Source organism: Lampetra fluviatilis, chromosome 50 (assembly GCF_964198595.1).
Source record: "Lampetra fluviatilis chromosome 50, kcLamFluv1.1, whole genome shotgun sequence".
Classification (NCBI taxonomy): domain Eukaryota; kingdom Metazoa; phylum Chordata; class Hyperoartia; order Petromyzontiformes; family Petromyzontidae; genus Lampetra; species Lampetra fluviatilis.
In genome coordinates, this window is record NC_136324.1 from 7,401,085 (window position 1) to 7,462,032 (window position 60,948).

Genomic DNA, 60,948 nt, shown 5'->3' on the forward strand with positions numbered 1-60,948 from the left:
TGACCACCACTCCTCGCCTCTGGTTGATACGAAGACGAGCCCAAAGTAGCCTGGGTCTTACAGCTTCCCACACTTCACCGCCACGCTACCACGCCCCCTTCATTCTTTTTTTAAGAAGAAGACCCACTCCCTGTTATTTTGCAGTTTCCTGCCCCGAGTAGAGGACTGTCCACCCCTCATGGTGGCAGGAACCAGAGCCGGTCCACCGGACCTCCTGAATACCGCAGAGATCTGGGCAGTACCGGTCCAGCTCTCAACAGAGGAGTGGCAGCCTCTCCACCGCAGTGAGCGTTTGAACATTCCACGTTTCCACCCGCAGTGGCTTTTTACTGTTTCTGGAGGAACCCACAGGGTAAGGATTCAATCCCCTGGCTCCGCCAAATGGGGTTTGGCCAGGAGACGTCATAGCCGCCTGCCCCCCCGGGGCCATTAGCACAAGCTTAGCTAGATAATTTTTTCATGGTTTAGTGGTAATTAATTGAAGGTGGAGGCATTACCAGCCCCGCACACCCATCCAGAGCCCCCTTTGATCGCTGTGGTGGCTACAAAGCGCCGTGAGGTTAACGGCCACCACAACATTACCGTCCGGCACCAACGAGGAGGTAGAGGGTTGTTTTGCCTGACCAGCGTGGTGAAGCATGGCCGGCACGCCATGGGGTAATGATCATCCACCATTGCATTGACAAACGGCTGTAGATAATAAAATTCTTATTGTTAATGTGAACCATCATGACACTGGTTGTAACCACCAGCGAAACGTCGCTGCCCAATTGATAATCATTGTGACGACGCTCCCCAACGCAGCACACCGTGGATGCTGAAGCAGTCATGAATTGTCGCATGTGTTGACATGACGACTCTATTCATCAGCCTCCGTCGGGTGGAGCAGGGTTTACGACGCGCATTTTGCTCACTGCGGCAATTTTGACCCCAACATTAGGCTTGTAAATTCCGATACCGGTGGCGAAAGCCCGCTGCGCATTAAACCCACGCTGTCAAGTTCAGGCAAGAAACTAACGATGCTCCCCGCCCATTTTCACGCCAAATCCTCGCAGGTTCACGCCAACCACCCTACCCGCCCGCCCGCCCACCCACCAACCACCCCGCGGAGGGGTGTAGGGTGGCGGGGGGCGGTAGCAACGCCACGATGGAGTTCCTCGCGGCGCCGTGGAACGACAGCGAGACGTCCGCCACCGCCAACACCACCAATGGCTCGGCGCGGCCGCCCCCTCCGGCCGCCACGCTCGATGCCTCCGAGGCCTCCTCCTCCTCCTCCGCGGCCAAGGTTGCCACCTCGCTGACGCTGGCCGCCCTGGCGCTGGCCACCGTCGTGGTGAACGCGCTCGTCATCGCGGCCATCTCGGCCACGCGCAAGCTGCGCCAGCCCGCCAACTACCTCATCGGCTCGCTGGCCGTGGCCGACCTCCTCGTGGCCGCGCTGGTGATGCCCGTGGCGGCGGCCTACGTGGTGACGGGCGAGTGGGCGCTGGGCGGTGCCCTCTGCGACCTGTGGCTCAGCCTGGACGTCACCTGCTGCACGGCCTCCATCCTGCACCTGTGCGCCATCGCCCTCGACCGCTTCTGGGCCATCACGGACGCGGCCGAGTATGCGCACAAGCGCACGCCGGGCCGCGCCGCGCTCATGATCGCCGCGTCCTGGCTGCTGGCGGCGTGCATCTCGGTGCCGCCGCTCTTCTGGCGCCGGCGCGACCCCACCAAGCCGCGGTGCATCATCGAGCACGACCACGTGCTCTACACCATCTACTCCACGTTCGGCGCCTTCTACGTGCCGCTCGCGCTCCTGCTGGCGCTCTACTGCCGCATCTTCCGTGCCGCCAAGCAGCTCTACGAGAAGCGCGAGTCGAAGCAGCGCGAGAAGCTGAGCGTCAGCGCAGAGAGCGCCGTGAGCCTGGAGCAGCCTCCGCAGTCGCAGCAGCAGCATCAGCAACCGGCCGGTAAGCTGTTCCGGCTGCCACAGCCGTTCTGCGTGTCGGAAACCTCCTCTTCGGACCAGACGCTGGCGCAGGCGGAGCGCTCCGGGCGCCACCAGCAGAGCGTCGGCGCGGCGGCGCGGCGCTCCAAGCGCTCGCTGCGCCCGCCCCGCTCCGTGCGCTTCATGAGCGCGCGGCTCGACCAGCGGCGGCCGTGCCTCCAGGAGCGCATCTCGGGCTCGCGCGAGCGCCGTGCCGCCAAGACGCTGGGGCTCATCCTGGGCGCGTTCGTCGTGTGCTGGCTGCCGTTCTTCATCAAGGAGCTCGTGGTGAACCTGTGCAAGTCGTGCGCCGTGTCGCCTGAGGTGGCCGACCTGCTCACGTGGCTCGGCTACATGAACTCGCTCATCAACCCGCTCATCTACACCATGTTCAACGAGGACTTCAAATCGGCCTTCAGGAAGCTCGTGTCCAGGCAGCCGAGGCTGTGAGGGCGCTCTCAGACAGTGGGGCCAGGAGGGATGTGGAGACGGCGAAGGCCGACGAGCCGACTGGCTGGCCGGCTGGCTGACTGGCTGGATGACTGGCCGGCTGACCGGCCGGCTGGCCGACATGCTAGCCGGGTGTCTGGCTGACTTGCTGACTGTCCGGCCAGGTGGCCTTCGCAGGACTGGAAGTGATGACGGCCGATGGTCGAGACTAACGGTGGAGTAGGCAGCCAAAGGGATGGAAACGCGAAGGCGTCACAGAGGATGTCAGCCGAGGAGATGGAGCGATGGGTTCGGGTCGTGTATGTTCGTACATGTGTTGAACCTCTTTCGCATGTAGCCAACCGCGCTAATCCGAGGTGGGGCGGGGGACAACAAACTAAACGCAAAAATCAGTTCGAAAGAAATGAGTTGGTTGATGTAGATGATTTAAAAGTGCATAGCTCCAGTGTCTTTCTCATATCAGAAGGAAGAGCGTTCCAGACGGCCGCAGAAGTGCGTGCAAAAGCGGGCGATGCGGTAACCGTTCTTGTTCAATGGCTAATCAAAGCCCGCCGCTGCTGCGAGGATGACCGGAGTTCACGTGACGAAGGTTTATTCTCCTTGGCGAGATCAGAACCCGGGTCTTGCGCTGCGGGTGGCCGGGTGGATGGTTGCATCCCAGGATCGTGAGAATTGGCGGTGGCTTAGGGAGGCCTCCGTCCAGCAGCAGATTGAGCGCGGCTGATGGTGACCGAAACGTCTTGACAGTTATATCCTCACGGAGGGTTTATTCTCTACGGAGAGCCCCCGCTGCCTCAACTCACAGCTCCCGTTGCGGAGTGGTAAATGTGCGTAACTAATATCGTCGTATTGGGGAAGGGGATCGTTTTTCGGTTGTCATTATTTGGCATAAATATGCGGGGCAAAACACAGAAAAACACGTGCTCAGTTTTCAGATATAGCTTCGATGTGTGAAGATGTGGCGAGTTCATCAGTGTTGAGACAAAACGCGGACTGAATGAGTGCATTTAACAGAGATTGCCATGGGTTGTATGTATGTGTGTACAATGTTGAACTTCTTTCACGCCATTCGTAGCCAACAGTGCTAATCGGAGGTGCGGGGGAACGACAACAAACTTAACACAAAAAGCAGTTCTAAAGAAATCCAGAAGTGCATAGCACCAGTGGCTTCCTTATATCGGAAGGAAGAGCGTTCCAGACGCCGTAGAAGCGCATCCGAAATTGATTTCAATGCGGTGACCGTCTTTGTTCGATGGCCAGCCAAAAGCGTGCTGCTACGAGGATGACCGGAGTTCACGTGATGGTTTATGCTCCTTAACGAGATTGTGGTTCATTTGTGGCAAGCACTTTGTGTGTAATGAGTGTCTGGAATATTGCACATTTTTTGCCTCCGAACCCAGATTATGTTGTGAAAGAACCTTAACTTATTTTATTATTATTATTTTATTAATCCCTGTACATTTCTGTAAAGCTCCTGTTGAGGACAAATGCAGTGTAATATATATATGTACATAGACATTTATAATGGCGTGTACAATGGCTAAGTTATCAGGATTCATAAACAATTCATACAAATAAAGGCCAAGGTCAATACTCTTTGTGTGTTTTTGTGATTTTTTTTCTTGGATAAAGGCGCAGCCCTGCGATTGCCCGTTCGCGGCACTGCTGGCGGAAGGGGCCTCCGTTATTAGAGGGCATTTGGTGAAATTCTCCACGCTGGCTAGACGCTTCTCGGGAGAGATAGGAGCGCCCACACTTCATCCCCACCAGACCACGTGACATTGTCCATCGACGAACACTGCCATGGGTGGATGGAGGAGGTGTGGAGAGGATTTTAGAAAAATTGCCCCATTATCTCAGCTTGCCGCGCCGGGGGCGATCGAACCGGCGGCCTCGGGATTGCGGCTCCGTTACCCTGAGCGCTCCGGCACGGCGGGATGCTCGTCACCGCAGCGTTAATTAATCCAGGCGTCAGATTCATCAGAATCAGAACCTTTATTTTGGTCCAGTCTGGAGGAATCCGATGAGCTCTGAAGCACTTTTCTCTCTCGCAGCTCTGCAGTTATGGGCGGGTCAGCGAGTTGCAACAGCAAAACAACTCAAAGACAACGATAGGAGTTAAAATATAAATACAATAATTATATTTCACGGTTGAAAGCAGTACAACGCTTCCAATCAGAAGCGTGCGAGTTCAACTCCCGGCGAGGGATCAGCTGAGATTGTTACCCATCTCGAGTGAATACAACCAGAACCTTTCGTGCTTTCGTGACCTCGTTCGATAAAAAGGCCGTGTGTTGCTGGCGTCACGGGTCCAAATTTTGCAAGTTTGGGGACGACTTGCAAAGTGCTTGATTGGTAAACAGAAAGCAACATCACTCCCTACAGGCAAGATGGTGCTGTGTCCATGCTGTGCCACACAGGGGGGGGGGGGGGGGTGTCCCGTAGGCTAAACGACAAACTACAGCTGGGCATTGGAATGATTGAGATGCGGTGTAAGGAGCTTTGAGTTCCAGAGACGTGTGAGCAAGTGCCCTGTCAATGGAAATCCTTTTCATTCGATGGAATTTCAAAAGCGGTTGTCCTGTGTAGAGACTGGTCCCTCCACCACGAGAATGTGTAATTTGAAACCCCTTGGCTAGTGGAGTGCTAACAAAGCTGAGTGCCACCGCATTGCTCAGGGTGCCACGGTGGCGAGAAGATGTTATTTGCCTCGCCTGGTACACAGGAGGTAGTGGGTTCCATCCCGACTCCTGTTGTTTGTATATTTGGAGTCCACTTGGTCTCTCTCCCCGTCTCCCCCCGTGGTGATCGCATGGATTTTTTTCGGTCTGGTTTCCTCCCGTTTTGCCCTCCACATTGAGAAACAACGCCCATTTATATTACACTGGTCAACACACTTTTTCTGGCATAAGGTATTCCAACGGTTGTAAGGTAATTTTGGGGTGCTGATTCCAAATCTGGCATCAGTTTTTGTCCATCACATCAGGTTTTTGAGATATCAAATATTGCATTTTCAATAAAAACTGCAGATGAAAAGTATTAAATAAATGTGGATATCTACATAAAATGATATTATAAACACACTATCCAAAAAATACAGCACCATATTTTAACACTAAAGCAGTCACTGACTCGCAACAACTTGCAATCATAAGTGACAGAGTTAATTTCGGGTAAAATCAATGAAAATGGGGTATGCCGATAGCATAAAATGAGATGTGATAGAGCAACTCTGAGATCAGATTTGGAATCAGCACCCTGAAATTAGTCTAAAACAGCTGCAAAAGTCCAGGCCAGAAAAAAAATATTTTTTGTTGACCAGTGTTATTTGTCTGCTACCATGAATTTGGACGTGTGATGATGATGATGATATCAACCACTGCGATGAGTTATCATGTGCGGCCAAGTCGCCTCTGAAAAAGAGCTACAGAATATCGCTCAGTGGGCCTTACCTGGTGAAAAGAATAGTTTAGTTTAGCTTAAGCGGGGGAGGCAACGTGCAGCCTCCGTGGTGAATTGCTGAGCGAGGCTCCAGCCAGAGCCAGAGGGCCTGTCGATATCCCGATGACTCCGTGAAGAGAATCAGATCGCGCTGCCCAGCGAAATACCGACAGCTTCACGTACGGGAGATGCGTCGTCATAAGCTGCAAGGAGAAGAAGAACACAGAAATAATAATAATAACCAGCCCGCATTTCAGTGGCTGCGGGTTTCAGTAAATTGCTTTTCTGGCGATACAGAGCCAGAGGCTACTGGACGGGATTTCAATGGCGGCGGGGATGGGTTGGGTTTTTGGCGGACAGTGGACGGCGTTTTTTTTTATAATTTAACGCGTCATGTGGCTTGTTGTTGTTGTTGTTTTCGCCTCCTCATAATGAGCGCGCGAGCTGATTATTTTTTGTTGTTGGCAAAGTGTAGCAGCGATAAGTGCAACGGTTTTTTTTTTACCCCGTGTCAAAATCAGTTCAGAAATGCAAATAATTAGATACAAAACTATAGAATTTACCCTCATCTACAATATGTAAACCAGGAGAGTGTTGTGTGACGATAACGATGATGGTATTAACGCTGAATAAATTCATAAAATACGAAATAAATTGCAGCCATTCTCAATCTACTGATGGCTGGAGGCCTGCCCACGACATTGTCGGTCATGGCTAATATTTTTAGTTTTTGACCATACTTCACCACGCCGGTCGAGCGCGATTTGGTGAAGGAGGCAGGGCTTGGCGACATCGTGGCTTGTCCTGGTTGCACTCACCAGCGATGTTAGCCGTGGCGGTGGAATCGAACACTATGGTTCGAGAGGTTTGGGTGGGCAGTGCGTTAACCCGCTCCCACCGCGCTCCCACCGCTCCCTCCACGCGGCCGCGTGGAATTAAAGACGCGAGACGCAAGCAAACACAACAACAGCGACAACAAACACAACACACGGTTCAGATTTCACATCGTTATTTTCGTTTGTTCCAAATGGCAGCGCTGTTCTTCCCACGACAGTTCGAGAAGCACGCGGAGTCTGGCCAGGGCTGAAATGATCTCGCGTGGGACCTCACATTTAGATAGAATAACAGAGGTGGGTGGCGGTGGAGTGGTGCGGGGGGGGGGCAATCTTCCTCTCCGCTTGCTTAAAAATCGATAAGCGTAACCGTATTGGTTTCTAAAATTGGAAGGAAAAATTTTCCGCAATTTGTCGCGGGGAAAATATCTGGTGGACGCAGCTGCTTCCACTTGTGAGGCCACCTCGCACCGCTCTGTATTATTATTATTATCATCTGCGGCATCTGTCATTCCGACGAGGATTATAACGGCCCGGCTCCTTTTGTCGCGGGCGTCCTGGATGCGCCGCAGTGGCTCGGAGATGTCAACTACCTCGCCTGGTCTACAGGAGGTCGCGAGTTCGATCCCAGGCCCCCTGGCGCCCGCCGCTGTATATTCGGAGTTTGCGTCTCTCTCTCTCTCTCTTTGTCTCTCTGGTTTTGTGGATTTTTTTCCGGGTTCTACAGTGTTTTTTTTCCGTCCCTGCACATTTGGAATCAACGTGCGTTTCGAGTATTTGGCCGCTATAATTTGCACGTGATGATAAGCCGCTGCGTTGAGCCATCATTTGTGGCCAGCTCGTTTCTGGAAAAAAAAAAGAGTTATGTAGCTCAGTGGGCCTTATCTGGTAAAATAAAGGATAGTTTTACGATTTTTTTATAGTTTTGCCAGGAGATTTTAGTCGCTATTCTGGATTACCAACGCCGCCCAATCATCATCATCAGCAGCAGCAGCCACGGTCAAATCCCGCTGCTGGATTAAGGCCTCCACGCAAATCGTCACCGCCGCCCTCTCTTCACGATGCCCAACAAAAATGCACGCGAGATGATTCCATCGCTCCATCTCCGCGGCTAGCGTCCTCCGACTGGCGCTCCGCTGCGCGGCTGACGCTCGGCCCAAAAAGTCGTTGACCGTCGGCCCTTCCAGTCGTGACGCGTCTCGCCGGAGCCCCACTTGGCCCCACTTGGCCCCACTTGGCCGTTGAAAAAAAAACTGCGACGGCAATGCAGCTCTTTTTATTTCAATCCATCGCATATTTGTATTCCAAATGCATCCCGATGGCGCCTCGTGTCGTCGCGTCGTGAGTTGAAGAGACGTCTACATTCGGAAGCCTGTATACAGGCAGCCAGCAGTACACCGCCTGTGTCAAAAAGCGGACCCTCGAGATGATAGCCATGGAGCTGCTTTCAAAATCACTGCAATGGGCATTTGTCTACACGCTGGGTAGCAAGCCTTTCACTCGCTTGTCTAAAACAACAAATACTATTACGTGTGTCAACCTCAGTGCGAAATTAGGTTAAAATAACACGACAAATAATAATTATGTTTAGTATTCAGCTCGTTACAATTGAATGCGTAGGTCAATAAAAAAGGTCTCATTGATTATCTACTCAAATAAGCATTGAGGTGGTTTTCATCATCTCTTTATAACACTGCATAGCCGGTGATGGCAATTCCACATTGCTGTGGCAGGGCCGGCGAGCCTATTCGTCGCACAACTACTGGTCAACAATCCTCAAACAAGGAACGACGGGTTCGGCCGGGTCAAACCCTCGACCGCGATTTGAACTCACGAACTTTCCAATTCGCGGGATCCGCTTTTCTCGAGCGGCGGGTTGCAGCCCGTGAGCGGAGTTGGAACCCGGTCCTTCTCGGCGTCAGCTCTGTCAGCGTGCGACACGAGGCAAGCAGAGCCACCGCCTTCGAGAAAAGTTGAAAAAAAAATCATAATGCAATTTTAATACAGATACAAAGCACTCTGTGGGGACTGCGGAAATCCCATTACAAACAATGAGCCAGAGGATGGCTCGAATTAAATCACGTAAATGTGCTTGTGTGTGTGTGTGGGAAAACGGCGAGTCGTTGGGGGGTTGGTGGGTGGAGGGGGGGTGGAAGATCGTTGTGTCGGAAATGAAACACCGCGGTCAATGGTGAGATATTATCTCCGGGAAAGAAAACACTTTTTTTTTGCCGGATAATTGTATATATATATTTTTTTCTTATTAACTCACGAAACATTTCAAAAAGGTCACCACCGAGTGGTGGCGTGTAACGGCGACTATCGCGCAATAACGCCTGTCCGCTCCTGCGATTGTTGAGACGAAGGGAGGGGAAAACAATTGCCTGCAGGCCGTGGACAAGATCGGAGCTCCCCACTTATATTTGCATTGGTCTATATATCAGGGGACGGCGACCAGAACATCGTTAAAACAACAACAACAACAAAACCCTCAATATTTCAAGAGGAACCCCAATGCACGGCGGTGAACACGAGACGGTGGGTACCTTCATAAATAATGGTCACGAAGCAGTTCCTTGAAGAGCCGCACGCGGCTTTGGAGTCGCAAGTTGCCGAACCCTGCCCATGGTAAACTAGACTTCCATGGTAAACTGGAATCTCATGGTAAACTGGAATCTCATGGTGAACTGGACTTCCACAGTGAACTGGAATCTCATGGTGAACTGGACTTCCATGGTAAACTGGACTTCCATGGTGAACTGAACTCCCATGGTAAATTGGACTCCCTGGTAAACTGGACTCCCATGGTGATATGGACAACCATGGTGAACTGGACTCCCATGGTAAACTGGACAACCATGGTGAACTGGACTCCCACGGTAATCTTGATTTTCATGGTCAGGGATCGGCAACCAAAATAACAAGAAATTCACATTTCTACGTGAATTTGAAGAGCCCCACTGCAGTCGTTAAAGAGCCACCGCATGCATCTGCGGAGGTGCAGTTTGGCCGACCGCCTCGTCTAGACATGATACACTCATAGACATACGTATCTTTGGATCTGCGAAGCAATACGGACATCCGCAAAAAACATGTGTGCATTGTAATAAAATAACGTACTGCCCTATATCGTCCGCTGCTGGATGGAAGCCACGGGGGTTGTTTGACCATACTTCACCATGTTGGCTCAGTGCGGGTTGGTGAAATGGGGGGGGGGGCAGTCGTGGGTCACTCAGGATTGGTTCAGAGGTCACCTGCCGCTGGTGCTGGTCATGACCGGGTTCCAATCTCCGGTTGCCCGGTTCATAGCCGGGTATGCTAACCACTGCGCCACCGCTGCACCCAGTAAAGTCCTGTCCAGTACATAAATATCAAGTGCACACACACACAAGCGGACTTGTGTATCCGCGTGTGCACTATCCAGGCTCAACGCCTGCTTAGCTTTCGAGATCGAGACACTGCAAATGATTCGGTCATGGGCATCATCCAATAATAATAAATCATTAATTGAAAAAATAAAGATACAAATACACAAAGCTCCAAACGGAATAGACAAAGATACCGATGATAACACGTTTCGGCTGGCCTGAACCCCAACGACCAGTTCCAGGTGCAAGAGAAGAGGGGCAATTTCGTGAGCGTTGAAACCAGAACGAGGTGGAACCCGTCCCACTCGCTGAGACGGAAGGAGGCCGCGGTAACGTCGCGGACTCCGCGGAGTGGAGGGACGGAATGAGTCGGAGTGGAGGGCGGGGGAATGAGTCGGAGTGGAGGGGCGGGGGAATGAGTCGGAGTGGAGGGGCGGGGGAATGAGTCGGAGTGGAGGGGCGGGGGAATGAGTCGGAGTGGAGGGGGGGGGAATGAGTCGGAGTGGAGGGGCGGGGGAACGAGTCGCATTGACGGCGCTGCGCTCCCACGCACGGGTCCTTGATCCCGTCGAGGACGTTTTCAATGAGGTGTCTTGGTCTTCGTCTTCTTCGTTTACAAAACTCGACCAAGAGCTCCGAATGGGATTGAGACGACGCAACGTCGATTGATTAACGTTCAAACGCTTCAAAAAGGTCCTACATTAATTTCAAAAGAGAATTCACGCACCATGCATGCCTGTGAATGGAAGTCAATTTGAACGTTTAACAAAAATGAAATAACCGTAAGTGATCTGATAAAATAAAATGTACCTTAGGCCACTCTGCGTTATAGGCGACATTTTGGGCAATGGACCTTCTTCAGAGCACTTAGAGAGAGACCAGAGAGGTAGAGAGTGGCCACTCTCTGTGCTATGATGAAGGGTCATTACTCGAAACGTCACCTGTTATGTACTGTTCATTTTCAAGGCCACAAAATGTTATTGACGAATGTGTGACATTGTTTTATGTATACGCTGCGACACCACCGTAGCGATAGAGCACAGCATGCAAGATAACTTGTTAAAGATTTGTCTCCTTTTTCACCCAATTAATTCACAATTTAAAAATAATGATAATAAGATTTAACCACATTTTCAATTAACGCCGCTACATTATATTATCGGAAGGCCTCTGGAATTCACATGGCCTCGTCATCTTGCGGAAGCTAAGCAGGTTTGAGCTTCTTCCGGTTCTTATTCACCATCATCATCTTTATCTTCTATTTCTGCATCATCTTTTTTTCATCATCATCTTTTTCCTCTACTGCATCATCATCATTTTCTTTTTCAGCATCATTCTATTCTTCTTGTCAACGCTTTCTACAATCATTCGACTCTTACGGTGAAATATATAAATATATATTATATATATACAATCAGTTCTGCCTTAGCACCGCGTGTTTTCATGACGCCAATTGGTTTATAACGTGATGGATGTATGAGGAAACTCGTGTTTTTTTAAACGCGATTGCGAATTGGATGTAACGCGATTGAGTGAATGGAACTACATCGCGCGAGTCGGACTAAGCGGTTGTACGGCTGCCTCGGCGTAGCATCATCACACAAGGTAGCGGGATACTGCTGGATGCTTCTTGATGCTACCCACACGCCTCAAGCCTTTGTTCAGCCTGTGTACGCATCTCACGTGTTATCGCGGACTGTGCTTTGCCCCACATTATATATTATTCATTATCACGCGGTTTGATTTCCATAACGCGGCGTTCTTCAGGAACGCAGCAACTACTACCGCGTTCTAGGTGGTAGGGCTCGTTAAGAAAAAAACAAAGACAAAAAAATCCCCCGTATAGCCTTAACAGGCTGTCGGGGCAAGTGCAATCATCTACGCATACAGCAGCAAACCCGGCAGTCAATAGTGAGATGAAAGTGCGGTGCTTGGAGTGTGCCGGTTTCTTGACTAGGATTTCGTCTGGAGCCGTGCAGCTTCTGGGAGGTCTTAGAGCAGTGTTCTCCACTGATTGCCAGTGAGAGAAGGGGAGGCCCTTTCGCCGATAAGACATCATCGGGGTGTTTGACAGCAGCACGATGCTGATGGGTGGGTGGGGGCGGGGTGTTCTCACTCCTCGTGTATTGTTGGGGGCCGCACTCAAGGCCACCAGGGACCCGCCGCTCGCAATGAAGAACTTCGACACTGAGGCTGGACACGGGGGTCGGAAGAGGCGAGCTGCCCGAACGCAGATCTCGCCGGCGGTGGTCGGTCACGTGGCTCCCCTGTTATGGGTCGCGACGTCGCGGCAGGAGGAGAGGAGGTTGATGATCTGGGACGGGACTTGGCGTGCGCGGATGTCCTTCGCGCAAGGGGGATGTGGTGAAGGGGGGCAAGAGGGGTGGGTTGATCTTCTTGGTTCTTTCGGTAAAGTCACGTAGAATGGAAATAATAAAAATAAAACATTATAAAATAATTCTCACGACGTTTCGGCCACAACGCAAGCAGCCGTCCTCAGGTGAAGAACAGGTCTGTCGAGAAGACAGAGTCTGAATGACACGTCCTGGGCTTGGAGCGTCTATTTAAGCTGGGAGGGAGGAGGAAGAGCGCCTTGATATACAAATTATTTTGTCAAGGCGCTCTTCCTCCTCCCTCCCAGCTTAAATAGACGCTCCAAGCCCAGGATGTGTCATTCAGACTCTGTCTTCTCGACAGACCTGTTCTTCACCTGAGGACGGCTGCTTGCATTGTGGCCGAAACGTCGTGAGAATAATTGTATTATGTTTTATTTTTATTATTTTATTATTTCTATTCTACGTGACATTACCGAAAGAACCAAGAATATGAATCCCTGCAGTCACGAAAGCTTTAAATCGAAATTTAGGGGCGGGTTGCTTTAGCAGGGGCAGGTTTCTGATGGCCAATGGAAACCACTTGGGTGGAGGAGCAGGAGGAGGGGAGAGATGGGTCTGCGTGTCATGGAAGGGGGATTCGAGGTAGGAGCGATGCCTGTGTTGGACCCTAACTAACTTCGCAGCTCGAAAGAGAAGTGGTTGGCATTCGAACCCAGGTGTCTGCGAGGCATTCGGCGAATTCCTTGGCAAGGCAGGAGAAGACTCGCACAAGTCTGGAAGAGACGGTGTGGCAGGCGGGTGTTGTGGATAAGTTCAGGCTGGAGTGGGACTCGTGTGTGAGTGAGTGAGTGCGCGGGATGGGTGAGGGCCGATTGCCGAGACAGGCAATGATGGAGCGGATCACCACGAGTGTGGTGACCAAGACGACCCGATGGTGGGAGGAGGAGATTGCTAGGGCAGGTAGTGGTGGGGGTTGCGTGCCGACTGTGAACTAACCGCGGGGTCTGACGGAGGTTCGCAAAGCGTTGGAAATCATCGGTGGTGGCATCCACGGATTGGTGATTGTGACTATCTTGATCCTGAATGCCGATATATATATAAAAAATAAAGAACATTCTTTGAATGTTGTTGAATATATATCGGGTCCACAAATTTCAATGGAAGTTCGATAACGCACAACAAAGACAAACGTGTTGTAAGCTCACAAATAATTAATCACTGCACAGTATTAATTACTCTGAGACGAGTTGGTGGAATTTGTTGATTTTTCAACGGCGGAAATCCAATAACTCCCGCGATGATAAATCCACGGTTCTTGCTGTAGTGGCATGATACCATTTATATAAAGCATGCTGGCAGCGGTGAATACATTCGTCACAGCAGATGGCTAATTGGCCACAAAATGTGTTCAGGATGTCAATGGCTCGCTCTTGAAAAGAAAAAACAGTTGTTAACAAGACCACCAAAATATATGGGGGCATTTAGAACAGCAAGCTTCATTGGAGGGCCACTGAACCGTATCAACTTAGCAAGTTATTGTACATTACTGGCGCTATGCAGCGACGTGGCATTTGGTGTTGACATTGCTAAGGAGAAAATTGTACAACATTGATGTGATACAAGAAACATCTGAACAGCTCCATTGGAGAGGCACTGAACCATCTCAACTTAGCGAGTTATTGTACATTACTGACGCTATACAGACACATAGCATTTGATGCTAATATTGCTCGGGAAACAAATGATAGAACATTGATGTGGTAAAATAAACAGCTGAACAGGTCTATTGAAGAGCACTGAACCGTATCAACTTAGCGAGTTATTGACGCTATACGGCAACGTAGCATTTGATGCTGATATTGCTCTGGGAAAATTAGACAACATTGATGTGACAAAGAAACCCAGCTGCCGTGCGCACCATGATATTGTCTCAAATGTAACAGCATCGCAAGGCTGTGCTCTGCAGTTGGGTGAATGAAAGGGCAAGGAGGAGGAGGAGCGCACTAGCTTAATCCGGCACTGGTGGCATCTACATCTGAAGAACATGAAGAACCAGTGGTATCTACATCTACAGAACGTGAATAACCACTGGCATCTACATCTGCAGAACATGAAGAACCAGCGGCATCTACATCTACAGGAGATTATACAACTTTTAAAGCCATTCTCCGTGTTTAGTGTACACGCCGTACAACACGTTTGGAATCGACAGGAGTAAAGTTGGACTTACGAACAAATCGACTTACGAACAGACCTCTGGAGCCGAACTCGTTCGTAAGTAGCGAAGTCCCTGTACACTTCAGAATGAATAGCACAGGGCAGTGATTGCCAAGCTGTGGAACGCTAACCACCTGTACATGGGGTCCGTAACGGCCTAGAAAGTTGTCCGTGAAACTGCTACAGATACTGTGATTGTTTGTTCACAGAACACCGTATTCATTACTCTCCATTGCATATCCATTTCAGATTGGCCACTCAAAGGGACATTATTAATTGTCTTCTTTGGGTCTTTCGGCAAAGCCACGTAGATAGATCAAATAACACAAAAAAAAATGTATTTTAATTTTTTACCCATAGAATATGAATGCCTGCAGTCACGAAAGCTTAAAGTCATTATTAATTGTGTTGGAATTTTTATGAACACTTTACAGCGCGAGTAGTTTCAACTTAAAAAAATATATGTTCATTGGTGCACGGTGGTCCGCTAAAAAATAATAATGTTGAGGGTTGACTGTGCTCGGCAGGTCTGCTAGGTTTGGGAATCGCCGCAAAAAGGCGGCGTTGGATTGGGAGACGGTCACAAGCGGAGGGGAAGCATTTGAGCAAAGATTTGAACTGGGAGATGACGCCGAAGATGTGGATAACGCGGGAGAGACTTGCAAAGAGCGGGAGCACCGGAGGGAAATCGAGCAGAGATCTCCACGGGTTCTCTCACCTGGCGTGCAATCAAGGAGTCCATCGTGAAGTGTGCATCAAGGAGATGGGCTCTTCTGCGAAGTGAGGCCTTAAGTGCAGCGTGCGGGCGTGCTCAGCCCGTTGGGCATTGCAATGTACCGCATCGCGGCCGCTTTTGATACCGTTCCTCGAGACGTTTAAACAACTAAAAGTTGAACAATTGAAAGTACCAAATGGAATGGAATGGAGATACAGAATAATGCTTGAGTTCGACGGACAGCCAACTCATGAAAGTTGGTTCGATGCCTCCCGGAATTGGAGTCGGAGGTTATCTCGGGTTCGTGAGAAACGAGGCGTTTTCCATGGTTTTTTTTCCCCCCGAAATACTCGAGTTACTGCACAAGTTGGGCGGATCTTTAATCGGACGTTCATATTTTCGGGTGGCCCGAATTCTGCCGACAGAATTCAGGCCGATCTAAGAAGCATCTCCGATTTGCACGGTTGGCTACGTACGGTGAGAATCAGAATATTTATTCATAGTCGAGAATGTCGATGTGATATTAAACTCTTTTTCACAGATGTCCAGAAGAGACGGGTCATAATGTTACAACAACAACAAACAATACAAAAACAGAATAGGAGTGCAAAGTATAGGAAAGGTAAACAAATCGCTTAAAAATATGTACAAATAAACTAAACAATGAATGTTTATTCTTGGTTCTTTCGGTAAAGTCACGTAGAAGGGAAACAATAAAATTATAAAATTATAAAACAATACAATTTTCACGATGTTTCGATTGCAACACAAGCAATCGTCATCAGGTGTGAAAACCACAGCAAGAAAATGTGAAAAAAAAATGTTACTTTTTTTTTCTCAAATTTTCACCTGATGATGATTGCTTGTGTTGCAATCGAAACGTCATGATAATGTTATTGTTTTATATTTATATTATTCAATTGGTTCCCTTCTACGTGACTTTACCGAAAGAACCAAGAATATAAATCCCTACAGTAACGAAAGCTTTAAATCAAAATTCAATGAATGTTTGTTATCTTACCAGGTAAAGGCCACTAAGCTATTAGCTTATTCTTCAGAAGCGACCTGACCATTACAAATGATGGCTCAACCAAGTGGCTTATCACGTGGACACGTATCGCATCAAAATAATGTGGGGGGGAAAAAGGGGGGATCCGGTGAAAAAAAAAATCCACGCGACCATGGGGAGAGAGACACGCAAACTCCAAATATACAGCAGGCATCAGGGTCGGGATCGAACCCACAAACTCGAACTTGAAATTCGTTCTCCCGCTCTAATTGTCAGCCAACTGAAGTATCATAACAAAAATAAAGTCAACATTGTAATGCGGCGTGTGCTGGGAGATGCTTTGCAATACACGCATACATCCAACAAACAGCACACAGGCCCCGGGCGACATGACTCTGTCTCTGATGCATTCTCAGTGAGCCAGACTGTGCATCAGCTGTGCACGTGGTGCGACCTACCCGAATAAATCTCAGTTGTAGAGAGTGAAAATAGCAAAACCAAGGCAGCATCAACAGCCACTACTGGGGCCAGAAAGACCTTCGCAGGAATTGTGTTATTAACGCCACACAATTAAGCCACTCTGAATATATGACTGGATACGAAAGCTTCCGATTCACGCAGTGTGTGGATGGTGCACTTCATTGAAGAACAAAAATCAATCTGTTTGCTCATTAAGTAGCTAAAGCAGCCCAGGTGCCGCTCACGTAGTTAGCGACTTTCTGTGTGAATTGCAGGTGCCAGCAGCACCACTTTAAACGAGCCTCTAGGGCTCAGGGCTCAGCACTTCACCTTCACTCGCCAGCCCCCCACCTCCTCCTTCCTCAACACCCCCCCCCCCCCCCGATCCAGCATCTCGCAAATGAGACGAGAAGGGCCGGTAATTAACGCGTCGGCTGAGAGGCAGTTCCCCGTGGCAGTGAGAATCAACTTGGTGCTCTGTGGCATCTGCACCGTCGCAGGACGGCCATAAAGCGGAGCCGAACAGCCAATCGGGGCCACTTTGCTTCTGGAAAAAAACCCATCTCTCTAAATCTCTCTAATGGGTGCCAATGTTGTCAAGTTTTATCCTCGTTTTTGACCATCTGGGCCACTTTTGTTTGTTTGTTTCCGGATGAGCTTCAGGATTATTTTATTAGTGATTTAATTTCTAGAATTAGAAATGTTATTTTCTATTGCAGGAGGAATCCGACGAGCTATAAAGCTCTTTTTCACAGATGTCCAGCAGGGGCACGGGGTAAGAACGTTACAACAACAAACAGTACACAAAAACACACGATAGGAGTGCAAAGTGCAAGAAAGGTAAACAAATCACCCAGACACAAACAAATAAAACTAAACCATCCACATCCTACCAGGCAAAACCAACTGATGTGTTAGCTTATTTATAAAAAGCAGCGTGGCCACAAATGATAGCTCAACAAAGTGGCTTATCATTTGGACATTCATAGCAGCAAAACAAATCTAAATATGTATGTGATACTAAAAAAAACCCCAGCAACAATTGGCCAAAACGTTACGTAAACGCAATGCAGCATCATATAATACTTTTACAGCGTTTGTCAAACCACTTGTGAGAAATAGTTGAAACATTACTTCACTTATGCTGGTCACCGTGGGTTGAACCGGTTCAGATACACCTCGCCACTGATGTTAGTCACGGTTCCCAGGAATCAATGACTGCCACCACTCTCACGAGTCTTGTGCTGTGGTCTGTGGGTCCCCGTGCAATTCTATGGATGATCGAATGCCTCTCTGTGTGTGTGACTGCCAGCACTGCGGACAGTCTTGGGCTGTGGTTCTGTGGGTCTCTATGCAACTCCATGGAACTCGATGGATCTCTATCGCGCTCTGTGTGTCTGATCACCAGTGACTGCCAGCACTGCGGACAGTCTTGGGCTGTGGTTCTGTGGGTCTCTATGCAACTCCATGGAACTCGATGGATCTCTATCGCGCTCTGTGTGTCTGATCACCAGTGACTGCCAGCACTGCGGACAGTCTTGGGCTGTGGTTCTGTGGGTCTCTATGCAACTCCATGGAACTCGATGGATCTCTATCGCGCTCTGTGTGTCTGATCACCAGTGACTGCCACCACGTCGGACAGTCTTGGGCTGTGGTTCTGTGGGTCTCTATGCAACTCCATGGAACTCGATGGATCTCTATCGCGCTCTGTGTGTCTGATCACCAGTGACTGCCAACACTGCGGACAGTCTTGGGCTGTGGTATGTGGGTCTCTATGCAACTCCATGAATCTCTATGCAGCTCTATGTATCTGAGATCTCCTGTAACTGCTACCACTGTCGCCTGTGCTGGGCAGTGGTCGTCTTTGCTACACAGAGCTGCCTAGCTCAACTGTCTGACCACAATTAACTCTGAATGTGAAAGCAACATGACTCTCAAGTATACATATAGTTTTTCTTCTTCATTTAAATCAATGTTGTTGCTCACGAAACGCTTACACACGCGTCAAGACCGTGTGAGTCGGAGCAGCAGCGATCCCACAACGACCTGGCAGGGGGGGGGGGGTGGCCAAGGAGATCCCGTGCTCCGAACCCGGTGACCTGAATTCATTTCGCGGCCTCCGCTGACATCAGAAAATGACATTTTCGTTAACAACCCCGGGTTGGGAATGCTTTCGGTGAGTTTTTGGCTCAGGTAGACGTGTTCATAGAGATTCGCGACTGGATATCATGGATGTAGACACGTTATGCACGTGTGTGGAACTTCTTTCGCACCGTACGTTGCCAACCGTGCTAATCGGAGTTGCGGGGGGAAAGGACACACGAGCTAAACACAAAAAGCAGTTCCAAGGAAATTAGTTTTAAATCTAGATAAGTGAGCTGATGCCAAAGGTGGCATTTCACAATAGCATGGTACAACCTGCAGTAAAGACCGTGAACTATTGGCATAGCGAACCAGTGAATGATGAACTCCTTAACCTGGGTTCGTATTCCGATCACGGCTGACATCCGTGGCGAGTGAGGTCTGATTTGGTTCCAGACGTCTTTCTTCATGAAACCGCAGTGACCAGCGCGATGACGTATTGGCCAAACTACCTGGGCACGGCGCAGGCCTTTATCCAGCAGTGGATTGCAAAAGGGCCGTGAAACTCTGATGCAGGCAAGTGATGGGAAGGAAATTTGGCACTGTTTGGACACTCATGTGGGATGGACAACGGCAGGAAAATTAAAAGCGTTGTTGTAGTAGTTGTTGTTCGGGAAAAATGGAAGGAACGGGAAAGAGAGGAAGACTCAAGAGAGAATGGCTTGAGGACGACGACATAATAAGTAATATTAAAAAATAAACTATTTTTTTTTTTTATGAAATGTACCGTACGAGTAATGGCAGAACTCCACGACTCCAGGAAATGGCCCTGAAGCTTGCCATAACGTAAGGGACCGTGGTCAATTACAGCCAACGACAGTTGAGCGTGGACAATTAGACCCAAGCCGAAACATAACATATAAAAAAGAATGTTTTAAAATATGTTAGTTTTATTTTTTATGATAGAATATAGTATTGTCATCAGTATGACATAAGTATACCAAGTTTGCAGTCGATACCACATTGGGAAGTGGGTACAATTTTAGTTACAAGATTTAAAAATACAACGACAACAACGACAACAACAACATAGTGGGTTCAATAAAAGCGTGTAATAAACACATTCCTGCGGAGGGAGCTGGTAGGAACGTTGGGTTGCTCGGTCAATTGCCAAGGTCAACGGCGGCGTGGTGTATTCCGCAAATATGCCCGACTGTGAGGGCGGGCACAAGCCGGCGTGAGTAGGTTAAACGTTGAGTTTTATAAGGGCACCACGGGGTGACCAGCCCCTCCCCACCCAGCCCCACCCCTCCCACCCCCCACCCAGCCCCACCCAGCCCCTCTCCACCCAGCCCCACCCCTCCCACCCCCAACCCGCCCCTCCCCACCCTCCCCACCCAGCCCCTCCCCACCCTCCCCTCCCCACCCAGCCCCACCCTCCCCACCCAGCCCCTCCCCACGCAGCCCCTCCCTGCACGACGGACACAATAATCCCCTGTGGGCTGGTGTAACCAGGAGATTCCTACCAGTAAAGATTGGTGCCAGGAAGATGTGGCACAACTTGAGCACATGGGCACGAGACAGCGGAATGTTGAAACAAATTAGGAAATGTGCAGTTGAGACCTTCGGGCTATCAGCCAATGGACCATGATGCTGCTGCTGATGATGATGATACAACTATAATTGTAATTATAATAAATGGTCTGGCGAGTGATTCATGAGAAATTTATTTCGCTAAAGATGGTGGAGGTTTTAAGTAAATGCTGTGACTGTCACCCTTCCACCACCCGGCGACAGAGCCAATCAAATCAAGTTGTTGCGTCGTGGGAAAAACAAAAAAAGTTTGATTTGCTGCAAAAGCGCAGAACGAGGAATGTTGAAACGCAAACAACAATGTTGACAATCGTGTACGACGTTTCGCTGGAGATCACACGCAGCATCGGCAGATCTTAACAACAACAAAATCTCAGGCCTCCAACGCAAACGAAACTAAATGATGAATCCTAATATTGTTCGCGAGTGTAAACATCCGACCGCTCCATTTCGGCCGGGCGTTCCGCGGCTTAAAATAATTCAGCAAAGAGAACCGAGCTCTCGGAGACCCGGAACAGCACTGAATTCTTCAGCTCAGCAGGTAACGGCTCGCAACATTCGCAGGGATCACAAGAATGTAAAACCACAAACAGACCGACTAACCCACTTGTGGTGCATTACCCGTACAGTCACGGTGACAAATCGGTTTAATTTCAGCTTCGTGAGAAGTTTCCAATATGCAACGCTGCTAATGGAATTAACCCCGAGCTCATATTTAAGCTCCGAGTGGGGAAACTGACGACGCCGTTTTTGGTGAACGCCCCGTTCGAAAACGGTGTCTTCAAACTGATGTCTTCAAAATTACGTCTTCAAACTATGAAGTCTTCAAACTATGAAGTCTTCAAACTAGCGGACACAGAGCCATTGGATACGTCTCCGGTATTTGCGAACCACCACGCGCACCGCCTAGCCCACCGTTGTTGCATCGCAAGGTCTCCTTCTAAATGGATGACCATCGTCCGGAACGCTCTTCCTTCCGATATTAAGAAGCCACCGGAAGCTATGCGTTATTAAATCATCTACATTGAAGACTCGTTTCAAATAGACTGCTTCTTGTCTGTTAGTTGTCTACCCCCCCCCGCCTCGCGCACCTCCGCGATTAGCACGGTTGGCTCCGTACGCTGCGCAAATAAGTTCAAAATAATTATAATTTATAAATGCCCATTCCATCCTAGGATCCCAATGCTCAACATGAATACGTACAGCCATGGTCAATCCACTGCTGGATAACGAAGAGAGAGGACGACTTAAGAGGAAAGGCACCAGCAGCAGCCACGCGGTCAGCCGGCACCAAATTCCCCCCATTCCAAGCTCTGCCGTCCTCTGTACACAAAGCTTGTATCGACCAATTGATGAGTCGTGTGCGTGGGGGAGGAATTCGCAGCGCCATGCCTCGTGGTCTAGCGATGGAACAAGAACGAAAATCTCTCCTCGCAAAATCTACACGGCCTCCCCACGCCATGTCGATCGCTGGGGGTCATTTCACCATACTTCACCACGCCGGTCAGGGCGGAGGGAATGAATGGAAACGTGTCACATCCGTCGTTGCCAAACTCAGTATGCATGTGTCATTTGGAAAGGCCTTGATGAGTATTTGCATGAGCCAATTTAATTAAGGACATTTGTTTAGGGTTTTTTTTATTGAAGTAATCAATTAAACTGATGTCTCTCGTATAGCTGTAAGCCCGCTGCGGTGAACAACACAGCATGCGTTCACGCAAATGTATGTACGTTGAACTTCTTTCGCACCGTACGTAGCCATCCGTGCTAATCGGAGGTGCGAGGGGAGCACAACAAGCAGTCAATTAGGAATGTTTCTAACGTAACACACAGCACTCAGCCTTCGTGCATTACGCAATTACAACAACAACAACAACCCATCAGCAGTTCCTGAAGAACTGCACTGTGCTCCTCTTTATTTAGGTCACCACCGAAATAAATGTCAGTAAACGTGACCGACGGACATAGTGTGCTTGAGCCAACATCTAAACGCGAGCGCTCGGTGTTTGCACGAGGGGCATGTGCACCAGATGGCCTGCAATTGCGCACCCGATCCCATCAGATCTCTGGAGCTAAGCAGGAGTGAGCCTGGATAGCGCTTGGATAGGCGACAAGCAAGCACGCACTGAATTTTTCGATTTAAAGCTTTCGTGACTGCAGGGATTCATCTTCTTGGTTCTTTCGGTAAAGTCACGTAGAATGGAAATAATAAAACAGACAGACCTGTTCTCCACCTGAGGACGGCTGCTTGCGTTGTGGCCGAAACGTCGTGAGAATTATTTTATTATGTTTTATTTTTATTATTTTATTATTTCCATTCTACGTGACTTTACCGAAAGAACCAAGAAGATGAATCCCTGCAGTCACGAAAGCTTTAAATCGAAACAAATCGATTGTTGATAATTGTTTTTTTACCCTTCTATCTGGCAACAAAATGGTAAAAAACCAATTATCATATTTTTACTGGCAAATGAGGTTCCAATGGTGTAAATCGATTGTTGTAATGTACCTCTATGGCCCCTACATCTATGTAATGAAGCTCTGTGCGCCCCCTATATCTAAGCTCCTCGCCTTAACCCGCCACCTTCACTTGACTTCTCGACGTCGCTCGACTCGTTAGGCGCGACATGTGTTCGGGGAGACGTCTGTACATGTGGGTTCCATCGACACGAACGTGCAGCAGAATGACAAACTGGATGTCATGGATCTCTCCATTCTATGGCGCAAAATATAAATGGCTCGTAATTGTGTTTTTATCTATGGCATTACGTTTGCATGCGACACGGTCCTTACGCTGATTTGCGTAATTTTTTTTGACGCGAGTGTGAATACATGAATAAAACCCTTGTTTATGCACTACGACAAGAACCATCCCCCCCACCACCACACACAACTTTACGCGTACAGCCCGTACCTTTGAATCGTGATGATGACACACAGGCGACCGTGTATAATAATAAAATACCTTGTTAGCGAGAGATGGAAAGGAAGGCTTTGGTAATAAGCAATCCCACGTGAAGTTACATTCAAATTACCTCCCCCACCCCCCCCCCCCAAAAAAAGCAGAAAGGTCATTTAAAGGCCAGAGACTGAATCAAAATAAAGTATGCTCCAAGCTGAATAATGACGGTATAAATTGCGGCGGTGCCTTACACTTGTGCCGATTTACCACGGCCTCCAAATGGGAGGCCCGCGCGGCGAGGCGAGGACGGCGATTTCGGGCTCATTATAATCGAGGCGCCGTGGTTTCTGGGGGGCATCTCGACCCAGGAACGAAATTTGCCCACGGCAGCACGGGGCAGGCGCAGTGCGGGGTGGGGGGCACGGCCGATGCTTTCAGACCAGCGGCCTCAGTTTTGCCATCACGACGCCGCACAAACCCCATCCTTCCCCCCCTCCCGGAGCTGTCTGGCTTGCAGCGTGCGTATGTTTCGGCAAAGGCGCGCGCTAATTTATGTTTGCTGTCTTCCTCGCAAACCCACTCGCGGTTGCCCTGCCTCGTTAGGATGGCGCATGCCTCGTTATTCGTTCGCCCCGGGGTGCACGTGCGAAGCGGAATACCGCCGTCAGAGCACTGGGCTTCCAATGTTCATGTTAGGATTCGGTTTACAAATCCTGCTCGCTAACCCACGAAGTCTTGAACCAGCTGGCATGAGCGGAGCCTACATCATCAGAGACACGCTGGTTCTGCACCCACACGTCGCCTCAAGGTCTCTACGATCTGTGGACGCAGATCGGCTCTGCCGTTCCCCAGGTCGTAGAGGCTTCGGTCGATGGGCGACCAAGAGTTCTTCTTTCCCGTGTGGCCTTCCAGACTTTGGAACTATCTCCCACGAGATATCCAGCATCTCCGAGTCTGTGAAGATCGAAAAACTCTCGTCTTAAATTTTATCTTTGCACTTCCATTTGGTCACCTTTGAACAATGTCAACAATTGTGTGTGTTTTTTTATTTGTGACGTTTATTTCAAGAAACAAGCTCTTAAATACAAGTTAAGGGGGAGGGGATTATCTGAATGTGGTAGCCAATGAATGGAACGTGTTGGGGGGTGGGCGGCGCTAAAGGGGAACAATAGGTGCACTTGGGGTTGTATTTGGATTGTCAACCAACACCAGGTAAAACAACATGTGCACCTATTGTTCTCTTTTAGCCCCGCCCACCCCCCAACACGTTCCATTCATTGGCTATCACATTCAGATAAGCCCCTCCCCCCCTCCCTCTTAACTTGTATTTAAGAACTTGTCTCTTGGAATTGTGCCTCACTTGATACAGTAAATCTAGCTGTGACGGTCCCACCTGATGACGGAGACTTGTGATGCCTCCGAAACGTCGTGATTTATTATTTTATTTATATTATTAATTCTATTATTATTATTATTATTATTTATTTTTACCTACGTGACTTTACCGAAAAAACCTAAGAGCATGAATCCTTGCAGTCACGAAAGCTTCAAATCTAGAAAGACGTTTATTTCATTAGTTTGCCATTCCTAGGTTTCTGCAATTCACGAGTCATTGCCATGCTGAGTGTCCGCTACTGTGTCTGATGCAGCGCACTGAGATCCTTGAATCAAGGTGCTTTTTACCGTGCGCAGAATTTATTATAATAAGAATTTTTACTGTATTGCTGGCCACGTGGAAATCGAGTAAGACATTTTCTGCACCTTCGCCCGAACCGAGAAAATCTCCCTTTTCTGCCAACTTTCATAATCGTTTCTCTCGCTGGAGAGGGCTCAACTAAAATAAACAAGGTACCGATATAGCCAAGAGTATGAATGCAGAGCTATTGGGGGACGGGGGTGGGGGGGGGGCGAGGAGGATTGGCAACAAAATATATGCACCGACTGAAATTCCGCTGCCTGACAGGTGTTGATAGCTTAGAGCGCATAATACAATTTGAATCTCCATCGTGGGTAAATATGTACAAGATACACAAGCGAAAGCAATGAATTTCAAATACGGCAAAAAAAATCGATTTATGAACGCGTCTGAGTGGAATTGTATTATCCCCTCACGTGCATGGGTTTTCTCGGGGTACTTTGAATTCCGCTCGCGTGAAAACTGCAGCTTCAGAATCAGAATATGCATTTATACTGGATGAATCTGATGAGCTATAAAGTTATTTTTTCACAGATGGCCAGTAAGGGTCGGGTCAGAGAGCAACTTTAATAAACGGTACAAAACAATTATAGGAGTGCAAAGTATAGGAAAGGTAAGCAAATCACTAATTCTAATTTTTATTGACAAGGTAAGGCCCACTGACCTATTAGATAGTTTCTTTCAGAAGCGACCTGGCCACAAATGATAGCTCAACGAAGTGGCTTATCATGTGGACATTTATAGCAGCCAAATCATCTAAATAATCTAAACGTGTGATGATTCTAAATGTGGAGAGAAAAACCGGAGAAAATCCACGAGACCACGAGGAGAGTTGTATGTATGTATGTTGAACTTCTTTGGCACCATACATAGCCAATCGTACTAATTGAAGGTGCGGTGGAAGGACAACAAACGAAACCCAAAAACGCGATTTTAAAGAAATTAGCTTTCCCAGCCGCGATGTCACGATCCAAAGGGGATTCCATGGCTCCATCTCCCTGTGTACACGTCCCCTGGGCCGTGTTCCCTGCCCTTGGCTGAGGCTCTCTTCATTATTCTCGACCAAGAGTTGTTCTACTTCCACCGGGGCCTCCCGTGTCGTTGTCAAGCAAGGGTCGTTGCCCGAAACGTCGCACATGATATGCCTTAGCCTTTTAAGACAGTTCTGCTGCTGCTGTTGTATGTACGTTGAACTTCTTTCGCACCGTACTTAGCCAGTCGCGCTAATCTTAGGTGGGGGAGGGGGACAAACAGCACAAAAAGCAGTCCTAAAGAAACGAGTGTCAATTTAAATTCATTAAAAGTGCATAGCTCCAGTGGCTTTCTAATATCGGAAGCAAGAGCGTTCCAGACGGCCGCAGAAGCGCATCTGAAAGCGCCGGGCGATGCGGTAACCTCCGTATTTGTTCGCGCGATGATGGTTTATGTTCTCTGACGAGATCAGCAAAGGTGTTGTGTGGTTCACTCGTGGCGAAAAAAACAATTGTGTTGTGTAAAGAGTGGCTGAAACTTCACTCGGAGTTTGCCAAACACCCCAATGCAGAGGGACCCTTCCCCAAAGAGTCTTGAGAATCAATGAGCCTCGCCCAGACGACGCGCATTGTTTATCGGCTGAAGTGTAAACGTGAAATTTCGATTTAAAGCTTTCGTGACTGCAGGGATTCATCTTCTTGGTTCTTTCGGTAAAGTCACGTAGAAGGGAAATAACAAAAGAATAAAAATGAAATATAATAAAATAATTCTCACGACGTTTCGGCCACAACGCAAGCAGCCGTCCTAAGGTCTGTCAGAAAGACAGCGTCTGACAGACCTGTTCTTCACCTGATGACGGCTGCTTGCGTTGTGGCCGAAACGTCATGAAAATTATTTTATTATGTTTTATTTTTATTATTTTATTATTTCCCTTCTACGTGACTTTACCGAAAGAACCAAGAAGATGTAAACGTGAAATTGGGTTGGGGTTTGACCATCGGCGCAGCGGTGAGCACGGCGCACCCACGGGACCCAGTGACCTCAGTGACCTCGGTTCGATTCCCGGCCACGGTCACCACCGCTGGTGACTGATACCTGAACGAATCCTGCCCCACCCCACTTTCAATAACCCGCACTGATAATCGCGGGGAAGTATAGTCAAGCGACCCCCCCCCCCCCCCCATGCCCAACAAGAGAGAAGAGAGGCCTTCATCTAGCAGTGGATTGACTTGACAAAGGGCTGTGACGTATACAATTCGTAAATAAATGCATTGTATGTTATAGACGTCTGGAATTGCTAACATCGTGAGAGCTACTATCCAGGGTGAGCCATTCAAATTCTAACAGCGTGATAGCGAATGCAGCGTGATCCATTAATAGATACTCCAGAGAAATAACAGCAATACGTTATAGAAAATACAACATTGTAATGCCAAGCCTCTGCAAATGTCTCCCACCAAAATCTCTATGTCCCTCCGTAAGACGTGGGTGGCGAACAAAAATCAATCACCTGTTGGGCAAAAAGTTGAACAAAAACGCCATTAGACATGAGTGGAGTATCTGTAAATGGACCGGGCCCTGCACCGGCGCGAACACTGGCACACAAAGAACCCCCGTATAGCCTTGACAGGTTGTTGGGGCAAGTGCTGCTAGCGAGTAGCACCTATGAAGGTCGTCACGGCACACACGAGGCGGTGAGTGGCCAACACCACGCCCGGCCGCCTTTGTCTCCCTAAGTGGCGATGTTTACACATCTCAGCAGGTACGGTGATGTAAGGCTGAGTCGACCTAGGGGAGGCCCACGACTGGGTCGGATAATCGTCACTGGTGGTGGCCGCGGGCGTAATTCGAACACGGAGCAGAGGGAGGTGGGGGGGGGGTTCAGTAGCGCAGTGCGCTAACCACTGCGCCACCGCCCCCCCCCCCCAACCCATTACGTGTGCCTCGCGTGCGTGTTTGCTCGCGTTTCCTTCAAATGCTCGCCCATCCATCAGCAGCGAGAACAATTTTGTATAACCACATTATATTGAGAACGGTTTAGAAAAATCAACAACACAAATGACACATGGACGGGGGGGGGTGGGGGTGTAACTTGGCAACAACCCCCTGTGACGCCACGGGTTGGTTGGATGCACCCCACAAACGAAGGCTTGATTGAGCATTTTAATGTTAACGCATTTGTCGCGTCGCCACGCGTGTGAATCACGCACGCTCCGCGGTGGTGATGCGGCTCCTTGACCGCGCCGGGCTTGGCGGTGGTCAGCGAGCACCGCTACCCCTCTCCAAAATCGAATCTCAACACGTTCGTCACGAACATCACCGCGTGTGCGTGGCGAGCGGTGATGTAGCGGTTAGCGGGACACGCGACACGAGTTCGGTTCCACGCTCGCGGCCAACACCGCTGACAAATATCTGAACCGGTCCTGGGCCTCTTCTCCGAGGTCGACTCAGCCTCAAATGAGTATCTGGTGCGGTGTGTAAAATATCACCACTGGGGAGACAAAGGCGGCCGGGCTTGGTGCTGGCCACCCACCCCCTCGTGTGCCGTGCCGGCCTTTAAAGGTGCTCGCGAACAGCACTTGCCCCAACAGTCTGTTAAAGCTACACGTGGAGTAGTTTTGTTGTCTTTGTGGCATTGTAGATTAATGTCCGCATGTGCTTGCGGACTTTATATTTATTTACGTACTGAACAGGCCTGTATTGGATGAGCGGTGGCCCAGTGGGATCTTTGTCTTTGTATTTCATGGACTTAAAAGGAAAAAGCGTACAGGGTGGGCCCAAAAGTCGGGACACAAATGAGGTTATGCCATTTAGTTTTACACTGGCATTCAGCATTGCAATTGTTTATTCTTTAGGTTAATAATATTTTATCTGTTATCATTATGCATTGCTTCTTCTTTTATTCCTCTTCTTGTGGGGGTCACCTCCGATCCGCCGTTTACAAAACTCGACCAACAGCCCCTCATGAAAGTGAGACAACACACTACGATTGATGAACGTTCGAATGTTTCACCAGTATAATCTTGTTTTTAAAAAGGTCCTAAATTCATTTCAAAAGAAAATTCATGCATCATGCATTCATGTGAATGGAAGTCAGTTTGAACGTTTAACATAAATGAAATAACCGTAAGTGATCCGATAAAATACATTTTACCCTAGGCCACTCTGGCGTTTTCGGCGACGTTTTGGGCAATGGACCTTCTTCAGAGCACTTAGAGAGAGGCCAGAGGTAGAGTGGCCACTCTCTGTGCTATGATGAAGGGTCATTACTCGAAACGTCACCTGTTATATACTTTTTTTATTTTCAAGACCACAAAGTGTTATTGACGAATGTGTGCCATTGTTTTATGTATGTATACGTTGTAACACCATCGTAGCGGTACGGCACAGCATGCAAGATAACTTGTTAAATATTTGGCTCCTTATTTTCAACCAATTAAGGAACAATTTGAAAATAATAATAATAGGATTTAACCACATTTTCACCCCTCTGGAATTCACATGGCCTCGTCATCTTGCGGAAGCTAAGCAGGTATGATCCTGGATAGTGCTTCGATGGGTGACCGTCAAACACTGATTGTTATAGGCTGCTCCAACGGTAGTACAGCAACATCTAGTATTGAACTGTACTTCTATGCTTCCCGACTTCAGCCATAACCCGCGCTGACGAACACAATGAAATATCGTCAACGTAACAGCGCATGACCCACAATGCAGCAGTGGCTTGAAAATTAAGGACAACGTAATACATTCTTAATTTAGGAGCTTTCGTGACTGCAGGAATTATTCTTTGGTTCTTTTCGGTTAAGTCACGTCTAAAAATAAAATAATAAATTTATTATTTTATTTTTAGACGTGACTTAACCGAAAAGAACCAAAGAACGTAATACATCCTTTAAAGAGTTTAATGTTGCAGGCAATTTCCCTCTTGCAGTCAATTACTCGTTCCCACTGAGGCAGTGTTTTCTTGGCTTGTTTCCTCGGGAGCTCCATCGGCCGATAACACTTGCAATATGTAGAGGTCGTCAGAGCTTGGACAATTGCTGGCAGCGCCGGCTCGCCTGCGTGGCTGCTGCTGCTGCCGCCTTTCCGCCTGTCCATGACTCATCCTCCCCCTTTCTTTCCCTCTCTACGCGAGCCCGCGAATACTGTGGGTCGTCGACGTCGACGCACTGTTACAATTTGAGATATTATTATTATTAAACATTATTAATGAGGGATGCGGTCAGGTTGTGGAGTGTGCTTGGATACCGTTGCCTGGCGCAGTCCGCGTGTGTGCGAGTTCTACAAATGTATTTTTTTATACACCAAACGCCCAATACAAGTGCTGGGAGTATCTATATAACCTCTTACCACGGCATCTCTCTCCCACTTCAGCAAAAAAAAAAATTGCTGAGGGTTTCCCACCGGATGATGATTCCTTGTGTTGCAATCGAAACGTCGTTATTTATATATATTTTTTATACCTACGTGACTTTACCGAAAGAACCAGAGAGTAAGTACAGGGAGATTATTTCCCTGCAATTTCGTAGGTGTAGAGAACAAACAAGAAAACTGCTATCAATTGAGATGAAACGGTGCTAATTTGGGTTTTGCTTTTCAATGTTTACTCCGTGGGAGGCACAAATATCAACAAAATATGCCCCTGCCGCCCAACGAGTTGTCAATTCAGCCCTTGCCAAGAGCAGCTGACGGAATCACGCTTTAAAAAGAGGACACGGCCTGCCTGACAGGAGGCTGAAATCCATTTGGGCTTAGTGCCATTGGAAAGCAATGAGCCGTCCACACCTTCCAAATTGTTCCACTGGGCGTGCGCAATATGCAACCAGCCCCCCCCCCACCCCGTGTATTCCTGGCTGCCCCCCACAGGTTATTGGCTCTCGAATGCAAAACGTAGGGAGGGGGACTGCATTAGTTCAGGACAATGAGATTTCTCTCAAAGAGGGATTGCGTGCTCCCTCCCTCCATCCCTTTGGACGGCAGCTGTCAAGCCCACCGATGATTTGAAACTTCCCCCCCCCAACCCCCCAAAAAAAAACCGCCGAGGACAAATCGAATGTCAGATATTCCTAACACGTTTTTTTTTAATATATATAAACGAAGGCCGCGAACGACCCGCACCCAAAAATTGAACGTCACCTTCCTTCTTGTGCCTTCGCGAACCTCAATTGGAAACTCCGCGAGACTCGACGTCGCAGCACGAGGTGTGGGTGGAGTGGGGGGGGGCAAAGAACCCACAGAGCCCCCCCCCCCCCCTGACCGCCAAACGCGTCAAAGGCTTAATTTTAAAGAGCCCGCGGCCGGCCCAACAATCCCACATGTTTGTATCCTAGATTTGAAGCTTTCGTGACTGCAAGGATTCATATTCTTAGTTTTTTTTTCGGTAAAGTCACGTAGGTAAAAAATGAAAATTAATAAAAGTAAAATAAAAATAAAATAAAAAATCACGTGCTCTGACGGTTCCACCTGAAGACGGAGGCTTGTGTTGCCTCCGAAACGTCGTGATTTTTTTTATTTTACTTTTATTAATTTTTATTTTTTACCTACGTGACTTTACCGAAAAAAACCTAAGAAGAATGTTTGTATCCATCGCTGCGAGCGAGTGGCACCCATCGTCGCGCTGCTCAGGTGCCGTGGTGAAATATGTATCGACCTGGCAACGTTTCGAATGTTGGCGCCCACGCTCAAGTCAGGGGGCCTCTTGCACGTGACGGCAGTGACCCACGCGTTCGTTCACGTGCGGAACCGGCACACTTTTTTTCGTTTGAAAGTCCTCTTTAACCCTCGTTTACAGTTGTAGCGAGCAGTGTGATGTAGCCATATCGACCACAGTAGAATCCCTCCTGTCCACGACGGTCATTGGTTCGACGAAACCGGCCGTTCAGCGATTCGGTCGTTAAGCGAGTAAAGGGAATACACGTGAAACGCTTCGGTCGTTCCAGTGGCATCGAAAGTTACTTTCCACCCCAAAAACGTACTTTATATGTATACATTGGAGATGAATACGTAAAGATACTAATATTATAAACACATACTATTAAAAGAAACACGGTTAATCAATGTATTCATATTTACTGTACTAACAGCCCGTCGTTAACAGGGGAATGGTCGGTAAGCGAACACATTGGGCTCTATGGAGGCACTACACGACTATACACTACACTATACACTACACTATACTCTACACTACTATACACTACACTATACTCTACACTACACTATATTCTACACTACTATACACTACACTATACACTATTATACACTACACTATACTCTACACTACTATACACTACACTATACTCTACACTACACTATATTCTACACTACTATACACTACACTATACACTATTATACACTATACACTACACTATACTCTACACTACTATACACTACACTATACTCTACACTACTATACATTACACTACTATACACTACACTATACTCTACACTACTATACACTAATGTACACTACATTACTATACACTACACTACTATATATTACACTACCATACACTACACTCTACACTACACATTGGGCTCTATGGAGGCACTACACTATACACTACACTACCATACACTACACTACACACTACACATTGGGCTCTACGGAGGCATTACAATACTATACTACACTATACACTACACATTGGGCTCGATGGAGGCCCGTCGTTAAGTGATTAGTCGTTAACAGGGGTGCTCGTTGAGAGGGGTTCTACTCTACACTCATTCAGCGTTGTCTGCAGGAAGGGCCGTACCTTTCCCCCACAATCCTGTCTTCCGCTGCGCTCATGTCTCCTCCGCAAGCCCTTCCTTGTTGAACATCGCCTAGCCTCGCCTTCGTTTTTCCTTCCTCTGGGTCTTTTCCCAAATACTCTTCCCCCGATCACTTCCTTCAGCAAGCCGTCCCGTCTCACGAAAGCCTGCCCAGCCATATCTACAGATGCTATGCTATGCAAGAACACCTACGCCTACCCCAAGCCAAAGTGTGCGAGTGTGATCTGGGAATGGAACCTCCATTCCCGGCCCTACTGGCCATCTGTGAAAAAAAAGCTTTATAGCCCATCGGATTCCTCCAATATAAATATTTCGACTCTGATCAATATTCTGCTTTGCCTTATTCAGAAAGCCACGATTGAACCCCCAGGTGAGAAGACCTGCAATATGGCAATGCGCAAGTGATAATAAAAAATCGCGAGAAGTATATTTCAATAATCGTTTGCGTGATGAATAACTGAATAGGCACTCCTCTCTTGGAAGGGAATCAGAATCTTTTTATTTTATACTGGAGGAATCCGATGAGCTACAAAGCTCTTTTACACGAGATGTTCAGTAGCGGCGGGTCAAAACGTGACAACAAAAACACGATAGGAGTACAAAGAACAAGAAAAGTAAGCAAATCACAAACAAACATATAACGTAGTGTATAGTAGTATACACTATATAGTATAGAAGTATACACTATATATTACCTATACGAAAATAAAATAGATGGACTGAGACAGAAACACAAGAACCAGCACTTGAAACATCCGAGTTTTTTTACTATTTTATATATTGTTTTGCTGTAAACGCAAATTTTCCCGTTTGTAAATAATTTACTGGTTGATGTAGAATCTGTCATCGTGACGTCTTCAATGGCAAAAGATAATTTACAACAACCTGAAGGCCTACCTACGTTTTTGTAAACTCAAGGTTGATTTTCCCCAATCGAACAAAAAAAAACACCTTTTAAGGTTACAAATTGAATCGTGGAACATTCACAAAGAAAACGGGACACCGAAAAAGCGTGCAAATAGGCGAGGACGCCGCACACAATTGGAAGCACAGACATCAAGAGGAGTGACATTGGATCGAGTAACAATTTAGAGACGTCATATTGACTTGAGAAAAAAAAAGTTAATGGGGGGCTTGGGCACGACAGATAGCCGGAAGGGATGATGACCGATGGTACACACCCGATGACAGAGTGGCAGCGAAAGACGTAAAACCTGCCCGAGAGATGACCCCCGTGGAAATGGAGTGATGATGAGGTTGGTTCACGCGCAAGGAGATGGATTGGCGCGTCGAAATACCACGGCGATGTCTTGGGGACGCTATCATCCAGCAGTGCACAAATTACGGCTGTTGATTTTATTAATTGACGTCATTCATAGCACTGCTATATTGTTATACTTCCTAAGTGTTTAAGTGCTTAATTTTACGACGAGATTAAAGTAACATCGGGAATATCAGAAATGACCAACTATTCACTCACGTTCGTTTTAATTGATTACCTTTTAACCCGACAGGCCATTAGGAACAATATCATATCAATTAAGAGGCAACTCAAAATCATATTAATCTTCTTTTGTAGATACAATCCGAAGCTGTGTATCTCTGGCTATTCAACAATATGCGTTTAATACCATTGGAACCTCATTTGCCAGTAGCAGAATAAAAGTTTTTTACCCTTTTATCTGGCAACAAAACTGACACCTTTTTTTACAAGGAGTCATGTTTGCATTGACCACAATACCTGCGGTCGGAATGCAAACAAAAAACACAACTCTGATAATGTATGCACTGTCCTTGAAATTGATTGGTCCACACCCGAGACAACTTTTCTCAAGAGCCTAGTCTCACATGGTGTTGGACCAGATGACGCCAAAACACCATGTGAGACTAGGCTCTATGAAAAGCTCTCGGGTGTGGACCAATCAATTTCAAGGACAGTGCATACATTATCAGAGTTGTGTTTTTTTGTATTCCGACCGCAGGTATTGTGGTCAATGCAAACATGACTCCTTGTAAAAAAAGGTGTCAGTTTTGTTGCCAGATAAAAGGGTAAAAAAACAATTATAATATGCGTTTAAAGTTTTTACAATGAAAGTCTTCAGAGTCTCAGTCAAGGACTCCATCAAAAGCGCTGCGGTAACGCCAACGCATTGGCCTCGTCAATAAACCACATGGGGTGACGACACAGTGACACCATGACACTTGACTTTACTTAATTTTTTCTCTCAAACATACAGAAGGAACATAAAACTTCATGATCTTGCATTGGTGGCAACGGCTGTCGGACTCACCGTACTTGGAACTGTCACTGGGAGAGTCGTCGGGGGATATCGCGACGAAATATTGTCGCGACAAACCCAATTTGTGTTCCGATATCCCCTGGAACAGGTCGCGGGCCCGATTCACTTGGCCGCAGCCAATCCGCTTGACGTTAAGAGCGTCACGTGGTCAGGAAATGTGTCGTCATAGTGCCACGAGGAGGCCAATAGGTTCCAGTGGACAGCAAGTCCTCGGAATACCCCATTATGAATGTTGAACTTCTTTCGCACCGTATGTAGCCAACGGTGCAAATCAGCCAACCATGCTTATTATTTCCATGACGCCAAGTGTAGTCCGTTTGCAGCTTGTAATGTTATTTGTATTGTTTTACATTATAAAAATATTGAAAGCAACACAAAAGGCAGAACAAAAAAACCCACTCAAAACATTAACCAAGGTTCGATTCCTGACCACAGCTAATATCAGCAGCGATATCCTAGTTGAACGGTGGGTCCTCTCCACAACATCAACCTACACTCATCAGTGTGCTGGTGAACAATCCAACAACCCCCACGACTGCACAGCATGGGGAGGTCTTCATCCAGCAGTTCACAAACACAGGCCTGCAATTTATTACTTTTCAATACACCGCCGCACAGAGCATATACGGGCATGTGCGCGTACTGCACTCGCATACACGCCTATTAATCAGAGTACATTATTCGGTTACAATCATTTCTACTGTAGATGCACACTTCTTTACAAATGTAGACATTAATAGGCCGTACAAAATCACATTATAGTACCGTATTCACAATACAGTGCAGTACACACACAGCTAACATCCCCTGTATAGCCTTTAACGGCCCGTTTGGGGCAAGGGCTGTTCACAAGCACCTACGAAGGCAGGCATGGTACACAAGCGGGTGGTGTGGCCAGCACCATGCCCCACTGCCTTTGCATAAAGGAACTTCTTTCGCACCGTACGTAGCCAACCGTGCTAATCTGATGTGTGGGGGAAGCCCAATGCTCATGCTTACACACCATACCAGGTACTCATTTAAGGCCGAGTCGACCTAGGGGAAGCCCAGGAACGGTTCAGATATACGCCAATGATGTTCGCCACGAAGCAGGAATCGAACTCTGGTCAACTGGCCCCGCAGCGCAGCGCGCCAACGACTACGCTATCACTCATCGGCACACGCGCAGCACACAAAAAGCCAACGCCGCTATCATCGCAACAAATGTCTTTCAAGTTGCGTTTTCCACAAGGTCCAACTAGTTCCTAGAGCGTCTCATTGTAAGCGACCTTTACCGGTTATTTATTGCAATCAACAAGAATCGCCGCTGTAAAAGTAAATTCCGTACTATTTTACAAATCTGTACACATTGGCGATTGATGGAGTCAAAGGTGATCGGGTTTTGTTTGGTTAAATTTAATCATTCGCAGGAAGCGAGACTGACCGGTGGAAAATCTATGGCCCGAGTGATGACGCATGTATATAAACCACCAAGGGTTTAACTTTAGGAATGGAATCTGATCATTTCACAAGATAAACCCGCTGAAATAACCTACGTCATGTATGTTGAACATCTTTCGCACCGTACGTAGCCAAACGTGCTAATCGGAGGTGCGGTGTTATAACATGAAGCAAGATGCGACCAAGAAAATAAACGGGCTTTTATATTGTCGATATGATGAAAAAAACCCCCATAAATTAACAAATATAGACAAGCACCCAGTCATCGCCTTCAAGACATTACAGCTGTGATTTATGGACGAAAGTGACATCACAATGACATCATGACGCACCGGATCACCATGAAAAATTATCAACCACTTCCGAGACTTTGATGTCACGCAGCCAGTGACACAAGAGATTGTATGCATCGTATACCTACAAGATTCACAAGAGGAGATTTCTTTTCTGGGGTGCACCTAACTCTAAAAAAAAAGAAACAGCATCCGTCAGCGTGAAGCCCCGTTAAATAATTGAGTCGCTCTCCCTCGCCGCCCTATACGGGCGCTTGTCACCCCACGTGTGGAGCAAAAGACCGTGGGCGGTGTCCAGGCCGGTTACTCCTCTCCCGCCGGAATGTTCTCCTCGATCCTCTTGAGGAACTTGAGGCGGATCTCCGTGCTGCCGTCGCCTTTGAGGGAGTCCTGAACGAACCGCACGTCCACCGCCATCTGCACCTGCAGCCGACGCGAGCGGAGCAGAGCGACGGCGGCGCAAGCCGCGAGTTGAGCTTCCCATCGGCGAGTGCCGTCGCTGTTACGGCAAACGTCGGTTCGTCAGCAAGCAAACTCTGGGGACCGTTTCGTTTATTTACCCGGGAGAGCTTCATCGAGTCTCAAGGCTCTTTTCACGAATGTATGTTGAACTTCTCTCGCAGCTACGTCGCAACCGTGCTGGATGTATGTTTAACTTATTTCGTACCGTACGTAGCCAACCATGCTTATCAGAGGTGCGGGGGAAGGACAACAAACTAAACACAAAAAGCAGTTCTAAGGAGGTGAGATTTCAATCTACGTTTAAAAGTGCATAGCTCCAGTGGCTTCCTGATATCGCAAGGAAGAGCGTTCCAGACGGCTGCACAAGCGCATCTGGTGGGAGTGCCACTGTTAACTTCCCCACACAGCGAAAGACATTTTACTAACCCTGGATGAATGATGGGCTCCGTGAAGACCCCCAACTGGGACATGAACTCGCAACCTTCTGATTGATAGCTGCAACTCTAAAATAATATACACTCAGTGTGCCTTGCGCCACTATTTTTTTTAAACGCTTGAAATAACATTCACGTTGAGAATCACTCATCATTCAACACGTGAGAGAAACGACCACTTTCTGGCTGTGCCCATTTCCCACTCCTGACCTCCCCATTGAGACGACGCATCCGTGCATCAACGAGGTGACCGCCGTCCAACCAAAACTTTCAATTTACATGTCATCAACTCTTACCAGAGTTACTCTAACCCCATATCACAGACAGAGTAGGCAGGTGGACAGAGCGAATGCAATAACGCTTTCAACCTCAGATGGGAAGAGTAAACAATGATTAAGCGGTGGTGGTGCCCGTCTGTAATCCAGCAGTGCGGAGGTGAGGCTTGGCGGCTCACACAAACGTTGCTAAACTCCCTTCCCGTGGGCATCGCGGTGCCATAGCCCGGCTCGCCAGGAGAATGCAGTACAGCAAATGTGGACTCAAACCTGACCCATCTGTATGGGATAGATTGTTTAGCCCTCGCATTCGTGGGTTTTTTTCCAGGTACTCCGGTTTTCCTCCCACGTGTAAACACTCGTGAATTGGCCGATAACATCTTGACATATAGAGGAACGCAGAGCTTTGGCAACGGTTGGCACCGGTTCCTCACCACGTGGCTGCCTCCCTGTCGGTCTGTGGTTCCACACACCACCGAGCCATTTGGGCTCGTCGAGAGCGAGTGACTACGGTGTGGCGGAGCGTTACCGGTTGAAATGAATATCGTTAAATTATGATTTTTGTTAAAATGTGTGAGATACCATCTCCAGGGCTCCGCGCAGCACTCCGCACAGCATGGAGGAGTACACCAGGTTGGAGTGGTTGTCTGGAAGCTCCACAAAGTCCACCAGTGGGTTGGTCTCCAGCAGCAGTGAGAACTCATCACCAGCTGGGCTCCAGTTGGTCACAGTCGGAGTCACACCCAAGTAAATTTTAAAAGCCGTCTGCAGAGAAAAAAATACTTATGACGAAATGTGATTTTTTTTAAACAAAACTATGCTTTGGTTAAGGTAAGTTTGAACCAAATTCATAATGAATTACTAAGTAAAAACGAATCACCGAAGAGGGTTTTTCGACCAATTTAATTTCCCCGACATAATTTTGCTCATTGTAAAAACAATACATATTGTAATATCAGAGGAGTGGTGGTGCAGTGGTTAGCGCACTGTGCTATGAGCCCAGTGACCCGAGCATGATTTATTGCCACAGCTAATGTCAGTGAAGAGTGATAACTGGGGCTGATCCTGGGCCCAATCTTCAACCTTCACCAAGCAGCACGGTGAAGTACGGTCAAAATCAGTCCTCGTGACCGGCACGGCATGGAGAGGCCTTCATCAATTAGCCAGCAGTGGAATGACAAAGGGCTGTAAATGTTAAATTCAGGGAAATTGCAAAATGTAGATATTAAAAAATCAATATTAACAGTTAAACTGTTTTGTAACGTGGTGAGAGATGGGCTAAGGTATATCAATGTGGGAACATGGAAATTAAAACACCTGCCATAAACCGCTCATTAAATATGCATTTGCATCGAAATTACAATGCATACATTACATGTAGACATTTAGTCATGTGACAAGAGAAAAACTGGATCAGACACGTGGAATTGTTCAGTTATTAACCAGCAAAAGTATTAATGCTCTGAGCTGTAAAATGTAATTTCACTCTCTGTCATAATGAACGAGCATACAGACTTGCTAACAGGATTATGCCCCCAATACAAGACCCAAGATCAACTCATTAGCCTGTCAGATTCGCTTATTTATCCTTCCACTGCTTCACGTCAAGGCTGCCTCAAGAGCCCATTAGACCATTCACTGTAATAAGCAAGCCTTCAGACGGGTCTGCTCGGGTCAACGACTCTGAAAATATTTCCCCACCCACTGTGATCCATGTTGGTGGATCTCAACGGACTCCACAATCCGCCAACAATTACTTCGATTTAACCCCCGTGATATACAATAACCCAAAAGTACTGACACCATCTATGGGCACAAGTTATTATTTTATTCATGTATGAATTCATAAAGCGGCCATTTCTACTTGCCATCAGCCGCAACTAAAACTATTGCATGCTCATGTTAGCATTTCTTCTGATTTGTCCTGAGATCCACGTAAAAACCTTTTGCAATCCACCTGTGTGTATGTATGTTGAAATTCTTGCGCACAGAACGTAGCCAACCGTGCTCATCGGAGGTACGATCCATGTATTGATCACCACTGGAGTACAGCACACGCATACGCTGCACTGCAGCGCAGTTACACGACACTCACCTTATCTCTCCTGGCATTATCCTGCGGGGGAGACGGTAGTGGACGAGAGGTGTTCTATTGTGTATACCAATTCTCATAAACAAACAAGAAAATCAATTTCCCACCTTGGCTATGACATCAGCCGTTTCCCGGAAATCGTTACACCGGCCAATGTTAGAGCGGGCCAGAAAGTCCTCGATGATCCGAACACCAATGTTGTAACCCCTGGGGAGATGTTGGATGAAAGCCGACACAAGGTATTCACACAAATAGTAAACACCACTGATGCTACACATCGATATATTTTAATAGGCACAGAGCGAGAAACTTCATTGATGAACAAAGCAATATGCCAATATGAACTACGTATGTATGTTGAATTTAAAGTCACAGAGATAGGTACAAATTAATAAAAATAATAAATATTAAATAAACAAAAAACTACGACGTTTTCGATTCCAACACAAGCGATCCTGATGACGAATGCTAACCTAAGCATGCTTATATTCTTGGTTCTTTCGGTAAAGTCACGTAGAAGGGACATTTTCTTGCTGTAGTTTTCACACCTGGTGATGATTGCTTGTGTTGCAATCGAAACGTCGTGAGAATTTTTATTATGTTTTATTTGTATTATTTTATTATTTCCCTTCTACGTGACTTTACCGAAAGTCCCAAAGAATATTAATTCCTGCAGTCACGAAAGCTTTAAGTCACGATTCATGTTGAATTTCATTCGCACCATATGTAGCCAAGCGTGCCAATCGGAGGTGAATGAAGGAACACCGAAGGCAGAGGATAATCATTTGCATTTATACGGCACTAAACTGCCTCGGCAACTTTAAATGCCCTACATCACAAGCACAGAGTGAGATAATAACAGGAGGAGAGGTAGGGGAGGGGGTAGGTCCATGGAGAATCTCGAAGAAATGCCAGTGCGATCTTGAAACTGATCCACGACTGGATTGGGAGCTAGTGGAGCGATTGCAGCATCGGGAATGACGTGGTCTCTTTTACGGGTGTGGATCAGAATCTTGACAGCGGAATGCTGGATCATCCCGAGTGCACAGATGAAGGACTTTGGCCAGGCTGTAGGTAAAACTTGCAACAGTCTTGTCAGGATGTGACGAATGCCCGGAGGATGAGGATCTCAGCGGTGGCTGGAGTCAGAGTCGGATACATTTTTTGTTCGACTGGAAGACTCCAATGAGCTATGAAGCTCTTTTGCACAGATGTCCAGTAAAAGAGTGAGGAAATGTGGAATGCAGGAGATGTTCCACGACGCAATACATGGGAGGCATGGTATACATAATAAAAGATGGGGTTTTGTCAGGTCGTGGGTGACAGCAGCAGCAGTCTTGAGAACGAAGGGAACGTTGCCGGATGAGGAAGCAGCAATGGCAAAGCTGGTAATGTATTGGGTCAAGTTGGAAAAGCAGTGAGGAAATTGACTTTGTGAGGTTGGAGATAATTGTAGTAATGTTGTTCATGGGCACGGACTGAGGGATGTCAAGGGCTGGTGGTGGTGTTGGTGACACAGAGGGAACAGATAACAAGAGGACCAAAATTAGAGAAATAGCAGGCAAGTTGTTGACATTTAAACTGACAGGGCAGTGGAGGAAGCCGGGTTCCAGGGATGCAGGAGGGATTAAACACCACCAGCAATCAGAGTAGAGTATACTTTAATTTGGAATTTTCCAGAGCTGACGAATGTGAATTGATGTAGGCCTACATATTACAGTCGACATCTGTAAATTCACCTCGGTTATGATACGGTGGTGATTGTTTCAAGGAAGGCATAAGTGAAAATCAAACAGTTCTTATCTTGTAGATATGGAGATAGGCAGTGCAATGCTGGCCGTCCAACATGAGTTTAAAGCTTTACTCGACAGAAAATCTAATTAAATCAGCCAGGTGCACGACAGAATTTTCACTTTGGAATCACTCCCGTATTTTTATACATGACTCCAGTAAGATCATTACACTGTTCCTGACCATACCTTAAAATATTTTTTTTCTCTCCCATGAATGAGGCTAATCGTTAATTTGGACCACTATGGAAAAGCAGAGCCTCAGTATGTTTTGACGAAAAGCTAATTTGTTGGCGTTTGCATTGCGTCTTTCTTGAAGGTTATCCAGGACTGCTTTGCGCTCTATACGGAAACACTCACATCTTGTCCAGCTGCTTGTTGACGTCCTCATCATTCTCATAGTCCTTGCAGAGCTGAGTCACCAGTGCTCCATATGTGAGAGAGAACAGCTCTGAACTCTGCTTACAGCACAAATATATACACACACACACACAAGATTCTCCGTTAAGCATCAGAGACCATCATTCTGCGGCAAAATCCAAGGGCACTCATACATAGGCGTGCGCAGGGACGTGTGATAGAATAATATAAGGATCTATTATGCCCAGTGCGGCACATGAGGAGGAAATGAAGCCAGCGCTATGCATGGCTGGCGTTGTTTTCACCTCTGCCGATGTTTACACATCACATGAGGCACTCTCTTAAGGCCGTGTCAACCCAAGAGAGGATCGGGCCGAGTGCACGAGCCACTTCTAGTCATCGTCCAGAATGGAACCCAGGTTGACAGGATCGCATATTTGTGTGCAAGCCACTGTGTCGTCACCAAACACACGCATCTTTTTTTTTTTTTACCAGATTTCAACGCTTACCCAGTTCTGACCCAAATGGTGAGCTTTTCAAAATATTTGGTGCTTGGGCAATGGGGAGATGTGACATAATCATTGACAAATTGGTTTGGTGGTAGAGCCTTGATTTGAAAAAAAAAATCACGTTCAACTTAACAAAATATTTGAATGCAATACACCAGTAAATGTAGAGGCTCTACGTGGCATAGGCTTTAACTTGAAAATATAGTTGAGGGCTTCCGTCAATGCAGGTGGTGTCAAGATTGCTTGAAACTTGTAAATTAGCGGCATTTAGGTTTTGTCAATTTGAAGGTGCGACTTCTGTCATTTAAACACGTCGGTTCGTCATATAGTCGTATAAATGTGTTAATTTGTAGCGTTGTTTTGTCCACTCGTTATGACTTCCCAATATATTTCACTGTATGCCTTGGTTCAGCAAAAAAATTCTAATTTACACGTGAGATGTGTTATTCAAAAACCTCAATGTATAAAATGACCTTTCTTGTGACAGTGAGGAGGTGTATACCATTAATGGTCACATAAACTAAATAAAAACGCCTCGGTAGACCATTCCTCTTTGAATGGCAAGATGTGCAAATAACGAAAATGCACCACGCTCAATTCAATGGACCTGAAACGTTTCAAATTGAGCTCAGAGACATTCTGCAATGCAATTGAGAGCCGCTGGTACGTGGGCGTGCTCAGGGACGTGTTATAATGATGCTGCCTGTGCAAGAATTATCAGTGTTGGTGTGATATTGTTTCATGTCTTCACATGTTTAACACATTCCACACAAATAGGCATACGCGGCAACGGAACATTGGGTATGTGGCGAGCACTGAAATACTGTATGGAGTTTATGAAGTTTAGACTTCATAATGTATGAAGTTTAGACTTCATTTAGTAGGATGGGGGGCCACGGTGGTGAGATGTTAACTACCTCGCCTGGTATGCAGGAGGTCGTGGGTTCGATCCCGATCCTGACGCCTGTATATTTGGGGTTTGCATGTTTTCCCTGTGATCGCGTGGATTTTTCTCCAGGTCCTCCAGTTTTGTTCCCTCCACATTTAGAAACGTGCATTTAGAGTATTTGGCTGCTATGAATTTCCAGGTCGCTTCTGAAAAAAAGCTATACAGCTCAGTGAGTCTTACCTGGAAAAATAAAAACAGTGTATTTTTTTTTATATATATAATTTTTACAGAATGTCAATTTGGTAAAGTGCTTGGTTCACAACTGGCAGGTTTCAATTTCAGGGATCAACTCAGCCTATCATTCCATCGAAGATTATTAAGTCCCACTTTTTGGGAACACAGAATTCCATTTTTTTTGGCTATCTGCGAATCGCATAGGGAACTCTACCCGACTGCATGGAGAAAAAGAAAGTAATTAGATTAAGCGATGAAGAAGAATGTGATGCGAGAGAGTGATGAAGTAAAATGATAAGATAAATAATTATCTTGGGCCAGACCAGATTTCAGATAAAGTTTAAATTATTTGGTATAGCCCTGTGAGCCATTCGGCTCTTGAGATATCGGTACCACCCAAGGTGGCAACGCTTCAATGGTGCCATTTTATTTGTTACACCAACAGAAGTAGAATAATACGCGATAACCTTTCCAAATGAGCAGCTGTTTAATTTTTCTCGCAGGAAACCTGTTTTTGCACCTATCGCAATCACGCCCATTTGCCCGGATGTTACAAATAAAACATTCCAATACCTCTGCTGTTAATTAAGACAATAAATAATTTACAAAATGGATGGTTGTCTACAAGGCATGCATTTCATACATATTATTGCATTTATTCACGCTTGTTCTTCAATTTAAGTGACTTAGTTAAGTTTGGAATAGATTGGCGCTATCTCTTTTCCTTCTGTTTCTAGCAGCTTGTTTGCTCATGATCACTTACTGGCAGGTGACGTGGTGGTTCTGTATTATTTCTGTTCAGTAAAGATATCTAAAGTGCTAACTTTACCCTCAATGTATTGTTAATGTACCTGTTAAGATGATTAGTTAAGGCCAGCTACGACAGGCAAAAATATTATTTTTTGTTCAGTTTGTCAATTTTTATATATTTTTTTATATTTTGCTTCTATTAATTGCAAACTTTCATAAAATGCACACAATAATTACCAATAACTTTGTTATGGGCCCATGAACTAAAAGTGATGGGATAAAGCGATGATGTGCAGCATCATCATAATTTAAGGTGAGTTCACTGATAAACATTAATTTAATAACTTAATATATATTTACTTCATGTTTATGATAACCAATGTTTATGTTGTTGTGTTGTTACGATCATTTTTATGTATTTAAGAGTTTATGTATTTATTCAAGGTACTTATTGAAAAGAAACCCCATGTACACACCACTGATGGAGACTTGATGTCATGCGCTGATTGGCCTGGCCTCAGGAATAATGGTCTGAACCGCATATGGTCCAAAATTGAGTCTACCAGTGCGGTATTTGTCAGTTTTGCGGTATGGTGCGGAGGCCTGGACATTGCTTCAGGCCGATTTGGATCGGCTGCCCGCCCCTTCCACATGCGTTGCCAAAGACGCCTTCTTGGCATCGGATGGTTCGACTTTGTCAGAAATGTCACCATTGCATCTGCGACTAGTTTCTCAGCTACTGAAAGATTAGTACGAAGGAGATGGCAGTCACTTTTTGGACACGTCGTCCCCTCTTGATGCGCAAACTTCGGCAAATTGCGCACTTCAGTTGGCGGTCGATGTTCGAGGTGGACTGCGACCCTCAAAGGAATTGCGCCACCCCAGTGATCCATGGATCAAACAAATCACTCGATGGCAGCCAAGAGCAGTTCATGCGAACACTGTCGGAAGAGGTCACACGTTTAGCGCAACAGCCCTTCGCTGACTATGCGCGATGAATGAATGATAAAAAAAAAGGTATTCATAGGCCAATATCATTACCCACGAAATTTGCTATTCACGAACACCTCCGGAACGTATCCCTCACGAATAACGAGGCAATACTGTAGCATGGTTGGCTACATACGGTGCAAAAGAAGTTCAACATACATACATTGGTTGGTTGCCCTATGAGAGACCAGCCTTCATCATGGTGAAGTGGAATTTCCACCACTGACTGAGGGCTGCTAATGGGAGATGAGTACCTCCCCATTTGGTGATTTCAGCAGGGAGCCACTTTGAACTTGACCGTCAGTGTGAAAGGACTGTGTTTGTGGAATAGACCAGACACCAGTGAAAACAATCAAAAAGCATTGCAATATTCAAACGTGAAGTCACTAGTGATCCCCAAAATCCCACACTGTACTATCTTCACAGAATGGAATTTGGTTAATTTCAGTCTATACCATGACGTTTTTTATTCATGCCGATTAAACGCCCACCCTTTGAAAATAATATTTAGTTTTTCATTACCTTCAAGTGACATTAGCACCAGTTGTCATAGATGCAGCAATGTAACCTTCCAAATGAAACTGAAAATAGTTTACTGAGATCCAGCTGCATTTTAATGCTTAACAAATCCAATTTGTATTTATAAACATATTGGAAATCAATGCACTCCATTAATTGATACCAGTGTGTTAAAAGCAGTGTATTGGCTCACTGAGATATATTAGAATGCAATTAACTCACAAAGGTTGCACGTTCAAATCCCAGTTGTGGGATTGACCCAGGCCATCATCTCTGAGGATTTATAAAATAAGTAAAATATTGTAATGAGTCACCAGGAGTCATCCTACAGAATCAGTGGCCCCTACCACAAATAATTTGGCATTTAAGCATCGCCCAGTTACTCATTGGCAGTTTCACAAATTCAGAAACCTCACAGTCAAACATTAAAAAATCATCCTAATTCCTATAAAAACAAACGGGAAGGGGGACAATTTCTAAATGGCATCATCATTATCAGCCATGAGCTATCCACTGCTGCGAATTATGCCAAGTAAAAATTACTTCACGAGTAGACGAATGACGACCGACAACTTTGAGGTGTCTGAAATATGTCAAAATCGTGGAACTCGCCTCGTTTGCAGCAGGGATCACCTTTTTTAATTTGTATTTTACGATAACGCAGAGGTGTACTCATCCCCAAACCAAACAGTCCCATGACCAACTGGACAGGCCTTTATTCTTAGGTTTTTTCGGTAAAGTCACATAGGTAAAAACATTAAAATTAATAAAAGTGAAGTATTGGAAAATGACGGCAGGAAACTCCTTGACGGGAACACACTTCTTTTATTAAATCTTGACTTGTAACAATACAACGCGTGGCCTCTCTTCTTCACAATGCGCTTCTCTTGACTCTGGATTCTGTGCTGCCGGCTCTCTGTGCCTCGTGTAGACTCCGCGCCTCGGCTACACTCCTCTCTCGCCTCGTGTAGACTCTGCGCCTCTGCTACACTCTCCACTCGCCTCGTGTAGACTTTGCATCTCTCTCTCTGGCTACACCGTATGCATACTCGGCTCGTGTAGACCTTCCTCTCTCGCTGGCTACACCGTATGCATACTCGGCTCGTGTAGACCGTTCTCTCTCGCTGGCTACACACTATACATTACTCAGCTCGTGTAGACCGTTCTCTCTCGCTGGCTACACACTATACATTACTCAGCTCGTGTAGACCGTTCTCTCTCGCTGGCTACACACTATACATTACTCAGCTCGTGTAGACCGTTCTCTCTCGCTGGCTACACACTATACCTTACTCTCCTCTACTCTCCATTACTCTCCTCTCCGGGCTCTATCTCTGCACCTTCGTCTTCATTCTTAGATGGTTCCACTTCTGCCCCTGCTCCTCTGTGCATCACCTTATATACCCCTTCTTCCCGGGAGACGGAGCGGATGCGGACCTCAACGTCGGCACCGCTCCTCAGTTACCCAATCCCCACGCGCTATCCCTACGATCCGGTTCCGCTCAGCGCGTGTTTCCACTCCCCGACCAATCACACCGCGCTGCTACCCGATCACTCCCTCTGCGCGCGTCACCGGCACACAGCCAATCAGCAGCACTACCCCCACCCGCGCACTGACGCCTGCTCCTCCCCGTCAGCGCGCGTCACCACACACACACCCGTACATACGCGCTGGCACACGACATATACACCCAGCGCGTATCACCACTACATCACCCCCTCCCACATAGCTCGCAGCCGGCCCGGCTGCTAACAACAACCAACCGCGACGATAAAACGACAACCAACAAAAAAAAACCCCGTAACCCCCCGAGTGTGCCCCGTAACATAACACAACAACAACAACAACAACAAGAATAACTATGTACAGATTGACAATGAACCCGAAAAGTCAACAATAACACGATACGAGCAAATTCGAAACGAACGCGCCCCACGTCCCTGCGACTACACGCAGTGACGAGGCGCTCCAACTGCCCCGACTCCGCACGAGGCAGGTCATGCAAAGTAGCACGACCTGGCGCGAGTCCGTCTGGCTGGTCCATCGTATGGGGCGGGACACTGACGACCGTCCGGCGGTTCCGGCTGCTCCAGACGGCGCGGAACGGGCCTGAAAGGGCCGGCCCCGCCGCGGAGATCCGGCCGCCGGTGATCGGCAGCTGTCAGTTCCGAGACACCTGGGAGCAGATCAGGCGAAAATACGTGTGGATCAGGCAGAGACATTTCCCCCTCTGGGTCGCCGGTCACGTCACACGCCCGGCCATCACGACACAAGGGGAGGCCATATGGAGGCGAGAACGGTTTCAGTCGGGAGGGGTGAACGTACCACCGGCGCTTTCCCCACTTTATCTGAACGCACTGGGGCCGTGCAACGCGCACGACCTCCACGGGTCCCCTCCACGGTCTCAACAATTTAGGCGACGTAGCCAAGGGTGCCTGAGGGCAATGCAGCCAGGCCCTGTCACCTGGTTTCCATTCGTGCATGGACACCTTCCGTGCCCGCAACCGTTCATTAGCAATTTGGCGAGCCCGCGAATTAAGCCGCGCGGCCTCCCTCGCCTCTGTCAGCTTGTGAATATTAAACTTAATATGTTCTGCCAAATTAGAATTAGTTCGTGGAGCGGACAGGCCAAGTTGCGTTTCTATTGGCGGGTCAGCTTCCCGACCGTACATCAAATAGAATGGGGAAAACCCCGTAGCTGCATGGGGGGCCATTCTATACGCGGCAAGGACTCCCGGGACCTGCAGGTCCCAATCTACATGTGCCTCGCACACCTGCTGGCACAGCATGGAAGTCAAGGTTTTGTGGAGTCTCTCCACCATCCCGTCAGTCTGCGGGTGGTACGGGGAGGTACGCACCTTCTTGGTACCCAACAGATCGCACACCTCTTGCAACAATTTACTCGAAAAATTTTTACCTTGGTCGGTCAGCAGGCGTTCGGGAGCCCCCTTGTCCAGGACATAGCCCTGGACGAAGGCATCCGTCACAGCCGCTGCCGACTGGTTAGCGAGAGGCCACGCCATAGGCCATCGGGTAAAGTATTCGACCCCCACTAACAAATATTTATTCCCTCTCGGCGTGACTGGGAAGGGCCCCAAAATATCGAGTGCAACGAGCTCGTTGGTACGCGAGACCTGAATAGATTGCAGCGGTGGATTAGCTGCCACGGCCGGTGGTTTACGCCTGGCGCACTCAACGCACCCCTTCAGAATATGCACCACATCACTTCCCATTCCCGGCCAGTAATAGTCACGCTGAAGCAGGGCAAGCGTCTTGTTAACTCCCAAGTGCAAGAGGCGTTCGTGTGCCGCCAAGAGAACCCTCCCCCTCACAGCGGAAGGCACCACGAGTGCGTTCCGCCGGGACAAACTGTCCCATTTCAATAACACGCCCCGCTCAAGTACATAGGAGCCGGTACGCTCCTGGTCCCCCTCGGGACCCCCAACCTTGCGGCGCAATGCTAGCAGCGAGCTGTCCGCCATCTGGAGGCGGCCCCATTCGCTGAGCGACAGCGAGAGCAGCGAGTCCCGACCCTGAGAGGCAGTGGAATCATCCCCGATCGGTGCGCCCGCTGTCGCAGCCAGTGCCCCCATCTCCCCCGCAAGCGTCGGTTTACAGCGCGCCGATCCCGACAAACACGCGCATTCATCACAAGGCAACAACCGCGACAAGCAATCGGCATTCGTGTGTCGCAACCCCTTACGGTACGTAGTCGTAAACTGATAGTCCTGGAGGACTTCCAACCAACGCGACAACTGGCCCGAGGGCTGGGCGACCCTCAATGAATACTGTAGCGCCGCGTGGTCCGTTCTGACTGTAAAGTGACGACCATAAAGATATGGCCTAAACTGCTGCACAAAAAAAACAATGGCAAGCAGCTCGCGACGGGTGACACAGTAGCGCTGCTCCGCCGGAGACAACACCCTACTACCGTAGGCGACAACTCTTTCGACACCCCCAACGACTTGGGATAGCACCCCCCCAATGCCCGTGTTGCTAGCATCCGTGTCCAGCAAAAAGGGACTGGCAAAATCGGGATAACACAAGGGTGGGGCACCCACCAAGGCGTCCCGGAGGGAGCGAAACGCGGCCTCCTCCTCCGGTCCCCATTTGAACTTCACTCCCTTCGCCGTTAGAGCGTGCAAGGGTTTTGCAATAGTGGCGAAGTGCTCAACGAACCGCCGATAATAAGAAGCAAACCCGATGAAACTACGCACGTCGGAAACGGACGTAGGTGTCGGCCACGAACCGACACAATCCGTCTTCGCGGGATCGGTGGAGATCCCCGAAGAATCGACAATGTGACCCAAGTATCTAACGGACCTACGAAGGAGGTGACATTTGGCCGGTTTAAATTTCAACTTAGCCGATCGCATTCGCAAGAACACCCCTCTCAATCGCCGGAGGTGTTCCTCAAACGTTTTACTGAAAACAATGACATCGTCCATATAAATCAAGCATGTATCCCACTGCAAGCCCGACAAAACCAGCTCCATAAGTCGCTGAAACGTCGCTGGAGAGGAGTGAAGTCCCATGGGTAACCGGTTAAACTGGAACAGCCCCCCTGGAGTCCGAAATGCTGTCTTAGGTTTCGACTCTTCGTCGAGCGGCAACTGCCAAAACCCCGATAACAAATCAAGAGTCGAAAAATATCGCGCACCAGACAATGCATCGAGGGACTCATCCATCCTGGGGAGCGGATACGCGTCAGCCACAGAGATCTTATTCAGGCGACGGAAATCAACGCAGAATCGCAGGGACCCGTCCTGCTTCTTAACCAGCACAATAGGCGCTCCCCACGGGCTAGAGGAGGGCGAAATAATATCGGCTTCTAGCATATCGTTAACAGCCGACTGAACATGTTCATTCTCCACGGGACTCAGTCGGAAGGGATTTAGCCTGACCGGCGCCGCATCGCCCGTTTCAATGTGATGGTGCAACAAATCCGTGCACCCAATGTCATACTTATGTTTACTGAATACATCAGAGAATTCAATGAGCAACTCGCGCAGCGCACCCAACTGCGCCGCCGACAAATCGTCCGAGGCGGCACATAACGAATGGACCCACTCAAGGTCTTCCCTTGGCTCAACGTTCCGCGCGGGGCTCGAGCCCACCTGCGCAACCAACCCATCATCCCCAGGGACCTGCGCCGCGTGAGCCAGCACGGTGCCCTGCGGAATGACAGCTGGTCGCGACCCCGCGTTCAAAACCATCACAAACGGATCCCTGTCAGCCCGCACCAAAGTGTGAGCCACCGATAAATCAAGACCCCCGACAGCCTTGTTAGAAGGACCCAAAAGCATACTCTGTCCCGAAGCCTCCCTCACCCATGGTTTCCGCAACCGGAGGGGAATCAACATCTGTGAACCCGGGGGCACTTGCACTGTCTGCGTCGCCACCGCTTGTATCGTAGCGCACGCCGTCCGAATGTCAGTAGGGCCCGTCAAAAATGAAATCCGGCGACCCGATGGCAGTTCAATGCATCGTTGATCGATAAGAATTTTAATGGGCATTTTAGCCAAAAAGTCAGTGCCCAAAAGACACGGAACTGCCAAAGAAGACGAAACGAAAACGGGTCCCGACAATTTGATATCTCCAATGCAAATGGACGCCCTAACCTGACCGATAATGCCCAACGATCCCCCATTAGCGGCGTAAAATGGCACATCCACTGGAAGCAGCGGACGACATTGGACCGGAAGAATATTATAAATGAGGTCCGATATAATAGTTGCCGATGCCCCCGTGTCCACTAACACCCTAATCTCAACCCCATCAATAGATCCCGTAACAACGGACGAACCCGCCGAAGCAGCCACAATTCTATGCCCCAATTCCGCCCATTCAATGTCTCCCTGGTCCCGGCCGAACCCCCCTCGCCGAACCGAATCCCCGAACCTTAACCGGCCCTCCTCCGCCGCAACGCGGCGTCCCATGTGTGCCGAATAAACAGGCCGAGCGTGTGAGGTGCCGCGACTTGCCGGGGATTGTAGAGATGACTTGGGCTCTCGGTCGTCGTCCAGCCGAGCTCCCATGGCGCGCTGCCGCGGAGCGCGGCACCCGGACGCCACGTGGCCCCGGAGGCCGCAGTTATAGCACGTGACGAGGGTCGGAGTAGATCTTGGTTGCTCCGACTTTCGGCCCGATCGCAGAGGCGACCGGGCCCCCGGCCTCCAGTCCCCTGGTCGTCCCGTGGCGAACGCCTCCTCTCGTGGGCTGACGACTTGGGGTTCGGCGACCACCAAACCCGGGGCTGCGACGACAGCAGCGTTGCAACCAACGCCTTGCTTCCGTTGCAGGGCCTCGTGCGCTTGAATACTCGTGGCGACTCTCAAAGAAGAAATATCAATCTCGTCAGCTGTGTTGATAGGGACCCCCAGGTCCTGCGCCAACTTGAGCAGCTGCTCCAAAACCATCGCGTCTTGGCCCTCCTCGTCCATCCGAGGGAACGCAGCATCAGCAAGAGCCAGCAACGCCGTGCGATAGGCCAGCGCGGTCTCCGTGGCCGCTTTCCGTCTTGCGTAGAACTGATGGCGGCACGTAGAGGGAGGCCCGTAGACCCTGGCCAACAAACCCAGCGCATCCTTCAGCGTGGAGCGGTCCGACTTCCGTGCAGCCCTGAAGGCCGCGAGCGCATCGTCGTCCAGCATGGCGGGCAATGCCCGCAGCGCCGTAGCATCGGACCACGCTGACATCTCTTGATGCGCCAAAAACCTTCGCTGAAATTGGCCCCAGTCTCCGCCTTCCGCCTTGAAGGCTGACAACGTGGGCAGGCGCTGCTGAAAAATGAAGTCATCCGCCTCGTGGTTCCTCTCCGCCTGTCCGTCGGTGTCTAAGATGGCGGCTCCAGCAGCAGACGTAAGATGGCGGACCCCCTCGCGCGCTGATGACGTCGATGCGCGCGCTTGGGAACCCACCACCACGTGGCGCTCGCCGTTCCCGCCAAAAGTAGGCCCAGGCGCAATGGCGGGAATCCCCCATTCGTTTTGGCGGGAATCTGCGGGGCGACCTTGTAAAATGTCCCCCACCGTCCCCGCTCCTCCCGACGAGCTGATCTCCGCCAAGATGGACGCGGCGGCGAGCAGCAGCTCCGCCAGTCGGGAGTGCGCCTCACGAAGCCCGGCGTCTGTCCCCGGTCGCTCGGCCGGCGCCGTCGACGGACCCTGCAGCGTGGGCAAGTCCTCTTCCTCACCCCCCGCCACCAGCGGCCCCGAGTCGTCCAGGTCTTCCTCGCGGTCAATCCCGTGGGTCCTACGGGTCTTCCTCGTCTCCATACTTGGAAGCCCGTTTCACTTCTGACGCCAGATGAAGTATTGGAAAATGACGGCAGGAAACTCCTTGACGGGAACACACTTCTTTTATTAAATCTTGACTTGTAACAATACAACGCGTGGCCTCTCTTCTTCACAATGCGCTTCTCTTGACTCTGGATTCTGTGCTGCCGGCTCTCTGTGCCTCGTGTAGACTCCGCGCCTCGGCTACACTCCTCTCTCGCCTCGTGTAGACTCTGCGCCTCTGCTACACTCTCCACTCGCCTCGTGTAGACTTTGCATCTCTCTCTCTGGCTACACCGTATGCATACTCGGCTCGTGTAGACCTTCCTCTCTCGCTGGCTACACCGTATGCATACTCGGCTCGTGTAGACCGTTCTCTCTCGCTGGCTACACACTATACATTACTCAGCTCGTGTAGACCGTTCTCTCTCGCTGGCTACACACTATACATTACTCAGCTCGTGTAGACCGTTCTCTCTCGCTGGCTACACACTATACATTACTCAGCTCGTGTAGACCGTTCTCTCTCGCTGGCTACACACTATACCTTACTCTCCTCTACTCTCCATTACTCTCCTCTCCGGGCTCTATCTCTGCACCTTCGTCTTCATTCTTAGATGGTTCCACTTCTGCCCCTGCTCCTCTGTGCATCACCTTATATACCCCTTCTTCCCGGGAGACGGAGCGGATGCGGACCTCAACGTCGGCACCGCTCCTCAGTTACCCAATCCCCACGCGCTATCCCTACGATCCGGTTCCGCTCAGCGCGTGTTTCCACTCCCCGACCAATCACACCGCGCTGCTACCCGATCACTCCCTCTGCGCGCGTCACCGGCACACAGCCAATCAGCAGCACTACCCCCACCCGCGCACTGACGCCTGCTCCTCCCCGTCAGCGCGCGTCACCACACACACACCCGTACATACGCGCTGGCACACGACATATACACCCAGCGCGTATCACCACTACAAAAGTAAAATAAAATAAAAATCACGACGTTTCGGAGGCAACACAAGCTTCCGTCTTCAGGTGGAACCGTCACAGCCACGACAGCTGTATCAAGTAAATAAATGAGAGATTGCAGGAGCTACCACTCCGTTTATATAATGGTTGGAGAGGGGGGAAGGGCCAAGTACAGCACACTTTTTATTCATATGGTAAGGTGAGGCTTAAGAGGGTGAGCCTTTGTTATGGTTTGTGACAACTAAACATGGTGAACATGGTAAACATGGTACACCTGTAATAGTTGTCTGTCAAATAATAAATAAGATTGGTCAAATAAGTGTAGTTAAATCTTTTTTGCATGGTTAATCACATCTTTCCAATGATTACTCAGTTTGTAACCATCATCACGGTTGAAATTATGTCTGTGTTTGTATATTTGTATGGCTTCGTGTACAAACCTTTGATGGTAGCCAGGAGGTTTGCAGACAACCTTGGTCTCGGAAAAGACAATTTCATGAGAGCCCACCGAGTTGTAGCAATGATCGGCAACGGCCGAAGAATCAGTTCTGCCGTGTTTCAGATCTGACTTGTGCTCGCGGACACGATCAGAAACATGACGTTTCGTTTCTCCAATGTAGCAATCAACACAAATTCAACTCAATTTGTAGACTCCAGGATACTGTAAGTCAGGAACGACATCCTTCACAGATGGAATCAGATCACGGATTTTATGCACTGTACTGAATCGGACTTGGATCTTATGTTTGTTTAGAATTTTGGAGATCTTTTTGGTCACGCCTGCTATGTATGGTAACGTGATAGTTTTGGTCGGAGTTTCATGTGGCTGTTTCTCCCACCACACAGAAACAGCCACATGAAACTCCGACCAAAACTATCACGTTACCATACATAGCAGGCGTGACCAAAAAGATCTCCAAAATTCTAAACAAATATAAGATCCAAGTCCGATTCAGTACAGTGCATAAAATCCGTGATCTGATTCCATCTGTGAAGGATGTCGTTCCTGACTTACAGTATCCTGGAGTCTACAAATTGAGTTGAATTTGTGGTGATTGCTACATTGGAGAAACGAAACGTCATGTTTCTGATCGTGTCCGCGAGCACAAGTCAGATCTGAAACACGGCAGAACTGATTCTTCGGCTGTTGCCGATCATTGCTACAACTCGGTGGGCTCTCATGAAATTATCTTTTCCGAGACCAAGGTTCTCTGCAAACCTCCTGGCTACCATCAAAGGTTTGTACACGAAGCCATACAAATATACAAACACAGACATAATTTCAACCGTGATGATGGTTACAAACTGAGTAATCATTGGAAAGATGTGATTAACCATGCAAAAAAGATTTAACTACACTTATTTGACCAATCTTATTTATTATTTGACAGACAACTATTACAGGTGTACCATGTTTACCATGTTCACCATGTTTAGTTGTCACAAACCATAACAAAGGCTCACCCTCTTAAGCCTCACCTTACCATATGAATAAAAAGTGTGCTGTACTTGGCCCTTCCCCCCTCTCCAACCATTATATAAACGGAGTGGTAGCTCCTGCAATCTCTCATTTACTTGATACAGCTGTCGTGGCTGTGACGGTTCCACCTGAAGACGGAAGCATGTGTTGCCTCCGAAACGTCGTGATTTTTATTTTATTTTACTTTTATTAATTTTACTGTTTTTACCTACGTGACTTTACCGAAAAAACCTAAGAATATGAATCTTTGCAGTCACGAAAGTTTCAAATCTAGAATGGACAGGCCCTGTAGCTGGTTGCAGACAACTATGTGGTGGTCCACTAAGGGTTGATGGATCAGATATACATGAATCTGGACCCCCGAGCGCAATGGGCTGCAAAATGACTACTCGCTCCTATGCACGGGGTTTTCTCCGAGTACTCTGATTTCTTCGCACCTTTAAAAAAGGGATCAATATGTCATCATGGCCAATGCCTTTAATGCCACCCACACCGCACCAATGCTTTCTACCGTCTTCCAGATTCCACAGCTGCTGCAGTTGATACGCGGCCTCCAACATCTCTGCTCCGACAGAATCCCACAAGCCGGTCTTAGGTCTTCCCCTTGGTTGCCAGACTCGTGGGAGACCATTCCAATGTCTTGGCAATCAGCACCTCCTACATCCTCCACATCCTCCTGAGCACACCGTATTTGCCAAAACATGTCGACAACACCTGCCTGCCACGTTCTCTTCCAGTCTAATGCAAAGCTAAACCATGTCTTGCCACGACATTTCTGGCATCTGTCTCAGACACCTGTGCTCAAATGCTAACTTCACCTTACAAAGGACTTACTACATATCACAATGCAGGACCCCCCTGAAAGAGTCTAGAGACCCAGGGTTTCCTGTGTTAATTTTTTTGCACGAATGGGGTGCCACGGTGGCGAGATGTTAACTACCTTGCCTGGTATACTGGAGGTTGTGGGTTCGATCCCAACTCTGAGGCCTGCTGTATATTTGGAGTTTGCATGTTCACTCGCGTGGATTTTTATCCAGGGTTCTCCGGTTTTTCCGTCCAAATTTAGCATCAACATCACGCGTTTCAGAGTATTTGGCTGCTATAAATTTCCACATAAGTCACTTAATTGGGCTATCATTTGTGGCCAGGTGGCTTTTGAAAAAGAGCTATGTAGCTCAGTGGGCCTTACCTGGTAAAATAAAGTCATAAAAAATCGTTTTATAGAAATCTGTGAACGCTTTACTGCTCCCCCTGGGTAACAACGCCAGACTTCAGTTATCACTTGGGTTAATGCGATATAACGTAAAAATATATTTTAGTTTATTATGCGATACTCACCACCTAATTACAACCTTAACGCCTACGATGAGGAGGCAGTCTATCCTGTGGTCTATTGCAAAAACAAAAAAGTCTCACGTGAATGACCCCTCCACACTTCTTAGGGTACTTTTCAACTTTTACTCCATTTGTTTCTTCGGTATCCCGTGTTGTTAGTTCATCCATGTCATATAGCACATCGGTAACATTAGCAAAATAGACAGCGCACGCAGTGTACAGCTGTCGTGGCTGTGACGGTTCCACCTGAAGACGGAGGCTTGTGTTGCTTCCGAAACGTCGTGATTTTTTTTGTTTTATTTTACTTTTATTAATTTTAAAAAAATTTACCTACGTGACTTTACCGAAAAAACCTAAGAATATGAATCCTTGCAGTCACGAAATCTTCAAATCTACAATCCGTACTGCAGTGTTAACTTAAAAAAATCTGTTTTGATAGCACAAATAACTAAAAACCCGACACTTTCGTCAATAGCCAGTTGCCCCATCGCGCCCTTTCGGGTGCGCTTTGCGGCAGTCTGGAACGCTCTTCCTTCCGATATTCGGAAGCCACTGGAGCTATGCACTTTTAATGAATTTAAATTGACACTCGTTTCTTTAGGACTGCTTTTTGTGCTGTTTGCCCCCCTCCCCCACCTAAGATTAGCGCGGCTGGCTTAGTACGGTGCGAAAGAAGTTCAACGTACATACAACAGCAGCAGCAGAACTGTCTTAAAAGGCTAAGGCATATCATGTGCGACGTTTCGGGCAACGACCCTTGCTTGACAACGACACGGGAGGCCCCGGTGGAGGTAGAACAACTCTTGGTCGAGAATAATGAAGAGAGCCTCAGCCAAGGGCAGGGAACACGGCCCAGGGGACGTGTACACAGGGAGATGGAGCCATGGAATCCCCTTTGGATCGTGACATCGCGGCAGGGATAGCGTCCTGGCGACGCTTGGGAAGAAGGCCTTGGTCCAGAAGTGGATTGATCATGACCCTTATCATTTCAGATGCGATACAAGTCGAAATTGTTGCTAGACGGTATTCGTTATATAAGAGATCGACGCTGCAAATACGCGCAATCGTGACAGTTCCACGTAGACGGCGAATTGTTGTTTTTAGTAGCGTACGCGTACGGGATAAAGGCCGCTCTAGCCACCCAGGTGAAAGCTAGGAAAACCGCAAAAAGCCCGCGGCCTACGTGGCAGCCCGTGTAAAAAATCGGCCGGTTGACCGGGGCGCTCTTTTGTACTCAAACGAGAGCACAGAGCCGATTAATGAACTCTAGCGAGGTGTCCGCGGGCTCGTAGCGACGCCGAGAACCTTACGATTTTTTTGTTTTCCGTCGCCCTGTTCGCCTGCCGGGCCATTCTTGTCACGGGGATTGTTCCGCCTGCCAGGGATGTCGCCGCTGCCCTTGCCAGAGCAGAGGTTTTTTCCCTCTAGGCGCGGCCTTTTCTCAATTGTGTCGTTAGAACAGAGGTTTTTTTCCCCTCTAGGCGCGGCCCTTTCTCAATTGTGTCGTTAGAACAGAGGTTTTTTCCCTCTAGGCGCGGCCCTTTCTCAACTGTGTTGTTAGAGGAGTTCAAGTTCATTTATTTGGTATAGCCCTGTGAGCCACTCGGCTCTTGAATCGGGTGCAACCGCAACAAACAAAAAACATGAACAAAAAACATCTTAAAGTGAATATGTGACTAAGTGCAAACAGAAAATCCAAGAAAAGACAGCAAAATATTGCAGAAAAAACACCGTACACCAACGTTGTGTGCAAAAATCCCAGTGGGATGCAAGTCAAACAACAACAACATCAACAACCACAAGACAACTTAGATTAAGGCCATCAGTATAACTCTGTACTATAACAAACAAACATGGCTAAACCAATACACTTTTCGAAATCACCAAAATAAAGCCATGAAAGCAATGAAAAAGCAATCATAGGAACTGTGACGGAATTTTCACAATAAATGGAAGAGACCTGATGGCTCGTTTGGACATTCTGTCTACAAGAAAGCCACCCACACAGATTCCTATCTGTAACCTGATACCCACCACCATCCGGCACAGAAGAATTCCCTCATCAAGACACTACACCATAGGGCCCACTGCATTTCTGACCAACACCACCTAGCCAGTGAACTGGAACACGTTTCAAGTTTCGTGTATTAGGTATAGCCCTGTGAGCCATGTGGCTCTTAAGTAATACCAGACTACTCGTACAATTACAGATGACAAGGTGTATTCCATCCGGCCAAGGTGGCTCAGCGGTAGAGAGGAGAGGCTTCCAGTCGAAACGTTGCGAATTTCTGCCTGGGAGTTCACTCAGCCCATCATACCTCCCTCTGGGGTCGATAAAATACCACCACTTTGTGGGAAGCCAACAGTCGTTTCCCTACGGATAGACTCGTCCCTGCCATAAGAATTTGGAATGTCCACCAGTGGCTCAGAGCTGTAAAAAGGAAATGAGAACCAATGTCTCAATACGTGGGCATGTGAGCAGTAAATCTCTGACTTTTTAAACTATTAAACTGCAGTTCACGAATCATAAGTCTGCCACAAGCCATCTATTAATTACAACTTAACAATCGACAAAGCGTACAAGGCACATGCTGTCGGAAATTCGTGGCTTCATTAGAACCAATTAATCCACGAACATTTTACAAAGCACTAACATCTATTTTTTCAGAACTTTAATTATGATTGTGAACTTTAACGAACGTTATTCGTAAATACTGTATTTTTGTAAAGGTGGGAGCATAGAAATTTCACAATTCTACTTTATACGGTTCTAATTATAAGGCACACAACGGTGCGCTGAGTCATCGAATGAAATAAGTTATTACGCTCGCGAGAGATCCGTTCAATGTTGAGTCTAAGAAATTTATACAATCAATGCAAATTATATGGAGACGATATTCTGATGTCACATTTAGATTAACGGTTGCGAACCGGACGATTACAACCGAAGCGAAAACTAATAGAAATATTAGAAAACAGAAATGTTAAAATTGAGACAAAATCATAATTTCCTGAATCAGATCACGGCCACACAAAGTGATAATTTATGGAATCGCTGATGAGGGTGAATCATTGCGTGCGTGCTTATGAGAACCTCTTTGGCGAAAGAGCCAAGCACAATTTAACATTATTGGTCATAGCATTCTTGGTCATACAAAGAAATCATTATCACGTTATTGGTTGTGCCAATTTCTGCCCGTGGCTAATTCTTCCTGTTCAAAATACACTCCGCTATTATCGATACACTCCACTACTCCTGACGCAATTATCTGGCTCAATCGCCTCAGTGTAAACTTATAGTTGCTGTTCTTCTACATCAACATCAGCCATAGGAAGAAGACTGTTTACAATATGCATTGCTTTCTGACATTGTAACTAATTAACCTAAATATTCACACTAATTCATACGTGACTCGTAATTATATTGGCAATTATTCATCACCAGGCAGCCTTGACCCGTGGCTGGGAGATAACACAGTTCAGAGTTAACCCATTTGTAGTGACATTGAATGAGTCACTGTAGCTCAAGTTTAAGTGCAACCGCAACAAACAAAAAACTAAAATATGAACAAAAAACATCTTAAAGTGAATATGTGACTGAGTGCAAACAGAAAATCCAAGAAAAGACAGCAAAATATTGCAGACAAAACACCGTACACCAACGCTGTGTGCAAAAATCCCAGTGGGATGCAAGTCAAACAACAACAACAACCACAAGACAACTTAGATTAAGTC

General features: G+C 47.8%; 2 protein-coding genes across 2 annotated transcripts in view; one reads left to right on the top strand and one right to left on the bottom strand.

Moving 5' to 3' along the window:
• LOC144948571 (5-hydroxytryptamine receptor 1F-like) overlaps positions 1-2,442 on the top strand; it is a 53,962-nt gene extending 51,520 nt beyond the window's left edge. Inside the window, exon 3 of the mRNA XM_078878141.1 lies at positions 1,056-2,442. Within this exon, the coding sequence (XP_078734267.1) occupies positions 1,148-2,422 (1,275 nt within the window). The 5' untranslated portion in view covers positions 1,056-1,147 and the 3' untranslated portion in view covers positions 2,423-2,442. The remainder of the gene's footprint in view (positions 1-1,055) is intronic.
• Positions 2,443-35,431: 32,989 nt separating this feature from the next.
• TRAPPC3 (trafficking protein particle complex subunit 3) lies at positions 35,432-58,654 on the bottom strand. Its single transcript, XM_078878323.1, has 5 exons — positions 58,524-58,654; positions 42,266-42,363; positions 40,223-40,322; positions 38,606-38,788; positions 35,432-37,275 (listed from the first exon to the last, which is right to left on the bottom strand). Exons 1-5 carry the CDS (start codon positions 58,563-58,565, stop codon positions 37,156-37,158), a joined length of 543 nt encoding a protein of 180 aa, XP_078734449.1. The 5' UTR covers positions 58,566-58,654; the 3' UTR covers positions 35,432-37,155.
• Positions 58,655-60,948: the final 2,294 nt, after the last annotated feature.

Coding starts and splice junctions, on each gene's coding strand:
- TRAPPC3 (XM_078878323.1), bottom strand. CDS start 58,565: ATGGCCCGGCAGGCGAACAGGGCGACGGAAAACAAAAAAATC. Junction 42,364..58,523: donor CGACGGAAAACAAAAAAATC/GTAAGGTTCTCG, acceptor TGCTGTAAGCAG/AGTTCAGAGCTGTTCTCTCT. Junction 38,789..40,222: donor CGGCTGATGTCATAGCCAAG/GTGGGAAATTGA, acceptor TTTTCTCTGCAG/ACGGCTTTTAAAATTTACTT.